The following is a 72,089-nucleotide window of genomic DNA, read 5'->3' on the forward strand; positions in this document are numbered from 1 at the left end:
GGTCTTATCACCTTTAAGATACAACAACACCCAGTGGTTAAACTCCCAGACACTCATTCAGGAAACTGAGTGACTCCAGGTTTGCGCGAACAGCTGCTTAAGATAGAAGACATTTTATGGCAACAATCCAGGAGCCCAAACCAAACCACTGAGAGCCTTGAGTTATTGCAGTTTGTTTGGACCTTGGCTTTCATGTGATCTTAACTGGCTTCCTTTCCAGAACTTCACTGTGTGCAAAAAGCCTTTGCTTTCAGTTGTTTATTGAACTATTTCAGGTGTCAGAATTAGCGGGATACAGCCCTGGAAATGATAAAGATAAGGGGAAAAAAAGTCTTTGAACATGTTAGCCATTGGCCTCCAGACCTCATGAAGATGGATGTATGAGACTCCAAATTCCCACAGTCAGGCCCTGGATTGTATGTAGAGGACAGGGTTGAAGAGTACAAGAGGCAGGTCTAACGGAAAGCTGTTTCCACCTGGGAGAATGGCTTGGTTCCAGCCCGCTCCTTGGGGATTTGTTAATTGGATTTGCTCTTGCATTTAAAACAAATCAGCATATATGCTAGCTAGTGGTTTCAGGTATTGCAAAATTGGAATTTTGCTCCAGGAAAGGTTGGCCAAGAAACAAAAAGCACCTTCTCAAGAGGTTTAGTCCTACTGGACTGAAAGAACATTTACAGGTTCAGCAAAGCCAGAAAAAGAGAGTGTCTAAATTTCACTGCTCAGGGTGGGAGACTCAGGTTGAGGGATGTAGTTACATTTCCACACACTGAAAAGACACTGGGTTCTGGAGTTCTTTGGGGAAAGGGCCTGCATACAAAGTTGTGTGGCCACCAATCCACCAGCTTCTGGTCCCACCTGAACCCAGCAGACACATGATCATCTGCCCAGGTATATCACACGCCGCCCGACCTGCTAGAGGCTGGTGCTCCTGGCCGTGCCGTTTGTGAGCGCAGGCGTGCCTGCAGGACTGCCGGCACGAGTTTTTCCCCACACTGAATGTGAGGAGATTTTCTTCCGTTTTACAGCCGTGGCTGTTATGCACAGCCAGGGCAGCTGGTGGCAATGAAGTGTGTCTGGGGCTACTAAACATTTGGGACAAGTCACCCAGCCCTGGTGGGCCTGAGGGGACCTGGGAAAGGTCCAGAAGAGAGGAGGCATGCAGCGGACAGCTAAGGACCACTGCACTCGACCCGGGAGGGTCAACTCAGAAGGCTGTATGTGGCTCAGTGCAATGAGGAGCCCCCGACTGGGTCCTGGGACAGAAGGGCAGGAGTGGAAGGAATGGTGAACTCTGAATCAAGCCTGCAGTCTAGTTAATAATCTTACACCAATGGTAAGGTCTTAGTTTTGACAAATGTGCCATGGTTATGGAAGATGTTAACACTGAGGGAGCTGAGCAAAGTGGGTATGAGAAATCTCTGACCACAAATAGCATTGCACTTTTTCTATAAATATAAAACTACTAGAAAACTAAATATGAAAATCTTTGGGGCTAGCATGTAACTAGGAGGAATGAAATGGGCCACGTTGGGGACAGTCACAAACTAGCCAGCTCTTGCCTCTAGGAATGCCCACTGGTCACCTCTAGCTAGTTGTTCCCAGGTGGCAAAGCAGGCCCCAGTTTTTAGATTCTCTGAGTTTTCAAAAGAATTTAAAAAGTTGTGTGTGCATGTATGTGTTTGTGATTTTAATTTATGGTGGAAATTAAAAAACCCTTTTTAGGGACAAAGCAAATAGAGCTGCTCTGTGAAGAAAATGGCCCATGGATGTGACCTCTTCTGGGCATCAGAGGATTAAGTGCACAAGAGAAAGAGGCCAGGGGCTTTACAAATGCAGATTCCTGGGTGCCTCCTTAGAGGTTTTGATTAGGTAGTTTCAGGGTCACACCCAGGACTCTGCATTAGTATTAAAAACAAAATGTATCCCAGGTGATTTTTGACACAGGAGGTGTATTGGCTGCACTCTGAGAAATGTTTCTTAAAGGAACAAAATTCCTTTTTCTTAGCTTCTTCACTGTTTTAATTTTCTTATTTCTTCTCTCATCATCAGTGGTACAGTTTCAAGAACAGTATTAAAATGTAGTCCCAGAAATGTGCTCTCTAAGATGGTAACAACCACTAGCTACAAGAGACCAATGAGCACTTGAAATGTAGGCTCTAAGTGGAAAATTTATACATTGGACTTCAAAGACTTAATACAAATTTTAAATGTAAAGCATTTTATGCATAAATGTTTAACATTGATTAAATGTTTAGATGGTAATATTTTAGATATATTGGATTAAGCAGAATATATTAAAATTAATTAGTTGCTATTAGGAAATTGAAGTCACACATGGGACTCACATGTATGACTCACGTTGTATTTCTATTGGATGGTGCAGGTTTAGGCAACTGGGGTGAAGAGGGCTAGCATTCCAGCCCAAGTGCACGGAGGCAGAAGAAAGCTTAGTGTTCATACATGCCTGGGTGCGTGTTTGCTCAGTCATGTCCAACTCTTTGTGAGCCCTTGGACTGTAGCCTGCCAGGCTCCTCAGTCCGTGGAATTCTCCAGGCAAGAATACTGGAGTGGGTTGCCATTTCCGTCTCCAGGGGATCTTCCCAACCCTGGGACTGAACTCACATCTCAGGTATCTCCTATATTGGTGGGTGGATTCTTTACCACTAGCTCCACCTCAGGCTCCCTCATATGACCATAATTCTGCCCAGATTACCAGGACCAGGGATTTCACAGTGGAGACACAGCCAACACCGTTCTTGCCTTAGCATCCCTCCCTAGAAAGACAGCAGGAGGTGGCAGGCTGAGGTCTGGGGTCCTCAGGTCCTAGTCATGTCTGCCTCTGCCACCAGAGGCATGACCAAAGCCACTCATATAATCAGTATATCAAGAAGAATGGAACTGCAGTTCATTGTAGGTTCCATTTCCGAGAGATGCAAGGAAAGCTACAAATTCTGCTAGGTATTAAAGTAGGCTCAGATCTAGTCCCTGATCTAGTCTCAGATTTAGAAATATTAATAGCATTTTCAGAAGTATCAAAAACTTTCAGAAGTTTTAAAAACTTTTCAGGCTGATGTTAGAGTGAGTCATTCACTGAAGTTAACAAAATACAGTCACTGAGAGAGAACAGGAATCTTACTCCCCAAATGACAAAGGAGGATTATGAGATCCTGTTAGCGGTTTGGGTTGAGCAGAATGTCTCAAACCCTATTTTCCATTTCTTCTATTCATCAGATCACCAAATGCATTGTGTCAGCACTTTCCAGTCTTAATTCTTTAAAAACATCTATATGCTTCAAGACAAATTTTATCATGTGTTTCTGATTCATTTATACATAACAAATCAAAATGTTCTTTTGTAAGAACCATTTGATGTCCAAAACTACTCTTGATCTCCGTTAATAATCCTGTTTTCTTTCAAACTTAAGGTCCGTTGTATCTATACAGAAACCTAAATTCAGGTCTAAAGTTAGAGCTCACACAATTCAAATAGTCTTACAACTTGGCAAGATGAATTTTACTGATTCAGTTTTAAAACGATACTACAGAACCTATACATACCTGCTCATTCTTTGAGGATCATTTTCTTGATCTTACCTGCCTGAGCCATGCATATTGACCTTTGTTGATTTTTTTTTTTTTTTACTGTCTCTATTTATCATCTTTTTTCTTTGGCAGGGAAGTTTCAAACTTCCCTGTTTGAAACTGTTGTCTGCAAGCCCTCAACCCCTAACTTCTGCTCTCAGTTTCCAAAGCTCTAACCATTCTCTACCTCTCTGCTCTACCTGCTTCTCATCACATTCAGCCTTCACTTCAAGTTCAATTCTCATTGGTAAATTTCTGCCTCTTCCCCAGGGTAACTTTCCTTTCGCCTTGTTTTGTTGCCCAAGGTTTTGCACATGTCCTTCAGGTTGTTCTTCCTTTTCCTCCCCCTCCATTCGATCCACAAGGGGTGGGAAATCTACAGAGGACCTGTATTTCTGACCCAGACATTCCACACCTGCAGCCATCAGCCCCCTTGCATAAAGGGCTACATGTAACTAGGAATAGACATGAGCCTGAACCCTGGACCCATTGACCTAGTAGTACATGATAATCTGATCTCTTACTCTTGATTTATTCATGAGAAGGAAATAAAATGAATGTACCTATAATAAGTACTGCTTTGATGACCTTGAACTATAAGGACAATGCAGCATATGTCATTTTTAACAGACAAAAGTACACATAGTCGATATAGTCTTAGAGCTGATGGTTTTGACTCCAGACCACAAGTTTGTCTTCAGGAGTCCCATCGCTTAGCACATCGCTTAGCACATTTAGCACTCTCAGTCTCCCTAATTCAGAGAACAATTTCCCCACGGTGCTTAGAACTCCCCACTGCAGCCTCCTGTGGGCAGTCCCAAACCCCATCAATATACACACTATTCTCATCATGCTCCCTCGGGACCTGCCTCTGGGGAGACAAGAGCTACCTGAGTCTACGAGTCAGGAAGGTCAAGCAGTGAGGCCTGGATGCTTCAGCCCACTTCTGCAGTTACCCACTTACAAAAGAAGACACACGTAACAGAACCACGAAAATAAGGATCAAAACCAGTCGAAGGCTAGAAATTAGAAGGGAGATGAGAAAAGCACATCAGAGACCCAAGCTTTACCATGAGCAAGCCCTGAGGGGAGCCTTAAGACTCACAGCAATCAGAGGAAAGCAGAGAGATGCTGAGTTTTACACTTTTGTGCCTGACCTGGGAAGTGTGTGAGTTCTTTGGTAGAATTTGTTTTCTCCTGGCAATAAATTCTTAGAGGTTTTTGTTGAATTGATTTTTATATAAATGACAAGATAGAATGAAAGGGGCTTACAGAAGATGTAGAAATGATTTTCTTCCGGCCGTTTCTTCCACCAAACTTCAATGAATACCGAGGGCAAGCTGTTTATTAAATCATAACTCAGTGAAGATATTTCTTTGGGGAGTTTAGCTAATGTGGTCCAGATCCATAACTTTCAGGTGATTTATCTTGACATACAGATAGAGCTCAGACAGCCTAGAGGAATGGGTGTTTAGCATGACTCAGAAACACTCACTCTCGAGAACTCATTTTTTCTGCTAATCCTTGGGTAGAATCTGGAGACTGGTCCATGTGTTAGAAAGCAAAGTGAGCTATATGCTCTGATGTGCAGATATCAAGTCTGAAATGTTATCGTGAGATAAACATCTCTTCACCATGAAGGTAGGACTCTCCTACCTTTCCCTAGCTTTAGGCTAAAAATCCCAACTACTTATATAGTTAGGGCTAGAATTTATCATGGGTAAATGATTATCTGAACAGTTATCCCACTGAAGTTTGAAATTTCCCACATAAAATAAGGTTGAGGCAACTTTGGTCTGGAAACCATTTTTTTTTTTTTTAATGTGGACCATTTTTAAAGTCTTCATTGACTTTTGTTACAATATTGCTTCTGTTTTATGCTTTAGTTTTTCATCCACAAGACATGTGGGATCTTAGTTCCCTTACCAGGGGTCAAACCCACAGCGCCTGCATTGGAAGGCAAAGTCCTACCTATTGGACTACCAGAGAAGTCCCTGGCCTGAAAACTTTTAAAGGCATGTATCTATTGCAATTATAAAATAATCAACCTGTGGCACACTCAAAGGGAGCATTTTGATCTGTTCTTTCTCTGATATGCTACAAAACGTACTCTTATTTATTTATGTTTTTTGGATGGAGACCTCTTCAGCGACAGAAATGATAACAAAAAGCCAGTCTGCATGACCCAAAGAAAAGGATCAGTGAAAAAAAATTATATCAAATAATGTCTTTCCTTTGAAATCATGGTCCAGAAAAAAGTGTTAGCATCAAAGAGGACATTTCTAGCTATTATCTTAGCTCATGATGATTCCAAACCCTGGGTAGCCCTGCTTGGCATCAGCCTTTATCAGGCTATGTATCATGTTGGTTGATCGCAGCCTCCATTTCTTGAGCACGGATGGTTTGGGGGAGCTTGTTACAGCCCATCAGCAGGCTGCATCCTGTGAGCCAGTCTTTGACAACAGAAATGATCACTAAGATTCAGGACAGAGGTAGCACCATAACCTCAGGGATCCAGCGTGGAACCTCAAATCTGGTTACTTCTCTACCTGCATAGGCCAGGTACCAGATAATTTGCTAATGAAGATGAAGATTTGTGGAGCTGATAAATAAACAAATGAATGCTAGTGAGGATAAAACCAGCAGAAACTCTGGGGCTGGAGCCAGTGATCCCAGCTTGACAATCACACTGAGAGGGGGTAGGATGTGACCCATGGCTCCAGAAGACAGGGCAAGATGGAAGAAAATTGGGTTCTGGATCGTGAGAACCTTGAGATCCTCATGACAAGAAGAGATAACCAAACTAATGGGTGGGACCTGTGTACAGACCAGTTAGGTGGAGGTGCTCCTGGTCATAGGCCAATGGCCCTTCACCCATTCCACTGTCTCCTCTCATCAAGGCTCACCAGGGTGACCTACTTGTCCCATTTTGGAGCATTTTCTCCCTTCTACTTTCATCCGTAAGTCAGGTGAACAAAGGGAGGGCCTGAGAGGCGCCCCCAGCCCAGTGGTTCTCATAGCTTTAAGAAAATACCACTGGAACTTCCCTGGTGGTCCAGTGGTTAAGACTTTGCCTTCTAATCCAGGGGGTGAGGGTTCAGTCCCTGGTCGTGAAGCTAACCTCCCACATGTCTCATGGCGAAAAACCAAAGCAAAAGCAATATTCTAACAAATTCAATAAAGACTATTTTTTTTAAAAAAGTACCACTGCCCAGATCCCACCCCAGAGGTTCATATTTAATTTAATTGGTCCGGGGGACCCCAGTCATTGGCATTTCTTTTTAAAAGCTCCCCAGGTTATGTTATGGTGCACCTTAGGTTGAGAACCATCCTGGTCAAATATTAAACCCTCATTTGCCTCCAGCACATCCTGACTTCTTCACATGAGGAGGTTAGGTGCACGCGTGCCATCTCCTCTCCCTCCCCTGAGACGGTGGAAAGGTTCAGTTGTCACTTACCCTCTTCACTCAGAAGGATTGTGAAAGATTGCAATACTATATACAGGATGTCTGCTGGCTGATTTAGCTGCTACAAAGGACGTTTCCAGTGTTAAGATAGCATAACTTCAAAGAACACTGTGAGTTTTCAAGTTGTATTCATGTAACATTGTTACACAATTATAAACAAATGCCTTAAGCTAGTTAATACTCTTACCCCAAACACAAACAATAAATAATACTTAAAAGTAAAACCAAAACCAAAAACAACAAAAACTCACAAGTTATCAGTGAGACTGCTGTAGTTTCACATGGATTCAGCTCCCACCCACCACTCCAGCCCACAGATCGTACCTCCATCTTGCACCATACCTAGCATCAAATCAGTTCAGTCATTCAGTCGTGTCCGACTCTTTGTGACCCCATGGACTGCAGCACGCCAGGCCTCCCTGTCCGTCACCAACTCATGGAGTTTACTCAAATTCATGTCCATTGAGTCAGTGATGCCATCCAACCATCTCATCCTCTGTCGTCCCCTTCTCCTCCTGCCTTCAATCGTTCCCAGCATCAGGGTCTTTTCAAATGAGTTAGTTCTTCACATCAGGTGGTCAAAGTATTGGAGTTTCAGCTTCAGCATCAGTCCTTCCAATGAATATTCAGGACTGATTTCCTTTAGGATGGACTGGTTGGATCTCCATGCAGTCCAAGGGACTCTCAAGAGTCTTCTCCAACACCACAGGTCAAAAGCATCAATTCTTCGGCGCTCAGCTTTCTTTATAGTCCAACTCTCACATCCATACGTGACTAATGGAAAAACCATAGCTTTGACTAGATGGACCTTGGTTGACAAAGTAATGTCTTTGCTTTTTAATATGCTGTCTGGGTTGGTCAAATCAAATCATCCCTCCATTATTTCAATGGGGTGATTTTTTTTAAATGGCTGAACATTTAAAATTTCTTATAGAATAATTCTGGGGTTTACATGCTTTGGGGGTATGGCAAATTAAAGTAGGGGTGGGCTCTGACGAGAAGAGGAATTGGGACACTTCCTAGTCTTTTCCCCAGATTTTTTGTTCCCACTCTTTCTTCACTTTCCCAAAATGAACAGCTCTCCATTTTTTAGGCCATTAAAAACCTCTCATCTGCAGTTATGTCATCCTTGACCATTTTCCCTAAATGTGTTAAAGAGGGGAAGGTCAGTGGTAGCTTACTCAATTAATGTATCCAAATGATGTTCAGTTGCCAAGTTGCGTCTGACTCTTTATGACCCCAGGAGCACATCAGGCTCCTCTGTCCTCCACCATCTCCCAAACTTTGCTCAAGTTCAGGTCCATTCAGTTGGTGATGCTATCTAACTATCTCATTCTCTGCTGCCCTGTTCTCCTCCTGCCTATTTCCAAATAGTACAACCAAATTCTAAGAATATATCTAAAGAAATGTGTGGGCTTCCCTGCTGGCTCAGACGGTAAAGAATCTGCCTTCAGTGCAAGAGACCCAGGTTTGATTCCTAGGTAGGGAAAATCCTCTGGAGAAGGGAATGGCAACCCACTCCAGTGTTCTTGCCTGGAGAATTCCATGGACAGAGGGTCCTGGAGTGCTACAGTCCATGGGGTTGCAGAGAGTCGGACACAACTGAGCGACTGACACTTCCACTTTAAAGAAATGTGTACTCACATTAGGAACACAAACTGTTCTTTGGGAAATTTTGGATGGGCTTTTTCAAAAGACATAAGGTGGATACAACATTCATCTCCTTCAGTAGCTGCAGAACATGACTATGTTCCTTGATACAATGACAGAGGTTTGAGTTCAAAGACCACAACCTCCTTCAAGTATATTCAATAAAAGCTGGTTCTCTGTGACTAGTCTCTAAGCCCTGCCTGGCTGGCAGCCTTGGCGCCCCTCTATGTCCCCCACTTGCAGGACCTGTTCAGAGATGAGACAGACTGAATGAGCTAAAGCCCCAGTTAGAACATTCAGTGGCGTTACATTGGTTGGCAGGAGAACATTCTCTTCAGCACTGAACTATATTAACTGAAATTCTGCCTTGCTCCCCTGTACCTGAATGTGGCAGATACTGGCCACCTGGCCCCTAAATCTGTTTATCCTTCCTCCTGGGCACATAGCTAGCTGGATCCACAGCTAGATTTGCTGAGTTAATGAGGCCATGCAATCAAGTCCTGATCAGTGGATTGTAAGCAGAAGTAACAAATCCTTTCCAGGTCTTGCCCATGGGTGACTCCCTACGCTTCTCCCTGTCATCAGTGACCTGAAAGTCATGTTTGGTGGCACCAAAGCCACCAGTTGGATGGCACCTGAATCACTGAGTCACTACTCGGAGGAGACCTACCTAACAACCAAGAATGTTAATATTTGGTTTGAGAGGTACGAGAGCAATAGATAAACACTTACAAGTTGCATCACTATGACTTGGAGGTTTATTACAGCAGTAAGAGTTATGCTGAACATTATGTCGAGTTCTTTTCTGGGAATCTGTTGTGTTTTTCCAAGTCCCTGGTATTGGGCCCCTGCACTGCTGTTTCTGCTGTTCCCTTGGACTTGGACTGTTGTTCCCTTCCCTTGGACTGTTGAGCCCTTTCCTGACCTCAAGCTAGGTGACCTCAGTCAGTCAGTCAGTTCAGTCACTCAGTCACGTCTGACTCTTTGCAACCCCATGAATCATAGCACACCAGGCTTCCCTGTCCATCACAAACTCCCGGAGTTTACTCAGACTCATGTCCATCGAGTCGGTGATGCCATCCAGCCATCTCATCCTCTGTCTGCCCCTTCTCCTCCTGCCCCCAATCCCTCCCAGCATCAGGGACTTTTCCTAGCCTATCTCTATTTCTATATCTATTTCTATATCTCCTGTCTCTCTGCTAAACCCCCATTGGTGTGCCAAAAGCCTCTTCCTTCGGATTTTCTCATCACTGGACTCAGCTGTTTTGGCACATAACGATATCTCAATGCTTCTTCATCCTCTTTTCAGATTCCCCACTCCATCTTGTTACCTGTAAACCTGACCTCAGCCATCAAGCTGTGTCTTTTTGCTCCCTTGGTGCATCTAATTCCAGGCTTTGATATCACCCAGTCCACTTCCTTTGACCGCTGGTGGGCGGCACCTGCCCTGAGCTCTCGGTCAGAGGTTCTCAAAGTGTGGTCAGCGTCAGCCTCACCTTGGGTCTTGGGAGAAATTCAGATTCTCAGGCCCCGCCCCAAACCTACTCCAAGAAACTCCAAGGGGGAGCCTATAGTCTGTATTTTAATAAGGCTTCCAGGTGGTTCAGATCCGTGTTCAAGTGTGAGTCACCAAGCTAGAATCTGAGACTGAAGCATGGACCTTAGTCTTGTCCCCCAGGAACGGCTTTATCAAGAGGCTGCACAGTCAGACTTCCCTGGTGGCCCAGCAGAGAATCTGGCTGCCAACGCAGGGGACACAGGTTCGATCCCTGCTCCAGGGAGATTCCACATGCTGTGGGACAACTAAGCCTGAGAGCTTCAACCACTGAGCCCACATGCTGCAACCGCTGAAGCCTGCACACCCTAGACCTTGGGCTTTGCAACAAGAGGAGCCACCACAGTGAAAAGCACGCCGGCCATCAGAGCGTAGCCCTGCTCGCCACAGTTACAGAAAGCTTGTGCCCAGCAGCGAAGACTCAGTGCAGCCGAAAGTGAATACATAAAGTTTAAAGAAAAAGCGGGATGTGGACGGTCATATATTTTTTTTCCAGCAGCAACACATGTCTGGAAGTTTTCCAGATAATCCTGTCCTTTTCATTCAGTGGGGCTCTTCAGATAGCGCTTTGAAATTAAACCTATAATCTCTTGTACCAAGACAGAGCATTTTGATTAAGTACATAGCCCTAAATTGAAGTGCTTTCCCAACATGAAACAAGGTTCTTCAAATCCTTGTGTGTGTGTGTGTGTGTGTGTGTGTGTGTGTGTGTGTGCGCGCGTGCGCACGTATGTATGTTTTAATACAGCCATCAGAAATAGATCAGTGCTAGAAAGCCAAGAGCAAGATTCATATTTTCTGGAAGAATATGCTGAATTCAAATCTCAGTGGGTTGCTGATGAGGTCACCTTCCATCTCTAAAGGGGATTTGATACTGCCCCAAAAAATGATGTTTAAAGTTGGAGAACTGACCCTGAAAATACCAATTTTCCTTTTTACAAAGTTTTTGTCAAACAGTAGTCCCAAGAAAAAATAATTTAATGATGAATATCTTGGTTCCTTCAAAAAGGTCAATGTAGTATAGAGTGGGCTGCCTTTGAGACTGATTTTCTTACTAGAGAAGCTGACAACTTGGTGAAGATGGGCTGCTAACATCTCTCGAAGCCTTACTTGCTACAGAATGCATTTATTCTGAGAGTTTGCAAGATTAGAAGCCACCTGGAGAAAACGATATCTCAAAGCTAGCTAATCTCTGGAAGCAAGCTGTGAAGAAACTAAAAATAAATGTATTTTTAAACACATGAAAAAGTTGACAGAATCGAAACGGAGAAAATTAGTCCACATTCTCACACACATGGCAAGAGTTTAGTTTTCAGTGGTGTCTTTTTTAAAAGGAAATTTTTGGAACGATGATGTTGACTTTTGAAAGAACATTTATTTATTGTATCTATTTTTGGCTGCACTGGGTCTTCATTGCTGGTGCAGGCTTTCTCTAGTTGTGTTGTGCAGACTTCTCATCACAAGCGCTTCTCTTGTTGTGGAGAAGGGGCTCTAGAGCACAAGGGCTTCAGTCGTTGTGGTGCACGGGCTTAGTAGCCCCTCAGCGTATGGACTCTTTCCAGACCAGGGATGGAACCCATGTACCCTGCAGGCAGATTCTCAACCACTGGACCATCAGGGATTTTCTTCAATTGTGTCTTAATGTTTGACTATAACTTCGAACCTACAACAAGGCACAAAGCCAATGTTACCCCACAAATCACTGTGTGGGTTGCAGTCAAGGTTCAGAGTGTAGCCAGGGCCTCTCTATGAAGGTTACATCCTCAGACAAGCCCAGCATCCTGAGTCCCAGATGTTGCTATGCCTCTGTTGACGGCACAACAGTTAGGGAATTACAACATGTTGGGCGTTCCTTTCCCAGCTCTAACTGCATGGCAAGAGTTGAGAAGTAAATATGTTTAGACTCAAGGGCTGGTTTTTTTGTATATGTTGGAATGATGATACAGATTCCTATGAAAAGAAATCAAATAAACAATATAGGTAAGCAAAAGGAAAGACAGATGATGTTCAACTTCTTTGAGACCTGCCCAGCAAATCTCAACCAGCCCCTTTAGATTTCTTGTTGGACAGAAGTATGGGGCTAGTTCTTATTTACATGATTCACTTGCAGCCTATCCAGATGTGTTTATTTCGAAGAAATGTTCAGGTTCCTCCAAGGAAAAGATTGAGATCACTGTCTTCAGCAGCAGCATCACCAAGCAGTGTGAGATGTTTATGCTCTCTTCTGGTTCAGTTGATCCTTTGGAAAGTGTGACAAAGTGGTTCTGTTTTTTGTTTTTTAAACACTGTGCCTTTGTCTGTTTCCAAAATGCCTACACCTCCTGAAGGAAGAAACTCCAGTCATGAAGCCATACTGAAACTTCTACTCTGTATAAAAGCCATCTCTGTGTCTGTCACTGAAGCTGCTGACAAGTTATCATCATCATTGAAATTCACTTCTACACACCATGATTATAGGAAACTCTGCTATATAACAGACAATTAAATTAGCAGACACAGTTATATTTCTAACAGCTTAAAACTTGAGATAGCACTCATAAGGATGGGGATTAGAGAAATATATACTATCAGCCAAACCCTGTTTGGACACAAACATAAACATGTTTCTGTAAGAAACATAATGAAGAAGCAAAATTCATCCGTGACGTGGTATAAGGAGCAGTGGTAGGTATTACAAGCTTCCAAAAGTACAACCTCTTTAGAACTAACACACACACACAGAGATTCCTGGTCTTAACACTTCATGGAGACCCTCTTTATGGGGAGGAAGGTGGTCCAAATGTTCTACTTTCTTCCCCTACAACGCAGCCCTCAGGGATATATTGCTCTCTTCTGTTCAAAATTCCATTAGGGAGAAACTCTTTCCAACCAATGAGAATTTAAAGACCCCTCTCATGGGCAGGGCTTCAAAATGTTACCAGGGCAGACGCTGCTGATTTTTGTAAAATAACCTTGAGCCCTTGAGTTAGAGGAAGAGAGCCGCCGCATCCCTGAGTGTCAGTCAGTATTTTGTAGAACATATTGGAAAGAAGTGGCGTCTTCTGTACACATCAATTCAAAATGACATAGTCTTTAAAATCTGCATTTGGGCAAATTGGGGGCCAAAAGTAAAATTTAATCATGAGGATACTCAAACAAGAAGCAGACGTTCTACACAGGCAAGGCTGCTCAAGGAGAGGTCAATATGGAAGATCTCAGAGGCTCCAGACTAGACCACACAAAAACAGCTCCCTTAGGCACTTGGAAAGGTTGTCTCTGGCCTCAGTAAAAAGAGATTTGGGAGATTTGATATAGGACTCAAGCTCTACCTCTTCATTAATTGAATACAATTAATATCTAAATTACATTGGCTTGTACTTCGGAATGTGAGTCCAGTCACCCTCAAGTCCTTTTATCATTCCTCATAAAGTCCCAAGCTAAAAAATAAAATAAAACAAGGGTGAGGGATTATCACTTTTACCACTTGAATTGTTACAGAAGGTCTCTATCTTCATAATTCAAAAACCTGAAATAAAATATCTTAGTCATAAACAAAAGAAGTGAAAACCCTATAGGAAGAAATATAAAGAGATATCAAGGTTAAGCAGTCACAACTACTACAGCGAAGTTAGACTGGAGAAGCCAGATGAACAGCCCAATCACAGAGGCCTACCTGGCTGGGCCATAGAGTTAATCACTACCTAAGTGGTTTTCTTGCTTCTTGGCTCATACATTCATAGAGAGGCTGCTATTTGATTTCTTGCTTTCTGGGAACTGCCTCCCCTGTCTCCTCCAAGGTTGAGAGGTTGAGGCTGAGATCCCTCTTCCTCAGTTGCTTTGGTAACCATCTCTTCTAGTCACCTCCACCTCAGCCTCCGCCTGCCCCGATTCCAGGTGTGTGCCCACCTCTGTGTTCCCGGGGAGAACGATGGGGTAGCAGTGAATGGCCGCACCTCTTCCAGTGAGACTCTGCCCCTTCTCTTATAGAGCCTGCATGAAACAATGCCTTAGACAACCACATCACTCATTTGGCAAGCATCATTCATATGTTTTAACAGGAATTTGGCCACCAAGATTATCTGGCTCTCTTCTGGGAAGGGTGAACTCAAACTGTATAGCCGAGAGATGGAACTGCCAACAGTAAAGGAAAGGGGCATTTCACACTCAGCACAGAGCCTCAGAGAGAGTTTGGTGTTTCATTCATTCGTTCAACAAATATTAAACATATACTTTTGATCAGACACTGTGCTAATCAATGGGGATAGACATGGGAAAACACAGATAAAACAAAACAGTGTCTCTTCAACAAATAATGCTGTAGCAACTGGACAGTCACATACAAAAATGAGAATCTAGACCCAGACCTCACTGCCTTCTCTAAAATTAGCTCAAAATGAATCATAGAACCTAAGTATGCAATGCAAAACTATAAAACTCCTAAAAGGTAACACAGGAGAAAATCTAGATGATCTTGGATATGGTGATGACTTTTTAGATACATCACCAAAGCATGATACATGAAAGAAATAATTGATAAGCTGGATATCACTAGATTAAGGACTTCTGCCCTGTGAAAGACAATATTAAGAGATAGAAAAGACAAGCTACAGACTAGGAGAAATATTTGCAAAAGATGTAACTGATAAAGGACTGTTACCAAAAAATTGGCCTTCCAGGTGGCTCAGTGATAAAGAATCCACTTCAATGCAGGAGACACAGGAGACATGGGTTCAATTCCTTGGAGGAGGAAATGGCAACACAATCCAGTATTCTTGCCTGGAAAATCCCACGGATAGAGGAGTCTGGCAGACTACAGTCCATGGGGTCACAAAGAGTTGGACATGACTGAACGAATAAGCATACATATCCAAAATACACAAAGAACTTTTAAAACTAACAATAAGAAAACAACACCCAATTAAAAAATGGATCAAAGACCTTAATAGACATCTCACCAAAGAAGATATGCAGATGACAAATAAGCATAGGAAAAGATGCTCCACATATGTCAGCATGGAAATGCAACAATGGGATACGACTATATACCTATCAGAATGCCCAGAACCTTGACCCCCAACCACATTAAATGCTGGAGAGGACACAGAGCAACAGAAACACTCATTCATTACTGTTGGGATTGCAAAATGGTACAGCACTTTGGAAGACAGTTCGGCACATCCTTACAAAATTAAATATACAGTTACCATATGATCCAGCAATTGAGTTATTTAGTATTTGCCCAAAGGAGTTGAAAACTTTTGCCCACACAAAACCTCTGCATATTGATGTTTAAAGCAGCTTCATTCTTAATTACTAAAGCTTAAAAGAAACCAAGATGTCCTTCAGTAGGTAAATGGATAAATAAGTTGTGGTATATAACCTTACTGCATGGACAATGGAATACTATTTAGTGCTAAAAGGAAATAAGCTATCAATCTGTGAAAAGACATACATACTAAGTGTTAATTAAATGCATCATAAATATGTTACCAAGTGAAATACTCCAATCTGAAAAGACTTCATACTGTATGATTCCAACTTTATGAGTGGAAAAGACAACCTATGGAGAGAGAAAAAAGATCAATGGTTTCCAGGGACCATTAAAATCCAAAGAGGCAACACTTCCTCAGTCCACTAAGGATTCATTAGAGAAGAGAGCTAACAAACACAGAGAAAGACTGGGAAATGGTCCAGGTGAGAATTCCCTGTGGTCTTAACAAGCGGTTCTTAATCATTTTTCTGGTGCAATTACATATAACATGATGGGCTATGACCAGGTACATAATATGAATTATAACAGGAAATGCCAAATAACAATGGCTTAAAGAAGAACCTCTCTATCTCCTTCGTGATATAGATCTCTGTCTATTAATAGAGTTCAGGGCTGGAATACAGCTCCATGGTAATCACTAACCTAGAATTCATCTGTCTTTACACTTTACCACCCTGAAGTGTGGCTTCTAGTCTACTCATGATCCTAAATAGCTGCTGGAGGTCCAATCATTGCATCCACAATGCAAGCCAACAGGAAGAAGGAATCCAAAGTAGGACCCAAGGGTTCCTTCTCAGCTAAGTCAGCTCCCTTTAAGCAAGCTTTCTGGAAGCTTTCCAGGCACGATTTGCCCTTCTATTTCATTAGCCAGAACTTAGCCCTATTGCCATATTTTGCTGGAAGAGAGGCTGGGCTTATTTACAGCATAAATAAAACAGAAGTTTTACCTGAAGAAGACAGACTTGGGGGAAGCAGCTAGGTCTGTTTCTGCCATGGTTATACATAATTCCCAAAGCACTAACCCCAACTTCACTTCTTTCTCTCTCCTTCAGGTATGTGCTTGACTCTGAGAGGAACATTATTATAGGGCCAACCTTGAACCTGCTTCAGTTGACTATTTCAAAATTACCATTTACAAACTTTGGGATTTTATGTTCTATTGTCTAGATCCACATCAACGTCCACTGTAATTGACCAAGGTGTGTTGCCGTGAAGTCTGAGAGAGCACTGCCTATATAAAGTAGGTAGCTTTGTCTATGGAGGAGAAACGGAGCCAAGAAGATGTGAAGGAGAAAGTGATAGGATGAAATTTTGCAGCCAAATATCTATCTTTTAGACATGAAGAGATATGATAAGTGAAAAAAAAAGTAGTTTAGTAGCTCCTTCTAGGAATGTCAGCAATGTGGTTGGTGTGGTTGTAATGGAGACGCCCTAGCTAAATGCTCTTGGTTTTGGAGATTCTCACATGGCACCCACTGTGGCCATCTGCTTCTTTCACAACCCACAGCAGACCATGCCTCCCGGATCTCATGCCTCTGTGTAGTTCCCCCCTGGGATCAGGGCTGCCCTGTGACCACTTTAACCAGAGCAAAGCTGTGCCAGTGGCCAGACTAGTTTTAAGAAGGCCTGGAAGTTTCTATTTTTGCTTCTTGAATATTTCAAGCTGCCACGAAAAAAGTCTGGCTACTCTGCTGGAGAAACCATGTGCAGAGATTCAGCGGAGAGGCCACGTCGAGAAGGAAAAGCCCTGAGACTCCTAGAAGACTGGCAGTCTAGAAATCTCAGCATCCAGCAAAGACCAGATCCCAGCGTCCCTGCCAGCTGAGTGCATCCACACGAGGACCACAGGCAAGCCCAGATTGAATCATGAGTGGCTGTTGTTTTATGTCACTATGTTTTGAGGTGGTTTATACTTAGCAATAAATAACCAAGACACCACTACCTCCCCAAACATATCTACAGGCTTGAGTTGGGACCCTGGCCAACGTGGCTACTATATCTTGTGCTGTTACTGTGGTGGCTGTTGAGACAGCCCCGGCTGGACTCTGCTACTGTAGCTGGGAGATTCGGTGCCCTCTGGGTCACTCCTTAACCTCACAGCCCTGAATCCCACCTTCTTCCAGATATTCCTCCTGACTCAGACAAGCCAACCGGAAGCATTTCTCACATGAGCACCCCTGCCCTTTCCAGTTTCCCAACAGGAATTTGTGCCACCCTTTCCCTATCTTTGGACCCCACCATGAAAGCCAGCCCACTGTGTATGGACACACACACACACAACACAGGGAGTCTTAACTGCAAATAGGTCAAGTCTTGTTCAGGAACTGTAGCCAGAAAAATGAGTTCTGGCATCTCCCACTGGAATCTGGAACACATTTTTCCATAAAAGCAGTATTATAGATGATTTTAGGTTCTGCCGTACTATTGGAACTAGAGTTCAGCTACATTGCTAGTTAAATAAACATTTAGGGGCTGCTCTGGGAACATAATTACCTTTTATAACATTGTCCTAATGCGAAACAAGATCCAAATATCTGACTTAAGAATGAACTTTTGGAAGCAAACGGGTTATAAATTAGAAACTCTTATCCTATGTTGAATACCAATTATATAGCAGATGCTGTGGGGTAAGTAGGAGAAGAAAAATATGAGTGTGGCCTCTTCCAAAGAAGTTATACCTTGTTTGGGAGAGAGACAAAAACACATACGAGACAATAGACAGGCAAGGCCATCTATAAGCGAATCTAAACTTGTGTGAGATTGATCAGCAAGTGCCTCAGTTATAAAAGCAAGCCTGGAAGTTCTTCTTCATTGTTTATTTACAACAGCTTCCAGACACCTGTTTGCAGAAGTCTCGTGGACACATGTTGTTCACAATTACCCAGGAGCTGTTTTCTGTTAACAGGAAAGGAATGGGCAGTATAGGGAGCATCTGTATTCACCTAGATGTTTAGTAACGGGAATAGATGGGTCCTGGGGCTTAGGAACTCACTGTAGGAGAGCAACAGTCAAGTGGCTTGATGCCAATAGATGGCCAGTAATTTCTACAGCAGAGATGGTTTTATTCAGGATCAGCAAAGCGTGGCAATCTGGGTCCATAACCATGGCAAGCTCCACAAGTCCCCTCCCCGACAAGCAGAGGGCTCATGTATAATGGGTAACTGAAGCTGGGAGGGCTCCAGTAAGCAGATCCCTTGGAGGAACAGAGAGTTCAGAGAATAGTGGCTTTTCATTGGCCGGGTTGTGACAGTCTCTTGCTGGCTGAACTCATACCAGGCACGAAGGGGAAGTCTTTCTTCTTCCTGTGAGGTTCTGCTATAGTTACAGGGCATGACAGCTCCCCCTTCTGAGTGCCCAACTCTTTTTTTTAATACATTATTGACTGGGGGATTTTTGCAGAAACTAATGCCTCTGGTGGCTCAGTCAGTAAAGAATCTGCCTGCAGTGCAGGAGACTTCCTGCAATATAGGAGACCAGAGTTTGATCCCTGGGTTGGGAAAATCCCCTGGAGAAAGAAATGGCAACCCACTCCAGTATTCTTGCCTGGAGAAGCCCCATGGACAGAGGAGCCTGGCAGGCTACAGCCCATAGTGTCGCAAAGAGTTGGACAGGACTGAGCGACTAAACCACCAAATCAGTGCCTGTGGTGTTCATATATCTCTGGCCAATAACGTGTTAATTGGGGGTTTCTGCTTATTAATTTTTATTCAACCCAGGAATCCTTACCACTGTCCTCATGAAGGGCTACCCAGAGACCCCACCTCGGTGTTTCTCAGGGTGCGATCTAGGAGCATCTGTGTCAGAATCCCGTGGAGGGCTTACTTTGTATATGCGTGCTCAGTCGTTCAGTCGTGTCCTGCACTTTGTGACCCCATGGACTGTAGCCCGCCAGTTCCCTCTGTCCGTGGGATTTTACAGGCACGAATACTGGAGTGGACTGTCATAGCCTCCTCCAGAAGATCTTCCTGACCCAGGGATTGAAACCATGACTCTTGCATCTCCTGCATTGGCAGGTGGATTCTTTACCACTAGTGCCACCTGGGAAGCCTGTGCGGGTTACTAAAAATGCTGATTCTGGGGTTGCACCCCAGATCTCCTGGTGGCTTGGGAATCTGCATGAGTGATCAGCCCCCCAGCTTATTCTTATGCTGATGAAAGTTCAAGTCGCTATCACCATTAAAGCCACCCCAGAGATGGAATAATTCTGCTCAGAGACTTGGGAGTGCTTCCCCTGGAAAGCTAAGGGAAATCTAGAAAAGTCTTCTAGGCCCCACCTGGGTAACCTCACTGCTACCAGCCAAGTTCCTGGGATAAAACAAACATGTTCAAAGAGCCAGGCATGGAGTGGGGCCTTTCGCACACTCTCTCCGCACTCTGTGGCTCTGTTTCCATCCCAGCCAGAGCACCACACAGACACTGCAGACATGTCTAATGTATCTGGACTGAAACTCAGCATCTGTTGGAAGAAAAATGAGGTTTTCCAAGCAGGCCTTCTTTGAAGTGGGACAGTGCCAAGTGGAATGGGGCCTCCCAGGTAGCCCCCTTCACAAGGAAACATACAAGTCAGTTTCCCCAGGAATAGAAAATGTGCTCTGAGCAAGACTCCAGGAGTCATACAAGAGCCCGCTGCATGCTGTGCTTGGGTCTTCTGCCTCTGGCTCTGCTGTCAGGACCATCCTGCTGCCTCTAGGGCCTGAGGGCTCCTTACTCGCCACGTGTGGTCACCCCAGGGCAAGCACCGCTGCACATGGGACTGTGTGCCGATTTTTATCACTCAGGGTGAAATAACCTTACAGACCATTTTTAGAGTGAGGCATCCATGCCCATGTGATGGGATACTTTCGAGGTAAGAGTTGTTGCTCCTGGCTTCCCCTCCCACATTCACCCATCTCTCTAGTGCTTGAGCACCTAAACATCCTCTCTCCCATGCCTCTAGGAAGGGATGCTGTTACCCAAGCAAGGATGACAAAGGCACCAAACTCCTGACTCCTCCCTCGTAGAAGCCCAGGCATAGGATACAAATAAAAGTTTGGATAGATACGTAATTAGCTAAAGCTATTTTCCATTCCTTCCAGTGCCAGCCCTTCTTCCCAGGACTAGGGAGAATAGTCCAGACCAAGGGAAGGAAGATGCCAATCCAGTGGGTCACTGCATGATTCCCTTCCCCAGCACTGGCCAAGTCCCAGCTGAGCTTGAGAATCTCAGTGGATGAGGAGCCTGTGCCCCAGTCCCTGGGAAAGCACAGGGAAAAGAAAGGAAATAGTGAAGGACCTTGAGCAGCCCCACCACCTCTGAGGCCCCCCAGTATTGTGGGAGTACAGTTAAATATGTTCAAGAGGAGGAAGAGGCTGGGAAGCGCACGGTCTAGATGGATGTCAGATGTTTGGATGGCACAACATGCATCTCAGGAAATGTCAGCCTGAAAAGAGGACTCAGATTCACTTCTCCATTTCCCCAAGGCCTTAGAACTGTGATCACCGGGGACGGAGACACAAGCCTGGACAGGGGACAGGAAACCTGAATTGCCTAAGATTTGTATGTTGCCACCCCCTGGAATGAGGGCTTGAAATGGATGTGAAACACAGAGAGGTCCAGGAAGGTTGAGGAAAGTTACCCTTCTCACATCTTTATGTTTCTACTATATTGTTACGAGCTTTAGAGCGTTTCTAGTGTCATACAGTTCATGTTAAATGAAACTTCTTCACTGTCCTAGAATTTGAACTTGGGTCTAGTAGCTAAAAGTGTGTGCTCTAGAGACAGACTGGAGGGTTTGAATCTTTGCGCTGCCATTACCTTGAGCAACTTGCTCTCAGATAGTTTCTTCATCTGATTTTAAGGTTAATTCATACACAGGGCTTAGAGCAGCACCTGGCACGTAACTGGCCCTGCTCAATTAGAGTTAGGACGGCTAACTCTTGCTCAGTTCAGAATATTACAGAATAAATTGTGCATATTGTTCCACTCGCTGTTTCCCTTGGTCATCAGGGGGATTTGTCATTGAACTTAACCATGAAAATGTCAACTGCCTCAGGTGGTGCTAGGGAGAACCTGCCTGTCGATGCAGGAGACATAAGAGTTGTGGGTTCAATCCCTGGGTTGGGAAGAAGATCCCCTGGAGAAGGAAATGGCAACTCACTCCAATATTCCTGCCTGGAGAATCCCATGGACAGAGGAGCCTGGTGGGCTACAGTCCATAGGGTCGCAAAGAGTCAGACATGACTGAAGCAACTTAGCATGCACAAGGACAGAAAATTATTTTTAAATGAATTATTAGGTGGGAAACAACAGGCCTTCCCTCCCATTTGGTACTCTTTCTCATGTATTTTTGAAGGGAAATTCTTGGTGTTTCACATATTTTCTTCTTTGACAGCTCCTTTTATGCCTGCCTGATTTCTGGATATGGAAGACCACCCTTCTGTCTGAATGACAGTAGTCATTTTATATCCAGGCCAAACATTCAAGAAGCCTGTGCAAACAAACATACCCAGTATAGTCACAACAGTGTGCGGGTATCTGTATGCACAGCAAGGAGGGCCCAGGTCTACAAGAGAGCACTGCTGCTTGGATAACGCACATTGTTCAAGCTCATCTAAGAAGATGTCCTTGGAAAGCATGTAAACTCACTTGTGCCAGCTTATGGAAAGCCTAACTTCTGTAAGGCAGGCCCTCAAAGTGTGAAGGTTTTGAGGGTGCATGACTGGCACTCACCTGGACTCAATTTGCTTTCAGCAAAAGTTTGATTGACACTTACTGCCAAGATGCATACGTTTGTTTTCTAGATTAGCAGTCCAGAGTCACCTCACCTGGCAATGCCAAATGAAGCTGCAGATATGAACAAGTGGACACAGAAAAGGCTTTGCTCAATCCCATGGTGACTAGACCTTCATCCTATCGCTAGTTTTCAAGAGAGAGCTGAGGCTGAACTGCCTTGAGCAGTCCACTTTGGAAAACTCATTTTTATCTACCCTAAATGTCTATTGTATGTAGACAGCTTCCCCAACATTTCCAAATCACACTAAAATCATCGCAGGCACCTCACTGACCGGCTGCTGGGTCACTGTGAGGCCGTACACACAGTGCTGGGATTGGTCACAACTTTCTGAGAGGCCAAGAATCACAGCCCTCCCAGGACTGAGCAGTCTTTTTAGTGTTGCTCTCCTAGACTCCAACATATCCACATCTATAAACATGCTTGAAATATGTATTATATATTCTATTCCATATGGACCACCGAGTTAGTCATGATAATACTAATAGCTCATATTTCTTGGCTCCTGACTCTGCCTCAGGCGTTACCTCAAGGGCTGGTTCATGCGTATGTCATTAGTAGAGCTGTAAATGGTCCCATGTTCAGAAGAGCCCTGTACTTGGGGTTTAATGGTCTGTGTTCTGACAAGATTCTTTATAATTTTATCTTTGAATTTGCATTTTGTAAGTGAAGTCCAATGAGACAAAACAGTTTGCACCAGGGTCTTAGAGAATCTTTCTGCCTCCCACATTCTCGCTTCCTACCCATTAGCCGGTTCTCACCCACCTACTCTCTTGCTCCCTGGTGCCAGAATACTGTCCCACCACCCCACCCCTACACAGTAACCACTGAGGCCCTCCACCACCCCCCCCCCCCCACCCCATCACAAGGAGAGATAGGATCAAGTGCATGTACTTTGTGTCTTCAGCCAGGGCAGCAACCATCCCCACTGCCTCATGAAGCCCCATGGGCACTCATCAGGTGACTCTGCTGGGGCAAGTTTCTTGCCCACCCCTGACCCAAGTACTAGTTGAGCTCTTTGAAGAGGTTTCAATCCCTTGGAGAATCACCTGTTTGCTGTGGGTTGACCAGAAGACCCATGAGGAGGGACGGTTCCTGGTCCAATTTCCTCCCTTCCAGCTGACAGCTGGCAGTTGCTGGGCTGTGTATGGGTGCCAAGTTACAGAAAGGGGTCCTCAGGCATCTGTGAGAGCCTGTGGCCACCCAGCATGCATCTTTAACCACACAACTATCACTGAGTGAGGCCAGTCATGTACATGCGCTGCTCTAAGTCCTTCATGTGAATTTAACTCACCACCTTACAACCAGTGAGGAAAGTGAAAGTTGCTCAGTCATGTCCAACTCTTTGCAACCCCATGGACTATACTGTCCATGGAATTCTCCAGGCCAGAATACTGGAGTGGTTAGCTGTACCCTTCTCCAGGGGATCTTCTCAAACCAGGGATCTAAGCCAGGTCTCCCGCATTGCAGGTGGATTCTATACCAGCTGAGCTACTAAGGAAGTTCACATAGAGTAATTTGCCCAAGCTAATGCTCAAAACCACAGGAGAAAGAAAAAAATGTTTATATTTTAGTGTCTTTAGTGACACTTTTTTTTCCTGCTTTTTGAACAAGGGGTCCTGCATTTTCATTTTGCATTGAGCCCTGTAAATTTTGTAGCCAGTCCTGTTCCTTTTAATGTGACTTGTGGTCACAAAGCCACCAGCAATGGAGGTGATATTGAAACCCATGTAGATCTCCTTGGAACCTACTGTTAACAACTCTTGCTATATCACTGTCAAGTCATGGGCCAGTGGGTTGTACAATGGTCCCCTCTGTTGTCTTAACCCTGACTCTTTGCACAGCTGAAAACGTTTTCTCCTCTGTATGAACCATAAAATCTGTTCACGTATCCCTGGAAAATAGAAGTGATAGAAGTGAGCATTGGCAAGGTGGGAAAAGAAATAAGACCGCATTGAAGCCGTAAGAATAGATGGGAGAATAATCAAAAAGGCACCATGATGCACAGAAAGCAAGAGCGAAAGCTTCTTCGAAGTTGTGGGTCTTTCCAATTGCACCCGAGTGCCTTGCCAACTGTCAGCAGCGCTGCCTGAGCAGATGGGCAGGTGCAGAACCGTGATGGTGAGGGACATCAGGACAGCTCTCTGCCAGCCGCATTTCTCTCTCAAGGTGTCCTAGTCATCTGTTAAATGGCTGAGCACTTTTATTAAGCATTTTAGAGATTTTCTAATCTATTCAAAGTGTTTAGATTTTACATTTCTGAACAGATGGTGAAAAGGGAGCGCATGTGTATGTTGTTGGAAATGTGTGAGGAGGCAGGAGGTGGATGATGAAGCAGAGGTAATTTTAAGATATTGAGAGCAAGATTGAGAGGTGCAGCAATGGATGACCAGCTTTTCTTGCCCACCTCTTGATTCATTTATGCTTTAGCTGTGTTCCATCTTTCAACTCTGTGGAAGCCATACACAACATGTAAAACATTAAGCTTTAAATGTGGATTCATGAAGATGTCAGTCCTCACTTTGGAGAACTGCTGTTGGAGGCAGGGATCCTCTTAATTCTGGGTACTTGGCTTTCTGCATCCTTCATTGTTGAAGCTTGGGATAGAAGGAAGGACATGGGACAGGAAGAAGAACTTTCTCATGGCAAGAGGAAGAGGTTGCTTTGGGGGAGATTTTGTGAGGTCAGACAAAACTAAGCAGATGGGTAGCACTGCTTAGTTGGAAAGAATCAATTAAGCATGCTGTGGGCTTCTGTTTAACAAGTGCTTAACAAAATTCACCTGTTTATAATCAAATCTCGGCAAACTGAAAATAGAAGAAAACTTACTCAATCTGATGAAAGGATCTACAAATTAATCTAGAAGTAACATAGTACTTGAGCATGATAAACTGAAAGCTTCCTTCTGAGATGCAGATCTAGGCAGGAATGCCTATCATTATTTCTGTTCAAAACTGGACTAGAGAGCTTAGTCAATTTCTAAAAAAATAATAGGCATGTGTATCAGAAAGGAAGATTTTTATTTTTTATTAAAAAAAAATCTTTATTTTTCAGATGACATCAATGTTTACACAGAAAATCCTACAGTATCTATGAAACACCTACTATAATCAATAGGTGAATTTAGCAGATTGTAGGATGTAAAACCAAAATGCAAATACACTACTATGTGTAACATGGACAGCTAGTGGGAACCTGCTCAGGGAGCCTGGCTCAGTGCTGTGATGACCGAGACGGACGGGAAGGCGGTAGGAGGGTGAGAGGGTGGCTCAAGAGCCACCTCTGGATATATGAATACTTATAGCTCATTCACTTTCTTGTACAGTAGGAACTAATGCAGCATTGTAAAGCAATTAGGACAGAATTTTAAAAAAATAAAAGAATCCTTTGTCTATATAATGTAGCAAATAAATGGAACGTGAAATAGAAAAAAATTCCCTTTACAATAATATCCAAAAAATTACTTATGTAAAACTTTAACAAAAGACATTTTATACACTTATGTCAATAAATATTTATAAAATATTGCTACAGAAATTAAAGAAGAGCTAAATAGATAAAGAGATATAGATTCACAAGTAGGCCTCCCTACACACATGGCAAGGAGAAAATGAAGGAAGGGGCACATCACTCCAGACTGGCAGGTGGCAAGTTTAATAAGCAAGGGAACTTCACTTACACAGCCATTAGATGAGTAGATCTCCCCACCACCCAGCAGAATCTTAAAAGTTCGTATGGAGGCCTTACCGGGCTTCAGTCATGTGTACCATTGTGCTTGCATGGTCAGTCACTCAGGCATGTCTGACTCTTTGTGATTGCATGGACTGTATAGTCTGCCAGGCTCCTCTCTCCATGGAGTTTCCCAGGCAGGACTACTGGAGTGGGGCTGCCATTGCCTTCCCCAGGGATCTTACTGACCCAGGGATCAAACCCTCATCTCCTACATCTGCTGTATTAGCAGGCAGATTCTTTACCACTGAGCCACCAAGGAAGTCCCACGTGTACCATCAGACAGTCTTAATAACATCTTACACTCTCAAGACTGCATCCTTGAAAATGGCTCCCAAGATAGAAATGGTGGGCAGAGTGGATATTCCAAGGACAGAGGAGGAGGCAAAGAGATTCTGATTGCCAAGGTTCATCACAAGGATCAACCCACAGTCACGTTTTCTTAATGACCTTCTCCAATGAGAGATTTAATGTTTTCATAGGCTGAAGGACCTAATAATTTAAGATCGATTTTTATCTTATTCTATAGATTAGATGCAATTCATATAAAAATTCTATAAGGCTTTTTGTAAAAATTTAAATGTTCTTTCTAAAATCTGAGCAAAAGACCTAGCATAGCCAAAACAATTGAAGTTAAAAAAAAAAAAAGAGCAAAACTGAAGAATTCTCATTGCCTGATTTCCAGACTTACTATAAGGTCTTCAAAATTCTGATACTGGTGTAAGAACTGTCCAACAGATTTATAAAACAAAATGAAGAGTTTAGAATTAGGCCTGCATGTATATGATCAACTGATTTTTATAAAACTGTCAAAGCAAGTCTATGAGAAAAGTTAAATTTTTAAAAATGAATAATGCTGGGAAGACTGGATAAATGTATGGGGAAAAATGAACTTTTACCCCTAAATCATACCATTTCCCAAAATTATTTTAAACTGAGTCATAGACTTTATAAAAAGGTGAAGCTATAAAGCTTTTATAAGAAAATGTTGGAGAATATCTTCATGATTTTAAGTGCTGAGAAAAGATTTACTAGAGGGACTGAAAAAATTACTAGATATAAAATAAAAAATTGATAAATTAACACTCCTACTCACTGAAAACACATTTTTAAAATGAAAAGATAAGCCAGAGACTGGGAGAAGGTGTTTGTAATATACATAGCTAACAAAGGCCTTGTATCCCAAACGTATCAAGAACTATGAATCAATAACAAAACAACAAAAATTCAGTATAAAATGGGTAAATGACTTTAACAAACACCTCACTAAAGAAGATAATCAGATGACCAATAAGCACATGGAACACTGTCGACATCACTAATCAGGGAAATATAAACAACAACTGCAGTATGGTATTGTGAATGTATTGTTAGCTGTTCTTGTGAGCATGATGAATGAATGCAAGCATGCTAAGTCACTTCAGTCATGTCCAACTCTTGGAGACCCCATGGACTTTAGCCCACCAGGCTCCTCTGTCCATGAGATTTCCCAGGCAATAATCCTGGGATGGGTTGCCATTTCCTTCTCCAGGGAATCTTCCCAACCCCGGGATCAAACCCTGGTCTCCTGCATCTCCTGCATTGCAGGCGGATTCTTTACCCACCTGGGAAACCCCTCCCCTCCCCTTGCCTTTCCATAATTAAAACCTCAAATTCCCATACTTTTCTGGAGGAAGGGAATTGATCATTTAAAATTACTTATAAATATGTAGTTTAGAGGAATAGAATGTCATGCCTGGTTTCAAAAATATTTTCAAGAGGCTTTTACTTCTTTGCCTTTGTAACAGAGAATGTGTGAGCTCCTTTACTTTTGACTCACTTTCTAGAAGTTCTGCTCTCTTCTTAGTCCTTGGATTGCATTTTAACTTCTGTCTGAAGTCAACAACGTCTCCTTAAAAACAAGTCAAGTGTCTTCCATGGTTGTTGAGTTGGCAGGGGGGACTGAAAGCCAGTGTAGTTCTCTAAAAAATGAAGCACGTCCAGAGTTTGCTGGTTGGAGTCCTTCTATGGAAATTCTGGCTCCACTCTCTCTACATGTGTTGGAGGACAATTTATAGCAGTCAGTAAGGCAGCCAGGAAAAAATTTAGGTTTTCTCTCTCCCATGCACATAGCATGATTACTGGGATTAACTGAAGACTAATTTTTTTTCCATTTGGCCAAACTTGAACATGTGAGAAAATCAAACAAATGAAAAAGAAAAAAAAAAAAAAATCAGTGACCAAGTTAGCAAAGAAAAACAACCTTCAGGTGACATGTTAGCAGGCTGCTCCGCTCCAGATGCCAGATGGAGGGACCAACCAGGTGGCCTCCACCAGGCTGTTCCTAAACATGGAATGATCTAAAGAGTGAGGTTTGGGTCTTGGGGTCTGACTTTCTTTAAGCTACAGTGGAGTCAGAGTTGGAGTAGGGCTGGAAGGTAGCTTTTTGTTCTTTACTATGTGCCTATTACGATCCCACTTTGGAATCAGTGTTCCATACTGAACCAATGTAGAATGTACCAGCAGAGTCGGCCCCAAGGTACACCTCTTTTCATACAACCAACAAGTCCTTTTGGATGTTGAGCAAAAGTTCATATGACTTATTATGTAACGTATCACTGTCCTTTTCCATTGGGCTAAAGAGAGAAATGGTTCTCTCTGAAAGTATATTCATCTGAATCAAATAAAATGGCCTCTATCCAGAGGCCATTGTCTCATAAGCTGAACCATCTGGCACAATGCTGAAACACCAGAAGTAGAGTTTTCAGTACCTAAAAATTCCTATCATGTAGTATTTGTACTGAACTTCACGAGATGAGTCACGGGCTACACCCTTGCCCCCTTGTGCAACATGAGCTGATTTACTTGTGTTGTAAACATAATTCTCTTTACTTTTATGTTTCATTCGTTTGGAAGACGAGACAAGGACGAGGAAAAGAGCAGATTGAAGAAGACAGGTAGGCATTATCTGCCAGGATATAAGCTTCATGAAGGCAAAGACTTGGCCTGTTTTGTTCACTGCTGAAATCCTAGGATCTAGAATAGTCCTAGGATTGGAGAAGGTGCCAAGTAAATACTTGCTAATTAATGCGAGCAATGGAAAGCATTGGCTTTTACAGACCATCTGCTAAGGAATAGTAGGAAAAAGAAGAAGAGAAGAGAGGGCAAAGACAGAAGAGATCTCCTAGAGCACATTTGTCTAAGAACAGTTTAAGTAGCATCAAAAAATTCGACATACTTTGAGAGCTCTTGAGAACATCATTGTTTTACCCGTTAAATAATGATGATGATAGGATGGCTGTTTATCACGATAAACTTAAATCATCAAGACATCAGAATAAATAGAAATTAAAACACATCCATATCCTCGTTTCAAGGCAGAGGAAAAACACAAAATACCTGAAAAATATTTTTCAAAAAAATGATTGCAATTGTTTTAAATAGTTAAAACTCAGGTTTTCTAAATTTTACATTTCCACGTACATAGAATACAACTTAGCCCAATGACAACAGATTCGCAAAGTTGATAGATAAGTTGCTATATTAGCAAAGGCACACAGCACACATGTGCCTCTGCTCCATCCCCTTCTTACAGCTAGAAGGATCACATCCTCTGACTCCCACATTCCCCTGGTATTTTGCAGATGCAGCTCAAGGTAATGTGGCCGTTCCTGAGAGAGGGGGGCGACCCCATGGGACTGAAGCTTTCTCTGAACTTCACTTGTATAGAGCAGCTTCCTGATTCTTTTTTAAGCAATGTGGGAAATCATGCCGCTTCGAAAGCCAAGCACCAAAAGTAGGGAAATCTACCCAGAATTAAGCCACAGGTTTGGCTGGTTTTATGTTTGCTCTCAGCTTGGCTTTCTCTAAGAAATGCTAAGATTTTTTAAAGGAATTTTGAAAGGAAAAGTTTAAGGTTTAAAAAAAAAAAAAAAAAAGCCAACCCATGAATGATTTTCCAACCTCTGGAAAAAGTAACCAGAAATCAGAACCTAAGAAAAATCCAAGATCCTTCACAGAACACAGAGAGGCGAGCACCCTATCTGTGTATCCTTGGCCTATAACAAGCCTCTCTGTTAACGCTCTTTGGGAAGGTCAACCAACAGCTTGGTGTTTCACAGACAATCATGGGGTAAAATGAAGGGAAAAAAACCTGTATTAAAAAGAAATTTCATGAATAGCAAGTTTATATGAATTGTCCCTATGTATATTTACTTACAACCTAAAAATATCCTTTGGGAAATCTTAGAAATCAAGTGTTTATTTAATTGTCTGAAACTGGAATAAAAGAATGGGTGAGCTGGAGGACTCCTGTGGATGTGTGGTCCAGCCACTCTCGGCATCAGCATTTCTATGATGGTGAGGGGCAGTGCAGGCGTGCATGCTAAGTCGTGTCTGACTCTTTGCCAGGCTATGGGCTGTAGCCCACCAGGCTCCTCTGCCCGCGGGATTCTCCAGGCAAGAACACTGGAGTAGGTTGCCATGCCCTCCTCCAGGGGATCTTCCTCACCCGGGAATCAAATCCACATTGGGGTGCTAGGTTGGAAGGTCAAAAAGGATGGGAGGGATCTTAGAGTGAGATCCTATCACCTAACTCTGAAAGTTGGGAGGGATCTTAGAGTGAGATCCTATCACCTAACTCTGAAAGTTGGGAGGGAAAGAGCAGACCCTTGGTGCCAAGAAAGTGATTAGAACAGTTGGAGATGCTGTAGGTCTCTGTTGCTTTGGTCTGCCAGCACCTTCTTTCCTTGGGGCTAGCGGGGGGAGGCATGCAGGGATGTCCCTCACACGCCACATGATAGTAGAGGGGTTAATTGTAGGTTCTCTCTGTCTTAGCTTGAGGTTCCCAGAAGCAGATCCTGATACAAGGTTTCAAGGGCAAGTAGTTAACAAACTACTTCCCAGGCTTCCCAGGTGGCGCTGGTGGTAAAGAACTCACCTGCCAATGCAGGAGATATAACAGACTTGGATCCCTGGGTTGGGAAGATCCTCTGGAGGAGTGCATGGCAACCAACTCCAGTATTCTTGCCTGGAGAATCCCGAGGACAGAGGAGCCTGGTGGGCTACAGTCCGGGGGTCACAAAGAGGCGGACAGGACTGAAGTGACTTAGCAACACAGTTTGTTCATGAGGCAAGGCCAGCTAACACTGGTAAGAGAGTGAGGATCTGAGACAAGAGAGGGAAGGAATTCAGCCAAGGCTGTGTCTTTAAGCTAGTGAGCTCTGTGGGCATGGAGCTGACACCACCTGGGGAATCCAGGCTTGGCCCACATGCAGGGCCAGAGGACGGCGGTCTTGATCCACCAACTCCCTGGTTGGGGGCAGATGGCAGGCACTTCTGGCCTACCTTGCCTGAATGCCAAAGCCCTCAGGCAAAGAGAAGCAGGGCCTGACACTTAGATGTGTAGCAGGTGAGCCCTGAAAGGGACAGGGCCAAGGGGGCAGGGTGGGGGTAACTGACAGCATCTGCTGTACCCTCCCTCTTCGCCTGCTAGAAGCCAGTTCCAGCAGAGCTCACATGGCCAGTCTGGCTTGGGTGCATGACCAGTGCAGGGCCAATGCAAGTCCTTCCCGTTTTTCTGTTCATGGAAAGATACATGCTCTCTTTCCACTGTGGTTGCTGAGTGAGGCCGGGGCAGCCTAGAGTAGCCATTGAGGCCCCTTTCCTGGCGCCTAGGAAACCTTATTTGTAGGAGGAAAGAATGAGGCCAATAGACAGGAGAAAGAGATGGAAAATAAGAGAGAGAAAAGTCACAATATTTTCATTTGAACCCTTGGACCCAGCTTGACCTGAAGCCAGCTTCATTTCTGGACATCTTAAATATGAACTAATACATTCCTTTTGTTCTCTTGCTTTAGCCAGTTTTTATTTGTAAGCAAAAGGGTTTAGCCTAATATAAGAATGGCTTTCTATGCCATTTCCTTCCTGTTTAATACATATACACACAAGGGGGTTGGATTTATCCCTGAAACATATACCTGCTAGAAAGCTGAGCTTGTTGCCTCTGATGCCATCTGAGAGTAATGAAGCAGTGTAGCCCAAATTGAAAGTGGTGGGAAGGGTTGCCACCGTGACAAAGAGTGTCCCAAGCAAGGAAAAGCATGCCCTGGAAGGGAACCCAGAAAATACAAGCTTTCATTCCATCCTTTTTTACAGAGTACACGCTTGAGAGCCGCCAAGCAGAAAAAAAAATAATTCCAATTCCCTAGCTGTGGAGAGAACAGAGCCTATGCAGCCAGTTGGAGGGAACTCAGGCAAAGTAGGTGGGGGTCTTGAGTCAGGCAGAGGGCAGAGCAGGGCTGGGACACGAATGTGCTTACGTGTAGTAAGCACATTTGCAGACAGTGGCGTTTCAGGGCAGAGGGAAACAGCCACAGGATACGACAGCTAAGAAGCCACCCAGGGCACAGCCCCAGGGTCTGGCCAGGCACTCAAGGGGCATAGCATGGAGCAGGTGCTGGTTCCCTGGGAGCTAGTACCGCGCTTCCTGGTGGAGGACAGCAGAGTGCAAACAGTGGCAGGGGATACCGAGGGTATGAGCAGCCTGGGCATGACCCTAGACAGAGGCTGCCAGGAGAGGTGAGCACGCTAGGGGTCAGGGAGCCAGTCTTTCCCAGCTCCCAAGAGTCAAGTGCAAAATTTTCAGGAATTCTGTGAGACAATCATTAAATATGGCAATTATTAAGATTCACTCATTAATTAAAGAGCTTACTAAAAGCAATAAATACTCAAAACTTGTCATTTCCTAATTATTTTACTGCATTTTATTATTAGCTATGCTCTTGAGGTTATTGAAATTTTTGTGCCTACACAGGGCGATACTGTCTAACAGTGTTCCTCTGCTCATCTCTTCTTAACCCTGTGTTTGGTGACATCACATTGGGAGCTGAAAATCTGCTGGGATAAGAATGGAAATTGCAAATGCTACAAATCAAGGCTTAACTTACTGTTTTATCCATGTTCAGACTTAAGAATGTGATGAAAAATGCTAATAAGGCAAACTAAGCTTAAATATATGTCATGTGCAGAGGCATCGCATTGTGAATAGCATCAAACATTGAGGGAATATTCTTCCAGCATTGGAAACCTACAACCTGATTCAGCAAAGAAATCACTCACATGCATCGACCAGACATGTTGGTTTGCTTTTATCATACTCGACAGAAACAAAGATATCAGTTAGCATTCGTGTTAAGGACTATTCTTGTTTGTTCATTACAAGCACTGAACAAATTAGTGATAACTGTAGATTGACTACAGATACAAAATTTCAGCAAAAAACAAAAAAGCCTTCTGTGAAAATAAATTGACTATGAATTTAGGAAGCTATAATGTTGCATTTTATTTTTCTTCTTCTTAAATTGTCTGCCATATATCCTTTATATCAGTAAAATTTAAAATAAACTTATGTGTGTATGCAGGCTTCCTGGGTAGCTCAGCTGGTAAAGAATCTGCCTGCAATGCAAGAGACCCGGGTTCAATTCCTGGGTCAAGAAGTTCCCCTGCAGAAAGGATCAGTTACCCACTCCAGTATTCTTGAGCTTCCCTGGTGGCTCAGACAGTAAGCAATCTGCCTGCAATATGGGAGACCTGGGTTCGATCCCTGGGTCAGGAAGATCCCCTGGAAGAGGGCATGGCAATATTCTTGCCTGGAGAATCCCAGGGACAGAGGAGCCTGATGGGGTCACAAAGAGTCAGACGTGACTGTGCGGCTACGCACTGCACAGCGCACGTGTATATGAACACACGCACATTCTTTCTGGAGAGCCATTGTTAACCCTTTACAACACCCCACTGGGTTTGGGACATCTTACCCTTCTCTATCTGGCTTGCTGGAAAGGCTAGGAGAGGAAAGGAGTTTGCTTGAAAAGGGAGCTCCACTTCTGCCCAGCGTGAAGTGAGCATCTTTGTAGAATAAGAACATTCAGAGTATTTACAACATAGACATGAAGACCACAATAGGTGAAGACCTCAGCAGATGCAGGACTAACTGCAGTGAAGGTGTGCCCACCTCCCCACCCCGCCACCCCCACACACACCTTGTGTTTGCACATCCCCCATCCCCTACGTTCTTCCTTTGTGCTTTTAATTCACGTCACATGTGTAACTCAAGAATTTATAAATTACAAAAGGTCTTTCAAACCAAGTTAATATGTAAATATAAAATATAATGTTAAATTCCCATCATTAATATTGAAGAGTAAGTCAATATTTGATCAAAATCACCTCTGGGGAATATGCCTTTCTGCCTGGTTTTATGCTTTTCTGCCTTGCAGACTCACTCAATTATTATTTAATTACCCAGCTAAATGTCATGGCTTACAAAGCAGGGATTATATTAATAATAACATGAGGTTTGTTTTAAACCAGCCCATACATTAGATAGAGCTGATTTTGTTTGACCGTCTCACAGAGCACAGGATTTATGTTATTCTTCTGCACCTGGTTTTGAATGAATTGATGCTATTTAAGCTTTCCCTCCCCCCCTTTCCCCTTTAAAAAAATCACCCTCTTGTATTTGTCATATTTTTCCAGTCTTTCAGCTATTCTCCACCCCACTTCTCCACCCTCCCCCCCTACCACCGCACCCTGGGAGTCTTATTTCCACTTAAATCAAATACCTTAACAAAGGATAGTGCCTGAAACACAGTAACAAAACCAAGACTCTGGGTCATGGAGGACTATCTCGTCTCAAAGGAAGGTGGGGCCCCACGCAGAGCAGTTTCTGAGCCAACACCTTCCGACTGAATGGTTTGCTGCTTAATTCATTGCTATAAAGTTGCTATAGCAACCGTTCTATCAGAAGGATTTGTTGGCACCTAGATGGACTTTATTTCTTTGACATTGGGAGAGGGGAGGGAAGACAAAGTCTAATGAGAGGACTGAGTGACAGAAAACCACTCCCCTTTCGACTTCACCACCCTGGACCCACATTTGGGGTATTTTGAGCATGGCCTTTTGTCAATATGATGTGGAGTAGAGATGGGGGGAGAGGGGACAGACCCAGGAGGGCTGAGGGGAAGGCTGGAGGAACAGCTGAATGAGGTGGGCCATGCACGCCTTTTGTCCTGCACCATCTGCATGCTGTGGTCTTGGGATGGAGCCAAAAGAATGTTACCTGTATTGTGCCTCTCAGAGCCCCCCGCCCCCCACACCCTGTCCTGCCCAGACAAAGGGGCCTCACGTGCAGTAACAGGGCCATCACAGTCTGGCAAATCAACTGCTTGAACATTTGGCTCTATGAATATTGAGCAAAATTCTTCAAATAAATTATGAAAATGACTAAGGGAACAGACATCTGAATCCCATTGCAAGCCTAGGGCCACTGATTTGTAATGCTAAACACGGTAATAGTGGGATAAATGAGGGATACGTCTCAAAATAACTGGTGACCTTGAAAAACTGGTTGCACTAAGAGGAGTCCTAATTACAATTGCTCATAAAGAACCCCACGGCCAAGGATGTCAGGCCACAGAGCTGAATGGAACATACGAGAAACATGTATCCAAGCAGTGCCTCTTCACATACTGAACATAAAAGAATGCAGCCTTGAAAAATTATAATTTCCAAAGTATCATAGAGCCTTTCAGGAAGTCACTTAGCAATAGATATCAAAATCCTTAAAATTTCCAATAAGTTTTGACTCAGCAGTTCCACCTCTACAACTTTGTCCTAGGGTCACAGACACATAATGTACAAAGTCTTAACAATGGAAAAGTCAGTTGCAGTGTATATAGCTACATGCCTTTCTGAATGTGCAACCACAGGGAACTGGTTAAATTATGGTATATCCATGTAGCAGAGAACCTTTTTGCCATTAAAAATGATTCTGAAGCAGCACTTTTTAAAAAGATTTATTTATTTACTTTATTCTTTGAATGTGGCGCATCTTCGTTGCTGCGACCAAGCTTTCTTTACTTTTGGCGACACTCTTTCTTGTGTGAACGGTCTTCTCGTTGCAGCAGCTTCCCCTGTTGTGGAGCCGAGGCTCTAGGCGGGTGGGCCTCAGTGACTGCGGCTTGAAGGCTCGAGAGCTCAGGATCAGTAGTTATGGCACAGGGCCTTAGTTGCCCCAAGGCACGTGGGATCTTCCCGGACCAAGGATGTCTCTTGTATTGCAAGGTGGATCCTCAACTACCGGGCCATCAGGGAAGCCCTGACGCAGAATTTTTGACAATAAGCTACTGAAGAAAGAAAAAATGGAACAGCACTGATAATATGCTACTGAAGAAAAATGGGTTACAATGGAATACGTGTGGCAAATTCCACTTTTAAGATCATATAATGCATAAAAAAACAGTTGCGATATAATAAAATGTTGATGGCTATTAATTCCATGGGGTAGAATTATAGGTGATTTAATTGTTTTCGTTTTTAGGCTTACTAATATTTTCTGGCTTTTCAGCAATGAATATGTTTTCTTGCTGTTCTAAAACAAAGAAAATGTATCTTGTTACATTTCTGTCTATTAATTACTTCTGTAATTTTTATCCGTGTGATTTTAGGAGAGGGAAATTCTGGCCAGACACTCCAGCTTCATGTGCCCTGATAAGCTCACATCCACTTTGTGAATTAATGGGACACAGGTGTCCAACTTCTCTTTAAAGCCAGGAGATGTGGTAGCAGACCTCTCCACCACTAAGACTTGGTTCTGAGATCTTAGTTCAGGAACTCCCATGCTTTCTGCGAGAAACAAATTGCTAGATACAGGCCCGAAAATCAGGGGCAGGAAGAAATGGAAGTGTTTCTACAAACAGGGCAGAAATCATTATAAATGTTGTGTGATTATAACATAGGAAGGTCAATTTTGTAGCTGAATCATAGAAAAGAGCCTCTTAATTTAATAGACAAACCTAATACAATAGGGGGTTCCCTGGTGGCCCAGGTGGTAAAGAACCTGCCTGCGATGCAGGAGACCCAGGTTTGATCCCCGGGTCAGGAAGGTCCTCTGGAAAGAGAATGGCAACCTACTCCAGTATTCTTGCCTGGAAAATCCCATGGATCAAGGGGCCTGGTGGGCTACAGTCAATGTGGTTGCAAAGAGTCAGACAGGAAGGAGCGGCTAACATTTTCACTTTGGTTCATAACACAATACAGAAAGAGTCTGCTGATACCCAGTAGGGCCTGACCTGGGCAGGAGGACCACCTGAGGACGTCTCCCTTCCCCTCTTTCTGGGTGTCACCAGGAGTCAGGAAAGTTACAAAGGATCCCTGTCCTCTTCCTGCATCTCTCTCCCATCCCATCATTGGCAATCAATCAATCAATCAAACAACTGGAGTTTGCACTAGAGCTAGAACCCTTCGGCCATTCCTGGCCACACTGCATCTTCTTGAGTCTGGTTACAAACAACCATATTTTTAACTTGCCAGCCTTGCTGTCCATTGAGACAAATACATTGCATGCAATCTAGGACACTTTTACAAATCAGATATTCCAGCACTTGCAAAAGGCAGTGCATTCATTGTATTTATTATTCTTGGAATAAAAAAAATCATATAATAGGTTTATCCTAACTTCCTATGACCCCTGAATAAGGAATATAGTATATATCCAGCATCTTCAGTGGTTACTATCATTCATCACATGTGCTTATATTAACCTTGGCAGCACGTGCATAAGCTTATTACATTAATAGAGTCAAAGATGAACTTGATTTCAGAAAAAATAATCTATCCTTGGAAGGATAGCATCATCACCTTCATGTAAACAATGTTCCTCTGCAAACAATGCCCTTTATTTTGGCAACGTGTCTTTCCTGCCATCTGCCTTGCAAAGCACTTGCCAGAGTTACAATAATAATTGAGTTACAGAGGGAATTAAGTGTAATGGAGGGGAAGGAAACTGATTGCTTAATTTTTATTAACAGAAAGGGAGAAAACTGGCGCCCTGCTGTGAACCGAAATGAAACAAAGAGAAAGATACAGAGAGAGGACTCCAGTTGGCAGGAACGTTCCTGAACAAATATTAGCGATCCTGATCCTATCGGGAGACTGAGAAGAGGCTAGCACACTGGTGGAGCAGAGAAAGGGGTAGGAAGCAGAGGGGGGCAGCCCGGGGCTGAAGTGATATGATTCAACACATCACAAAAAGGACACAGACGCTGAGAGACCACGGTGTCTTCTGAAAAGAATTATTTAACTCTCACTGAATTCTGCTTGTCCACATGTCAAGGTTACATGTCTTCACCAGCATGAAGTTAGAGCCTAGGATGTGTGCAGGTGTGTGCGTAGAATAAGTGACTTCAAATTCCTGCCCTGCCACCATCAAATAGTCTACAAATGATGTTAGAGAGGGTGTGGAGAAAAGGGAGCCCTCCTACACTGTTGGTGGGAATGTAAATTGCTGCAACCACTCTGGAGAACAGTCTGGAGGTTCCTTAAAAAACTGAAAATAGAGTCACTACATGACCCAGCAATCCCACTCCTGAGCAGGTATCTGGAGAAGACAAAAACCCTAATTTGAAGATATATGTATCCCAATGTTCATAGCAGCACAATTTACAATAAGCAAGATATGGAAGCAATCTTACTGTCCATCAACAGATGAATGGATAAAGAAGATATGGCACATACATATATACAATGGAATAATACTCAATCTTAAAACAGAATGAAATACTGCCATTTGCAGCAACATGGACGGACCTAGAGATTATCATACTAAGTGAAGTAAACTGAGAAAGACAAATATTACATGAAATCACTTATATGTGGAATCTAAAAAATAGTACAAATGGATTTAGTTACAAAATATTTTCACAGACATGGAAAAGAAACTTAAGGTTACCAATGGCGAAAGGGGAGAGAGGGAGGGACAAATTAGTAGCATGAGGTTAACAGATACATACCACTATATACAAACCATATAAACAACAAGGATTTACTATACAGCACAGGGAACTATATTCAGTGTCTTAAAATAACCTATAATGGAAAAGAATCTGAAGCTGTATACTTGAAACTAATACAGTACTGTATGTCAAAAAAATTTTTTTAAGGAAAACACACACAGAGAAACATTTTTTGCTCATGTAACAATCTGGACAATTCATGGGGGTCATTCAGACCTCACTAGGACTCTCCTGCATCCTCTGAGCAATCGGGTTGTAGACAGTGGATTAGCCCGAGGCTGCCTGAGCTAAGTTGCGTCCCCTGCTCATCCAACAAGGAGACCCCCTCCACCTTCCTGCGAAGCCAGTCCTCCTCCTCTTTCAGGGGCAGCTGCTAGGCCTCTAACCTGCCGTGACTCCCTGGAACTAACCCTCCTCTGGGTATCGGTTTCACTTGTTTGGGCTGAGGGCTGGCTGTTGGAGAAGACGAGCTCAGTGATAATACAGTATGATAGCATCTTGGCAGGTAATGCATTCATGCACTTTGTGTGGTACATGCTGTCAACGGCACACAGGATTTGGTTTCTCCTGCGAGAGACTCTCAGGTGGGGGGTGGGGAGGAGACCCAGGACACTGCATCCAGCCCCACAGGGTACTCACCCCCTGAGCTCCCTCCTGGCTGGCATGGGATTCTGGGTAGCAAATTCATGGGCTTTTCTAAACTGAGAACTCTAGTAAATGGATTCTCACCACCATTGTGTTTGCTAAAGGAAAAGCCACAAATCACAGTTTTTCCTCCCTTAGAGAAAACAGGAAAGAAGACAGACAGCCACACTATACTGACAGGAGTAATTTTCATATGTATAAATTATAATTTGGGGAGAATCTATTATAACTGATAAAGTGAAACCCAGGATGCAGCAAGGTGGGTAATATTATCAGCCGTAATATGGGAGCTGTTGTTTAGCCGCTGAGTCCAACTCTTTTGTGACTCCAGGGACTGAGGCCTGCCAGACCCGCCAAGCTCCTCTATCCATGTGATTTCCCAGTCAAGAATCCTGGAGTTGGTTGCCATTTGCTTCTCCAAAGGTTCTTCTCCACCCAGGGATTGAACAGGCAGATTCTTTACAACTGAGCCACCTGGGAAGCCCACTGCAACTCTTATCCACAGAGAATACCGTAACATTTTCCTTATAGCAAGTTCAGTTCAGTTCAGTCACTCAGTCCTGTCCAACTGTTAGCAACCCCATGAACTGCAGCACACCAGGCTACCCTGTCTATCACCAACTCCTGGAGCTTGTTCAAACTCAAGTCCATTGAGTTAGTGATGCCATTCAACCATCTCATCCTCTGTCATCCCCTTCTCTTCCTGCCTTCAATCTTTCCCAGCACCAGGGTCTTTTTCAATGAGTCAGTTCTTCGCATCAGGTGGTCAAAGTACTGGAGCTTCAGCTTTAACATCAGTCCTTCCAATGAATATTCAGGACTGATTTCCTTTAGGATGGATTGGTTGGATCTCCTTGCAGTCCAAAGGACTCTCAAGAATCTTCTCCAACACCACAGTTCAAAAGCATCAGTTCTTTGGCACTCAGCTTTCTTTATGGTCCAACTCTCACATCCATACATGACTACTGGAAAAACCATAGCTTTGACTAGATGGACCTTTGTCAGCAAAGTAATGCCTCTGCTTTTTAATATGCTAAATAGGTTGGTTCCTTATAGAAAAAAACCTCAGTAATTCAGAAGAACCTAGGGGTAGGCTATTTTCAGAGTGAAAAAGGAAACTACAGAATGTTTTAAAACAAACATAATTTTTGTATTATTATCTATATTTGGAAATAACTAAAACAAAGTTTCACAATATTCACTACATAAAATGTGTATACAGAAAACAAAATTGAAATGAACAATGAAAAAAATCAACCATTATTACTTGCTCTTTTCAAATACCCCCCAAACTTACACTTTTTCTATATAAAGTCTTAGTGTGAAGCCTGTTCATTTGAAAGATCAGCAGAGAAGTATAAACACACAAAGGTCTACTTACCTGAATACAGCGCTTTCAGGTCCTCTTCTCTGCCTGTCGTCACTAACACATGCAACATCCCACAATACCCGATTTCTTTATAGTTTGCATCATTCTTCTGGCCTTGAATCCGGAGCCATGTCTTGGTTAAATCAATTGGAAGTGTACTGTACTCCACTGTGACGGAAGAAGAAGTTAAAGAAATTGGACACATCCATATGATAGACAAAAATGCTGCTTTTCAAGTCTCTTTATAATATTTGAAGATATTCACAATATGACAGTAAGTTATAAAGAGGATTTAAATTGCTATTATACAGTATGACCCTGTATAATAGACTACATGAGAGAGAGAAGTGAAAACCATGATGGCTTTAAGAGTCTATCAAAATGTGAACAGAGGCCAACTGGATGGGGGATGGGTGTTTTTTGTTTTCCCCTTTATATATTTCTCAATGTTCAATTTTGCCAAAATGATCATGTGTTAACAAGCATCAGAAAACAAAATTTTAATACTATTAGGTCAAAGAAATTTTATACCTATTACTAGTTTTGTGAAATTGTGTGGAAACCAGGGAAGAAAGGAAGAGCTTATTTATAAAACTACAATAATTTAAAATCTGTATTTTTGCAGTGACGGCACCAATTTACGTTCCCACCAACAGTATACCAGGGTTCCCTTTGCTCCACACTCATAGCGACTGCGGGAAACAGTATGGAGGTTTCTCAAAAAACTAAAAAAACTAGTGATTGCTAGTCTTTTACTCCTCACTGAGGAGGGGGTGGGGAGGGGCGTGATACAGGCTACAAGTGTGAGACGGTCTACAAGGATGTATTGTACAACACATGGACTACAGCCAATATTTTGTAATAACTATAAATGGAGTGTAACCTTCACACATTTTATAAAAATTTTTTAAATAAGAAAATTTTAAAAATCTTATAAAATAAAAGATGCATTTCTGTTTCCAGTAGATGTGTACATGATTCAGAGAGCTATCCGGCATCTCTGACCCTTGGTTTACAGTACCTGTCCCCACACTCTGCTGTCATCAGATTCTCTGACTCCTGGTGATTCTCTGACTGAAGATTCTCTGACTTCATTCGGCTTTTCCAAACATGGTCGGGTATGCAATTGGATATCTTCCGAAGACTAACGACCTTTAGAACATCCTTTGTTTATGTCGTTCTTACTTAGGAGCTATGCCCATAACTTAAACTATGTAGTTTCAAATGCTGGCCATTCCAGGTAACCTACAGCCAAGCTTTCCCCGAAATATTTACTGAGGAGAACAGCACTGAATTTGTGATCACAGAGTTCTACCTCAAAATGTAATCTACTGGTCTCAAGATCCCCATCCTCCAACAGTGTCATGACACTTGAGTTATCTGGACCATTAATTATAAGGTTCCTCATTGTCTCAAAGAGTTTTGGTTGTAACATGGTCTTCCCTGCGGGACTGAGACCAGCAGGATTCTTGACCACCAGAAGGAGTCGGGCTCCTTTCTGGTAACATCTCAGGGTGTGAGTTGACCCCGTATTCCTTCCCACCTAGGCTTGTTAATGTAGTTCTTCTCTGAAATAAACTTGGCACTGTAGGCATCCCAGTCTTCCCTGACTTCACCTGCCAACCCCATGCATCTGGGGGAGCCAAACTGATGATGGGGTGATAATTCTGGAATCCTAATTACTCAGCACCTATTGTGATGCTTTACCAAATACTTTTTCAAAATTGAGGCTTATAACCAATCATAATAGCCCCCAAATGGCAACTCATTGTGCATCAACTGAAGAACGGAGGGATTAACTGCTGTATTCACACAATGGAATACTTGATAGCCATGAGGATGAACGACCTACAACTTCATTTAGTGCTGTGGGCAAATCTCACAAACATAACGCCGAGCAGAAGAAACCAAACACAGAGAAGCATATGTGTGTTAGTCTGCTATGTAGAGACTTGCAGTGTCCTTCCCAAGCGCAGAAACAACCAAAACTGATCCATGGTGGATGACGTCAAGATAGGTGTCATCTTTGTGGATGGGGAGCAGACAGGGCTTTCTGGGATGTTAGTAATGTTCTGTTTTGTGGGCTGGGTGCTGTTTAATACAAGAGTGTTCAATGTGCTAACACACAAAGTCCTCAGGTCGCACACTTAGGATGCGGGCACTTCTGCTGTGCTGGGCATGCTTCGTGGCTCAGTCGTGTCCGACTCTGTGCGACCCCACGGACTGTAGCCCTCCAGGCGCCTCTGTCCGTGGGATTCTCCAGGCAAGAATCCTGGAGTGGGCTGCCATTTCCTTCTCCAGGGGATCATCCCAATCCAAGGATTGAACCCAGGCTGCATTGCAGGCAGATTCTTTACTGTCTGAGCCACTGGGGAAGCCCAGGGCACTTTTGCATATGTATATATATATATTTTAGGGCTTCCCAGGTGACCCCTGCCAATGCAGGAGACTCCGGAGACATGAGTTCAATCTCTGGGTCAGGAACATCCCCTACAAGAGGAAGTGGTAACCCACTCCAGTATTCTTGCCTGGGAAATTCCCATGGGCAGAGGAGTCTGGCAGGCTATAGTCCCTGGGGTCACACAGTCAGACACGACTGGGCATGAGTTGAGTGCGTGGCCATCACAGCATAATACTTTAATGCAAAGCTACTTGGGGGAATTCCTGGTGGTCCAGTGGTTAGGATTCCACTCTGTCACTGCTGAGGACCCTGGTTGGGGAACTAAGATCTCACAAGCTGTATGGTGTGCCCTCCCCCTTTGCCAAAAGATTGGTCAAAATGACAAACCACGAGGGTAAAAGAACTAATTTTTTTAAAATGATTTGCATTATAAAAAAAAAAACACTTGGAAAACATATCAAGACCTATGGAAAAATCTGAAATTGAGAAAACAGGGACTGGACTGGGGGAGGTACGACAGATGCCAATGAATTTTTTCAGAGAAGTTGGTGCACTTGGCCCCAACTCTGCGGGGTTTTCTGAAGTTTGTTTGGGGGCGCTTAGTGAGTGAGTCCCCTTTGTTCAAGAAGAGCAGCAGCTTCACCTGCAGGCTCCTTTTCTTCTCCAGCACTGAGGCAGGGTTTACAACCCCTCAAGGGACTCAAAGAGGAGCTTGAGGATGCTTCCAGAGCTGAGCACCCACACAAATGAACGGACACCCACAGGCCTTGCATGAGGGTAGTCACCGTCCACAGAGTAAGACTGTGGTCTCTCCGGGGCTGCAGGCGGGCGACCCTTGCAGAACCTTCCCTCCTGGTTTCGAGCCAGCTTTGCCACCTACAGGCTTTGTGGTCTCAAGAAAGGCGTTTCTCCCGTTTTCTAGTTTTCTCTTCTCTAAGATGGTGATAAGAGTAGGGGTGCTGGACACACAAGGTACTCAACACACAAGAAGCTCAAGAGGTAGGTTCCTCCTCCTGTTACCATCCTCATTCACTTTTTCCTTCAGAAACAGATTTTTCCAGTCTGAATAGCCAAGTAACTTGGCCTCACAGGAGAGTGGGCTGTCGGGAGGCCAGAGAAATTGGAGTCCACCCCACTTCATGGGGGGCCATGAGGGATAAAGACTCAGCCTTAAATCTCTGCAGAATTACTCAGAGACTGCTCCTTCAGAAACTCAGAGTGCAGTGAAAGCAGCGTTTGAGACAATGACCCCAGACTCACAAATCACGTTCCAGAGCTTCTGCCTTCTGGAGATGTTCGTGAGAAACAGCAACAGGTTTCCACGAGTGGCTCCCAGAGATAACCCTGGGCATTGCGGGGTGCTGTGCCAGGGTGGGTAGAACCGAGCCACCAACACTCCAGAGAACAGTTGGGTGATTCAGCTAGATGCCCCCTAAACCATCTGTACATTTGCCTGAGAGAGGCGCCTTTGCTGAGAAGAGCCCTTGGAGACGAATGCTGGACCAGGCAGCCGTGCCATGAGCTCACTGTCTTTGGCATCCATCAGACACACAGCTCCAAGGGCAGCAGCTGCCTGGAAGCTTTGCGGGAAGCAGCCCCACCCACTGCATCTGGATAGAGCCAAAAGGGTCAGGGTGAGCCCAGGGTGGGATGCTCAGCCTCAGTGCAGCAGAGACACCCTCTTTGATGGCTTGCTTTGCTCTTCGTTTGGGTCTAAAGATGCCCAGGGCAGTTTTCCACTGTTACTTGCTGACATATAGTGACGAATTTGACCCATTGTCAAATCTTGCATAATACTACTTAATTACAAAGAAAATTCTAAAGTTAAATTTTCCTCTAATTTAACAAGATTTTAGGGTCATCGCAAGAGGCCATCTCCTGTCTCCAAAAGCTTGAACCCTGGAGTGTTCCCATTGAAAGGAAACATGGAGATCTTTCTGATCCGATCCTGTATGCTCTAGTATAGAGGTGGAAATGAGGGCTAGAAATTTATGATTTTTGTACCCAGGTTCCATCCCTGGGTCAGGAAGATCCCCTGGAGAAGGGAATGGCAACCCACTCCAGTATTTTTGCCCAGAGAATCCCATGAACAGAGGAGGCTGGCAGGCTAAGTAGTCCATGGGTCGCAAAGAGTTGGACACCGCTGAGCGACTAAGCACGCACAGGGCCGGGACAGCAGGAGGAACTAAACGCCAAGCCGATGACCAGTCCAGTTTCTGCTCTCTGATTCCCACGGCTTCCTTCTCGCTTAACAAATAAAATGCCTCCAAGGGAAACCTCAGCTCTCGGGAGAAAAAGTCTTCAGTGTAAATGAAACCTCCCAGTGCCTTGGGCGCAGGAGGGACAGAGCTGGCTCGGCCACTCAGTCTCGGCCTGGCTGGAGCCCATTATTTCTGTGGAAATGGAGAGGCTGGAGCCCCTCTCCTGCCTCTGCTGGAAAGCCAATATGCCCTTGAACCGTAGAGGAATAACTCGAGGATTAATAAGCTAATGCGGAGGGCGATGAGCGCGGCAGCGTGGTGTGTGGCTTGCTAAGTGAACTAAATCAACATCAGCAGGCGCTGCAACCGTGGAACACGAACCCGGATGAGATAATTTCCTTCTTCACCAGGAAGGCCCTCCGACCTAATGAAAAGCTGTATATCCCTCCTGGAGACAGCACAGTCCACAAAAATGCTACAGTACTTAGAGAATTTGTAGTGATTCTGTCCGCATTCACTGAGAACGTTCCTTCTCCATTCCCACCCCACCCTACCCCCTTATTCAGAAGAGCATGTCATATTTATTAAGCACTATTATATTTCAGGCAGTTCCCTCAGGGATTTACAGGCATTATCTCATCTAATCCATCAGCCCTGTTAGGGATATTGTATTTTTATTGCCATCGTACAAGTCACACAATGGAGGGGCAGAAAGGAGGAAGCAACTTCCCAAAGTGGTGGTACCTGAATATGAACTCGGGTTAAGGCATGACTTTCCTTTTTTTTTTTTTTAAACAAAATGAAACCAACCACGAAGGGACTCGAACCCTCAATCTTCTGATCCGAAGTCAGACGCCTTATCCATTAGGCCACGTGGTCATAGCATACTTGGCAGCTAGGTGCAGCCAGCCTCCTCGGAGATGGTGGCACTGTTGACTTCAGCTGCAGAGGACAGGGTCATACATCCCAAGTCCAACCAGGATTTTCCACTGCCTGCTGCCTGTTCAGGACTTCCTTGGTGGCTCAGACAGTAGAGAATCTGCCTGCAATGTAGGAGATCCAGGTTCCATCCTTGGGTTGAGAAGGTCCCCCGGAGAAGGGAATGGCTACTCACTCCAGTGTTCTTGTCCTGTTCCCTCCTAAGATCTGAACAGAAGCACCACTGCATTAAACTCCTCAGGGAAGTGGTCACCAGGGGGAAAGGCTGAGACCAGGGGTTTGTAAACGGCCTTCAGGCTTTTATATTTTTTAAAAGCTCAATGGAGATCAAGAGGGGAGATCAACTAAATAAAATAATGACAGAACATGAGGAAGTGGGAAGCTCAGGAGTTTTAAAATTCATATCCTGTTTAAAATCAATGTACTTTAAGCATATTTCATGGTATTAAAGTTATAGGACATAAAACTCAATCACTCTTGTGGACAATTGAATGAAATGAATACAAACACAGCATAGTTCCTGAACAAACATTCCCCACATGGTGTGGTTCCTGTGGAAACAATAAAAATAATCCAATTTAGTTATGCAGGGTTCACCTTCCCCCGCCTGTAATTAGTGCTGCTACAATGGAGGAAGCAGAGAAAGAAAACGAGATAAACTGGCAACAGAGAATTACATCAAGTCCCCAGCAGGACCAGTTCTCTCTCTTATCTGCAGTTTCCAAATCCCATCTCTTATTATAGATATTTATCCTCCCTACTAAGGCCTCTCACACCTAATCATGTGATTCTTTTTCCATTTTCATTCCATAGCACCAGTCCCTCTATAGCCCATAGAAAGAGATTGGGAAGAGAGTTGTTGGAAATCTAAATTTAGGGGCAGAGGGGAATGACAGGGAGGGTATTTAAGGAAGGGTATATTTCCTTTCCTTAATCCAAATGGGGAGTAGGGAAACTCCCAAAGGAATTATTTTTAAACATTGCCGATGCAAAGAGCCAACTCATTGGCAAAGACCCTGATGCTGGAAAAGATTGAGGGTAAGGGGCAAGAGGAGAAGGGGGCGACAGATGATGAGATGGTTGGATGGTCTCACTGACTCAATGGACATGAGTTTGAGCAAACTCCAGGAGACAATGAAGACAGGGAAGCCTGGCGTGCTGCAGTTCATGGGGTCACAAGAGTCGAACACAACTTAGTGACTGAACAACAACAGCAACATAAAGATTGTGGAGTACCTATGAGAAGGAGTGACTGACGTATCGTGTTCCAGACTGGAGCTGGGCTTAAGCGGTGGGCTGAAGGCCCTGCCCCTGTGCCATTGTGAGAGGGATGGCAAAGCGGGAGGAAGGGCGTTGGTGGAGCTCTCTGCACTCCCACAAGCATGGTTCCCAAGGATCTCACAGGCATGGAGGGAGGGACCTGGACTGGACCTGCATTGCCAGCTTCTCCCCTAAAATGGCTGCTTGCTGCCCAGGGTGTTCCAATGGCAACAGGCTTATGGACCGGCCACTGTGTTGAGAGCAGGAGGAGCTGGAAATGGTCAAGCTGGAGCTAGAGGTGTTGAGTTATAAGAGGCCTCATGGGCTTCTGCTGAACTCCACGTGCAGCTCCACCATTGAACCAGTCCTGGGCAACAGCCATGGAGAGGGAGCATGGGGGATACTCAGGTGTTTCATTCCCACTTCAGCAGGGATGTGTTACAATCCAGTGATGACAGTACCTGCCAGATACTGTATCAGACACCTCAGGTCTAGGGGCCTGGCACCTGGTGGCTCAGCTGGTAAAGAAACCACCTGCAGTGCAGGAGACCTGGGTTCGATCCCTGGGTTGGGAAGATCCCCTGGAGAAGGGAACGGCTACCCACTCCAGTATTCTGGCCAGGAGAATTCCATGGACTGTATAGTCCATGGGGTCACAAAGTGTGGGACATGACTGAGAGACTTTCACTTTCACAGACACCAGCTGCACATGGGGTCCTCAGGCCACCTATTATTTTAACTGACTGGCTGCCAATTTGGGGGTTCCCACAACCCCCTCAGTTCAAAAATTCACTAGAACGACTCACGGAACTCAGGAAAGAACTATACTTACCACTCTAGTTTGATTATAAAGGGTACACATAGCGTGAGGTCTGGGAGGGAATGAAGAATTTGTAGGCCCTATCCTCACAGGATCAGGACACACCAGCCTCCATCAGCCTACATCAGTGTGTACACCAAGCAGGAAGCTCTGCTGAGCACTGGTATCCAGAATTTCTGTTGGGGCTTCATTGCATAGACAGGATTGATTAAATCCCGCCCCATGAGATTTAACTGAATCTCCAGCTCCTCTCCAGATCTTCTCCCCTCCTAAGCCAGCTGAGAGTTCCAACTCTAATCACAGGCTTCCTGGTCTTTCTGGGGACCAGCCTCCACCCTGAAGCAATCTAGGAACCCACCAGAGTCATCTCATTAGCATAACAAAGACAGTCCTTACACTAGGGGAAATTCCAAGGGATTTTAAAGCCCTGTGCCTGGAACTAGGGACACTGGATATATTCCCGAATATTGGTGTTGGAGAAGACTCTTGAGAGTTCCTTGGACTGACAGGAGATCAAATCAGTCCATCCTAAAGGAAATCAGTCCTGAATATTCATTGGAAGGACTGATGCTGAAGCTGAAATTCCAATACTTTGGCCACCTGATGCAAAGAACTGACTCATTGGAAAAGACCCTGAAGCTGGGAAAGACTGATGGCAGGAGGAGAAGGGGATGACAGAGGACAAGATGGTTGGATTACATCACCAACTCAATGGACATGAATTTGAGTGAACTCCAGGAGATGGTGATGGACAGGGAAGCCTGGTGTGCTACAGTCCATGGGGTCACAAAGCGTTGGACATGACTGAGTGACTGAACTGAACTGAACTGAACCAGTGATAGCCAGAGAAGGAGCCACAACCAAAAGAAGACTACTTGTGAGCTCATATAAGCTAATTAGCAAGACATTAAAAAAAACTCCACCATCTTCCTTGCCTCCAAACCAGAAACGGAACCTATTAAAGGAAGGAGAATTTGCTTTGTTAAAAAGAGAAGACCACACACCTCTCTACTCCACACACCTCTTAAGCTGCAAAACCTGTCTGTCTGGACTGGAGAAAGGAAAGAGCTCTGAATCAGAGACTGAAGCTTCACACTGAATCAAACTAAATTTTAGTTAATGAAAAGGACCTAAAAGTTGTGAGATTTTCTTAAGATACCATTAAGTGATGAGAAAGTAGGGTTTGACAGTAGAGTTGAAAGTGTGGACTAGAAAAATAAAACTGTGTCATGTTCAAAGCACACGGAGCTTAACGCACACGGACAGTCACTTATAGCCACTAGGGTATCGAATAGAAAAAAGATGGAAAATATCAAGTGTTGGCAAGGATGTGGAGCCACCAGAACCCTCATACGCTATTGAGGAGTGTAAACTGCTGTAACTACTTTGGCAGAATGTTTAGCAACACCTATTAAAGTTAAATACATGCATACCATATGACCAACCCAATTCTACCCATAGCGATGTACCCAACCGAAATTCATTTGTTTATCAGAAGACATGAACTAGCATGTTCAAAGCAACACTATTCATAATAACCCCAGACTGAAGATCATCCAAATGGCCATCAACAGTAGAATGCATAAAAATAAGTTGTGAAATGTTTACAAATGGAATAGCATACAGCAATGAGACTAAATAATCCCAAACTACACACAGCAATGTGGATGAATCTCACAAACACAATATTGGTATAGAGATCATTCTTGGAGGATAGAAATAATGTCTCCCTTTGAAGCAAGAGGAAGCTTTGCAGCCCACTACAATGATCCAGGTTTCCTAAGTTCAAGATCTCTTTCCTACAGGACAGTTCAGTGCATGTGCAGGTGTAGCCTGGCCCTCCTCTTGTCACCCCCATAGGACTTGGGGCTCAGGGAACTGGCCCAAGATGTAAGTAATAAGATGTCCTTCGTCTCTGATCCAAGAGTCTCTGTGTCCTCGGCAGCAGCCATGAAACCTGCAGGCTAACTTCATAATTTGTAGATACGGCACAGTCTCAGACTCCTCACAGTTATTGACATCCTCATGCTTCCATGTGCATACATTTGAAAAATAATATGCCTGAGGGTGCATCTATTAATCTATAGACAGTATCTGTGGAGTTGCAGAAACACCACTTAACAGCCTTCTCCCCTGTGGCCTAAGTATACCCATGCATCTAAAATTTTCTCTTTGCATCAATTCCTTAAAAGGTTTGTGGCATCATTTGCTTTCATCACATTACCCCCAGGTGATGCCTGCAGAGCCAAGCTACCATTCTCCACCTTCCCTTTCCCCCTTTCACCTGGCTGACATTTACTGATTTCAGTCTCCTCCTCTGATTTATCAAGCTATATTTAACTTTTCCTTTCCTGTGCAAGCTCCCCCTTTTCAGCTCTCTGCAGAAAGGCTCATGGGGTCCTTTTCCCACTGAGACTTCTTGTCATTTGGAATGACATTTGCTTCCCTGGTGGCTCAGATGGTAAAGAATCTGCCTGTAACGCAGAAGACCTGGGTCCGATCCTTGGGTCGAGAAGATCCCCTGGAGACGGGAAAGGCAACTCACTCCAGTATTCTTGCCTGGAGAATCCCATGGACAGAGGAGCCTGGCAAGCTACAGTCCACAGGGTGGCAAAGAGTCAGACATGACTGAGAGACTTTCACTTTTATTGGGCTTTTGTAGGCTTCCACTCAGTTCCCCCCTTCAGTTGACCTCATTTCACTGGTGTCTTCCTGATCAATTTTAACATTCAGTCATATGTTGGTACCTGCATTGTCTGGTAAGTTCTTTACCACTAGTGTCACTGTGGAAGCCCTTTCATGAATGTACCTTTTGCAAAAAAAAAAAGGGGGCTGTCATAAGAATAAAAAGCCATCATCACATTTCACCTGACAGCTAGTGTGAAATTGTCCCAATATAAAGTAGTTGATATTTTGCCCAAATCAATCCCTGACTCTTATTTTGTTGATGACCCTTTTCTTCCTACACTATTTCTGAACAGCAATGTTTCAGATTGTTTTTAAGGTGTCTTCCTGGCTTTTTTAATTTCTTTTCTGTATATTTTTTTCTGTTCTTAATATAACTCTACTCTTGAATTTTCCACCATGCAAGAAAGATAACTATCAGGATAGCAACTTAGTTTCCCCTCAATAAAACTGAGTCATTAATAATATTTCACATGAACTGACCTAATGCTTCTGAAACAGTTTGGGGTTGAACATTTCCTTTAGCCAAGTCAGATAAACACAGTTCTTTCCTTTAACTTTCCTTGGGCTTCCCCTGTGGCTCAGCTGGTAAAGAATTCGCCCGCAATGTGGGAGAGATCTGGGTTTGATTCCCGGGTTGGAAAGATCCCCTGGAGAAGGGAAAGGCTACCCACTCCAGTATTCTGGCCTAGAGAATTCCATGGACTGTATAGGTCATGGGGTCTCAAACAGTCAGAGACAACTGAGCAATTTTCACTCACTCACTTCCTTTAACAGTCTTTTCCAATAAAAGATAAAGACTTAATGTAATTGCTGTGTTTTAGACATGAATTACACCCTGTATGTGTTCAAGAAATATGTATTTACAAAATTATAAGTCATATCAGACTTCTAGTGAAGGTATGACCTTTCCTCTTACCGACCATCTCAGTAGCATCTCACTTATATCTATTTCATGACCCCCACTCGTTTGGAATTCTCCCTTCAGGAAGTGAGCTTAATTAGCTGATGGGCTTAAGAGACCTGGCTGCAGCGCATGGTGGGGCTCAAGCACGCTCCGTCTGAGCTGAGCTCTGGGGTCTTGCAGTCAGCGTGCTGGACTAATTTATACTCATGGGTTAAAAATTAAGTCTAGTTCTTGGTGGCTAGCCAGACTATTGCACAGAGTGAAAGCTTATTTCACTATAAGATGCAGACTGCAGAGTTGAAATAAGCTGAATGCATTCTTCCTCTTCACACCGTGCTGTGGAGCCTCTTACCTGCCTACTGGTCTCCATTGCAGTTATCACGTGACTTTTTTTTTGCAAAAGGTACATTCATGAAAGGGCTTCCACGGTGACACTAGTGGTAAAGAACATACCAGACAATGCAGGAGATGTGGATTCAATCCCCGGATTGGGATGATCCCCTGGAGGAGGACATGGCAACCCACTCCAGTATTTTTGACTAGAGATTCCCATGGACAGAGGAGCCTGGCAGGCTACAGTCCATGGGGTCACAAGGAGCCAGACATGACAAGCAGCCTAGCATGGCACAGCACACATTCATAAAAATAAGGATAAGTGATTGTTGAGTTTATGGTCCAAATTGATAGATTTTTTTTTCTCCATTGGATCACATGTATCAATATCAATATTCTGTGCATCTCATTTATCTATAAGTTCTATATTTAACCAAAATTGATAGTTATTAGCTTTCACTGTACCCTCACATCAGTTTCCATGTCAACACACTGCATCTCAAAATAACCAAGCATCCATCGTGAGAGAAGAGTGGAAGACTTCTCTTCTCTCATGCTTCTCTTAGTATTTTTTGTGTCCAGGTTTCTGGTATCCAACATCTCCTGCAATTTTCTTTTTCTCTTCATGCGCACTTGAGTTCTGAGAGAGCCCTGCAAGGTGTCTTTGTTGGGAAGTCCTATGGACATCCAAAGAGCATCATTAAGGTCAGGTTCTGTCAATCAGAGTTACAAGGAGGCAGAGTATGCACGTGCACCAGCATGATGCTAGATGTCCCTGTCATGCAGGGACACCATTACAGTGGCACTGTGCTTTGTTATCTGACTCCTCAGCTGGTAGTTTTAACTGGTTGGAACCTCTTGTCTTATTATATAGATTCTTCTTCAACTCTGGACAAGTATAGTAAGTACTGAGAGAGACTCAGTAGTTACTGAGAGCTGACAGTGAAAATACCATCCCTGAGATATACCCAGTTCACACATCACAAACTGGTAGCAACAAAGGAACAAATTCGCATACCTGAGTGGAACAAATTGTTTAAAATAACAAAGGAATTGCCTTATTTCTCCAGTAGGAGAAAAGATACCTACCAAAAACATTCCTACTAAATGGGTTTAACTCATTTGAAAGAAAAAGGATATTCAAATGATGACTAAGATTGCTACGCATGATATGTTCTTGAAAAGTATTTTCATGAACAACAACAATAAAAAAGGTCAATGAGTATTGTTAAGTCAACAGATATGCTGTGAATAAGTCAGAAAATCTTTGACTAGTCCTGAGAAAGTGTGTCACTAAGTGGAAGATCATATACTAACAAGCGTTGCAGAGTGAGGGTTTCATTTTCCATCCCTGGAGATATTGAGAAATAGCCAGTGAACTAATTTAAATGCCATAACTCAGGGATTATATCTGGCCTGGAATACACAGTCAATAAATATTTGTTGAATAAATCTAAAATGGGAAAGTAAACAGATGTCATCAATTATGAAAGCAAATCACAATTACTGATCTCCACAGGGACTCACTTGCACACCAAAATCTTTGCCCTGCCCTGGGGTTTTCATCTAGAAAGGACAGCAAGGTCTGGGCCTCAGTTGAGTTTTGTGCAATAGAGAGAAGAGGCAATTTCAAAGAATTTTTTGAGGGGCAATAGTGGTAATCAGTTCAGTCACTCAGTCGTGTCCGACTCCTTGCAACCCCATAGACTGCAGCACGCCAGGCTTCCCTGGCCATCGCCAGCTCACAGAGTTTACTCAAATTCCTGTCCATTGTGTCGGTGATGCCATCCAACCATCTCATCCTCTGTCGTCCCCTTCTCCACCTGCCCCCAATCCCTCCCAGCATCAGGGTCTTTTCCAATGAGTCAGTTCTTCACATCAGGTGGCCAAAGAATTGGAGTTTCAACATCAGCCCTTCCAATGAACACTGAGGACTGATCTCCTTCAGGATGGACTGGTTGGATCTCCTTGCAGTCCAAGGGACTCTCAAGAGTCTTCTCCAACACCATAGTTCAAAAGCATCAATTCTTCAGCGCTCAGCTTTCTTTATAGTCCAACTCTCACATTTATACATGACCACTGGAAAAACCATAGCTTTGACTAGACAGACCTTTGTTGGCAAAGTAATGTCTCTGTTTTTTAATATGCTGTCTAGGTTGGTCATAACTTTTCTTCCAAGGAGCAGCAAGCATCTTTTAATTTCATGGCTGCAGTCACCATCTGCAGTGATTTTGGAGCCCAAAAAAATAAAGTCTCTCACTGTTTCCATTGTTTCCCCATCTATTTGCCATGAAGTGATGCGACCAGATGCCATGACCTCAGTTTTCTGAATGTTGAGTTTTAAGCCAACTTTTTCACTCTCCTCTTTCACTTTCATTAAGAGGCTCTTTAGTTCTTCGCTCTCTGCCATAAGGGTGGTGTCATCTGCATATCTGAGGTTATTGATATTTCTCCCGGCAATCTTGATTCCAGCTTGTGCTTCATCCACCCCAGCGATTCTCATGATGTACTTGCATTTAAGTTAAATAAGCAGAGTGACAATATACAGCCTTGACATACTCCTTTTCCTATTTGGAACCAGTCTGTTGTTCCATGTCCAATTCTAACTGTTGCTTCCTGACCTGCACACAGATTTCTCAAGAGGCAGGTCAGGTGGTCTGGTATTCCCATCTCTTTAAGAATTTTCCAGAGTTTGTTGTGGTCCACACAAAGGCTTTGGCATAGTCAATAAAGCAGAAATAGATGTTTTTCTGGAACTCTCTTGCTTTTTTGATGATCCAGCAGATATTGGCAATTTGATCTCTGGTTCCTCTGCCTTTTCTAAAACCACCTGGACATCTGGAAGTTCACAGTTCATGTATTGTTGAAGCCTGGCTTGGAGAATTTTGAGCATTACTTTACTAGTGTGTGAGATGAGTGCAACTGTGCGGTAGTTTGAGCATTCTTTGGGATTGCCTTTCTTTGGGATTGGAATGAAAACTGACCTTTTCCAGTCCTGTGGCCACTGCTGAGTTTTCCAAGCTTGTTGGCATATTGAGTTCAGCACTTGCACAGCATCATCTTTTAGTGGTAATATTCAAACACAAAAAAAGATTGAGAAGAAGCACAAGCAGAGACGATAACTCACGGAAGGGTTGTGGTAAGTCTTGTCTGCACTGGTTTCAGTTGGAGAGAAGAGGGTCCAGGACTGAATGCTAACTCTTGTCATTCCATGAAGGTGAATCTTCTGGGCATTGTTTTTAGCTCCGAATTCTGCTGAAATCATGAGTCACCTTGACCTCAGTGCTGTACGTCACAACCCAGGGGTTGTGTCATTCTTTTATAAAGTGGACTTATTCCAGGGTGTAATTAGTCGCTGCCTTATAACTGGACACATTGCCTAGTTTTAGCCATTTTACTCAAATCAAGATTATGAAGCAAATATAAACGGTACCTCTCTGCTTACAAGTGTGTTTTCAGTTACTTATCCATGATGATGATAGGTTTGCAGTGATTCAGGTACACTTTAACCTCTTTTTCCTTATAATAAGCAGTTTACTTGGGTGAGGTGGTTGGCTTGATTTAAGGGTGTTTTCTGTGATCATAGTTTGTAACTGGCCCATGCCACACTTGATCCCATTCTCTTTCCCTCCTAAGGATAATGTCTAAATTAGTTAAAAGCTTGGGCCAGCAGAACCATTATCTTGTGCTTACCAAAGATTCCTGGTAATAATTAAATAGCCAGTGGAATGTGTAGCCCCCAAATCTCAGTGGCTGAAGATAGAACTTTGAGAAATAATTGTCATAGTTAATTCCATAATTTGATTTTAGTTTCAAGGACCATCTATGTCATTGACTGAATGAAGAGTTAAAGTATTGAGCAGAGACACTGCTCCCTGTGTTTCTCCTTGCCTCTTCAATGAAGGGGCTCTGAGCAGTAAACTGAGAGATATGGGATTGAGTGTTGGTAAAGGAAAGAAACTGTACTTGAAGACACAAAGTTGATATTCCGTTTGAAGGACACAGAGCAGAAATGCTCTGTGGCTTTTTAAGATGGATGCAGTTTTCAGCAGGTGTTGCATTCCTCCTCTGTTCTTTGATTTGGCTCACATTTAAAGCCTAGAGGGACAAGGTGATGTAGCTGCTTGAAGTAGCTCAGGAGGGGGGCTGTAGCAAACTGGAGAACTTGCTTTCTGAAGAGTCAGTCTGGCTTCAGCTCCTGCCAACGTGGCCATCAGGCAATCAAGGTCACTGGGGCCAGGTTCTCTCTTTGTCCAGAGAAACCAGAAATCTTAATGTTTTGATCCCATCAACAGATTGTTTAAATGCTGGCAAATAATTCAAAAACAGTTTGAATGCTCTCTGGACCAGATAAAACATGAGTGCCAAACAGATCCAGTCATGGGCCACAAGCTTGTAATCTCCACCTTGACACATCCTTGAAATTTCTGCTGATACCATGTTCCAGGCTTCGTTTTTCAGAGCTGTGATAATGTCGCTATTTAGACTGAAAAAAAAAATGAAATCTATTGTTTCCATGGTAGCCTCAGCATTTTCAATGATGGGTAGAGATGATTTGTATTTAAACACTGTTAGCTAACACAGAACCTTATGAGTTAAAAATAGGACAGATTAACATTTTTTTAGGAAAATCAAGCGATCCTTTCTTAATCCTATGCAGCACAGAATTGGTCTTAGAAACATTTGTGATTTATTAAAGTCAGAAACCCTCTCTGTAAGCATTTTCCCTTTAATTTTAATCCCCATGTACCTCTAAACGAAATGCAATATAACCATTTCTGGTTCATTTACATCAAACCATTAAAATGTTGCTTCATGTAACCCTTTTGATGTCTTAGATGCTTTTGGAAGTCGTTAAAAAATGTTCTAATCCTTTTCCCCTGTAGTCATATTTTTGACCACAGTAAACAAGTTCAAGCACCAGAGGGTTCTACTTCTAGGCTAGAACCCAAACCCTGTGGATCTGGTAAATTCTACACAGAGAAAAATGAATGCTTCTCTCCCTAATGATCACTATTGTCACTTATTCCATCCCATAGCAATGATGAAATAAACTCATCAAACAAAGAATTCCCATTTTACAGTTGCAACTCATAAAACCTATCCATTTTAAGTATGGCTCTGAACTGAGGTCAAACTCTTAGATTCTTAAAATAACATGAATTTGGTCATGCAGCTCAAAGCTACTGCTTGCTGTTCCTCTGACTACACACATAACAAGGGCTGAAAACGTGCCATATGGGAAAGGAATATGTATTTATGAGATGATTCTTTATGCAGAGAGGACATACATTGCTTTTCATGCACATTCAAACAGACAGAATTGATCTTCTGTGAGAGATGGAGCTATCCCCACATTACCAAGAGCTGTCACTTAAAATAAAATTTTGATTAATATCATTTGCAAATCGAGTACTGACTTGGTTTCTTTCCTTCCAACAGGAAGTATGGATCTGTAGGGATACAGGCAGAGAACATATGTAATCTCTTGGGAATGGACAATGATGAAATGACCCAAAACATGATTATTCCTTGCTACTTCCTGAAATCTGTTCCTCAAATCCCCAAACTCACAGTTCTCTGAATTTATGATTCACAAAAGTGTTCAAGGGTTTTCAGACCACTCGCCCAGCTCCACAGAAAGTGCGGAAGGGAGGGATTTCAAAGATGTGCACGTGTGGGTCAGCCAAGGTTCATTCCTTGAGATCTTCCAGATATTTATTAGGAGTTCATGGGCGGGGATGTTCATTTCTGTAGACAAAGGATGGATTACCCAAAATGTGAAGTGCAGGTACTTTTAAGTCTGTGGCCAGACTGAGATAAGCTTGTCTGCGGATGCTGGGGTTGTTCAAATGTAGCATGTCTAATTTACCCAGAGGCCACCAAGCAGAGCAGGAGGGGGAGTGGGAGGCCTGCCAGGAAGTTTTAAAGAAAAGGGACTTTCCCAGGCCTCAGAGGCAAGAATCAGGTGAGCCCAGAATCTTCATCAGGAGAGCTATCCTGACCCACTTGAAGCTGAGTGCTCCCCTAAGAGAGAGGGGCCACTCTGAGCACAGCACCCAGCTCTGCATTGAAAGCGGGGAGCCCACTCAAGGGCGTCTTGTGAAATTAGCCTGCACCTTCATGCAATCAGACTTGTCTCTTTGGTCTTTAGTGGGGTCCAGTCTGCCTAGAAAGACTCAGTCAGAAAAGTGGCAAATGTTTATCTACCATTGTGTGTCTGCAGCATGACGCTATGTACCAGCGCTCTAGAGGGCAGCCTGATTGGGGGTGCTCTTCTTCTTTCTTCTTTCCATCCCCGATCCTGAAGCATATATGTCTCTCCATGGCTAGCGAAAGGCGAAAGAGATACGAAACAGCAACGAAACAAACATGTGCTCTTTTCTTTTCCAGACTCTCTTGCTTGGAGTCCTTCCCCAGGTCAGTCAGAGGTATATACATTTCTTGGGGAAGAATTTAAATTGCTCTAAGAAGAGAAAGAGACAGGAATATTTAATATTTATCTTTTTAATTTCTCAAATGAGTTCTTTTTCCCTTTCTGATTAAGTTGAAGCATGAGATGCCTACAGTAAGTGCACTGGTATCAAGAACACAATTCACTAGATTTTTACAAATGTATACATGCATGTAAACACCACCCAGACCAAGGCGTAAACATTCCCACACACCCTAGAAGGATCCCTTGGCTCCTTCTCGGTCAGCACCCATTCATTCTCAAGAGGTAGCCATTCTAACTTCTATCATCATAGACCCGTTTGACTGTCCTTGAATTTTATATAAATGTAATCTGAGAGTATTGATTACAATACAATATTGATTAAAATCTGAGAGTATCTTTTTTTGTTGGCTTCTTTCACTCAACGTAATGTTTCTGAGATTTATCTATGCTGTTTGAGCATTAGCTCATTCTTTTTTATTGTTGAGTTATATATATATGTATATACATATATATATATAATCCATTTCTAGTTTACTTACAGTAAATCATTAAAATACTGTTTTATATACCTATTTGATGTCTTGTGATATATATATCTTATATATATTTATCCATTCTATTGTTGATGATATTTGAGTTATTTCCAGTTTCTGACTATTATGAATAAGGCTTCTAAGGATTTTGTTTTAGTTGGATGCAAATACTTATTTCCCTTGGGCCTATATCTAGAAAAACAATTAATCGTTAGCTTAATTAGATGTTGACAGGGAGTTTCCAAAGTGATTGCATCACTTCATACTCCCAGCATCAATGTATTGATATCAGAGTTCCAGTTGCTTACAACCTTGCCAACACTTGGTTTTGTCCATCTTTTTAAAATTCTAATATTCTTGTAAGTGTGTAATGGCATTTCATTGTGGTTTTAACTTGTACTATCCTAATAACTAATAATATTGAGGGCTTTTCCACATGGTTATTGGTCCTTTATACATTCTCTTTTACCTAGTGTAGCAGCAGCAGCTCAACTCTCCCTCTCATTGTATATTTACAGTTATTTATCTTTCTTCTCATTATTGATTCATAGGATACTGTGGGTGTCAATCTCATATTAGACATATATATTGCATGTATCTTCTTCCAATCTGTGCCTTATCTCTCACTGGTGCCATTTTTGAACTTTTGAAGAACAAAAGTCCCTAATTTTAATGAAGTCCAATTTTTTAGTTTTTTCTTTTGTGCTTAGTCCATTTTGTGTCTTGACTTTTAAAAATTATGGCCTGTGCCAAAGTCATGAGAATACTCTGTTTTTTAAGATATTTATTAGTTTATTAATAAATAAAAGCTATTGGGATTAACATTTCCATACAGATATCTAACTGTTCCAACATGACTTACGAGAAAGATCTCCCTCTCATTTAAATGTGGTTCTGTCACAAACCAAGCAACTGTATATGTATGTATCTGTTTTGGGAAATATTTTTAGAGAGCAGTATTTGATGTGCAGATTTCACTTCCAGAGTAAGCTCTTGTATCTTAAACCAGAAATGATTGTTTTGAAGGCCAACATTTTTCATTTGTTGGAATAGATTTGGCCCAGAGAGGAGAAGCCCTTGGGAACTGAAAGGAAATCAGCATTGTGACAACTTGGACTTGGAGAGAAGAGAGATGCTGGCTAAAGACTCCCATCCCTGAGGATCACTTTGGACCAGGGCTGGGAGGAGCTGGAGAGAGTGGGATGGGGCATGCGCACCTGAAGCCTGGAGAGTGGACCAAGCACTTTGTCGGGAGGAAAGAATCAGCATGAAAAGAGATCAACACAATGGTGTGGTGATCGGGTGCTTGTTTCTAGATCACCGATTCAGGAACAGGACCTACCACCAAGGCCGCGAAGCCCCATAAGCGATGCACAGTGTGAGGGTATTTCCCTGACTGCTGAGTGCAAATCACCCATGTATTTATCATCTAACACAAGGGACAGTATCCCAAACCCCAAGATCTTCTGAGACTCAGAAGGACATCTTCCTTTATATGGACCCACTTGTCTCAAAGCAATATCCTCAAACAGCATCTCTGGGGACTTTAATTCCAATAAGATAGTACAAGGAAAAACTTTCAGCTTTTTAATGTGGGTGGTGATGGTTTAGTCGCTAAGTCATGTCAAACTCTTGTGATCCCCTGAACTGTAACCCATCAGGCTCCTCTGTCCATAGGATTTTCTCAGCAAGAATACTGGAGTGGGTTGCCATTTCCTTCTCCAGGGGATCTTCCTGACCCAGGGGTGGAACTTGGGTCCTCTGCATTGCAGGAGGATTCTTTATTGACTGAGCCACAAGGGAAGCCCTTTATGCTCATGGAAGTAGACAATGTGACACCTATCTCCATGAAACTTTGGTTTCCGGACCTGAAGAAGAGAATCATCCCCATCTGCAGGTACTTTTCAAGTCAATGGGAGAGTACTATATATCATATTTATAGATACCCAACAATATCACTCACCTAGAGTCAGACATCCTGGAGTGCAAAATCAAGTGGGTCTTAGGAAGCATCACTATGAACAAAGCTGGTGGAGGTGATGGAATTCCAGCTGAGCTATTTCAAGTCCTAAAAGATGATGCTGTGAAAGTGCTGCACTCAATATGCCATCAAATTTGGAAAACTCAGTAGTGGCCACAGGACTGGAAAAGGTCAGTTTTCATTCCAATCCCAAAGAAGGGCAATGCCAAAGAATGTTCAAACTACCACACAATTGCACTCATTTCACAGGCTAAGCAAGGTAATGCTCAAAATGCTTCAAGTTAGTCATCAACATATGTGAACAAAAAATTTCCAGATATAAAAACTGGATTTAGAAAAAGCAGAGAATCCAGAGATCAAATTGCCAACATTCATTGGATCATAAAAAAGGCAAGAGAATTCCAGAAAAACAACTACTTCTGCTTTATTGACTACACTAAAGCCTTGACTGTGTGGATCACAACAAACTATTGAAAATACTTAAAGAGATGGAAATACCAGACCACCTTGCCTCCCTCCTGAGAAATCTGTATGCAGGTCAAGAAACAACAGTTAGAACTGGACGTGGAACAACAGACTGGTTCCAAATTGGGAAAGGAGTACATCAAGGCTGTATATTGTCATCAAGGCCCTACTTACTTAACTTCTATGTAGAGTACATCATGTGATATGCTGGGCTGGATGAAGCACAAGCTGGAATCAAGATTGCCAGGAGAAATATCAATAATCTCAGATATGCAGATGATACCACCCTTAAGGTAGAAAGTGAAGAGGTACTAAATAGCCTCTTGATGAAAGTGAAAGAGGAGAGTTAAAAAGCTGGCTTAAAGCTCAATATTTGAAAAACTAGTGTTATGGCATCTGGTCCCATCACTTCATGGCAAATAGATGGGGAAACAATGGAAACAGTGACAGACTTAGTTTCCTTGGGATTCAAAATTACTGTGGATGGTGACTGCAGTCATGAAATTAAAAGATGCTTGTTCCTTGGAAGAAAAGCTATGACCAACCTAGACAGCATATTAAAAAGCAGAGACATTACTTTGTCAACAAAGGTTCATATAGTCAAAGCTATGGTTTTTCCAGTAGTCATGTATGGATGTGAGAGTTGGACCATAAAGAAAGCTGAGCACCTAAACTGATACTTTTGAACTGTGGTGTTTGAGAAGATTCTTGAGAGTCCCTTGGACTGCAAGGAGATCAAACCAATCAATCCTAAAGGAAATCAGTCCCAAATATTCATTTGAAGGACTGATGCTGAAGCTGAAACTCCAGTACTTTGGCCACCTAATGCAAAGAATCAACTCATTGTAAAAGACCTTGAAGCTGGGAAAGATTGAGGGCAGGAGGAGAAGAGGGCAACAAAGTATAAGATGGTTAGATGGCATCACCGACTCAATGGACATGAGTTTGAGCAAGCTAGGGGAGATGGTAAAGGACAGGGAAGTCTGGTGTGCTGCAGTCCATGGGGTTGAAAAGGGTTGGGCATAACTGAGCAACTGAACAACAGTGTCCTTGCCCTTCTAAGTGTGTTCAATTATCACAGAGCTGGAAGCCTAGAAACTACATTTCTCAGACTCCTTTGCCAGGAGAGTTCTTCAGATGCAGCCAATGAAAGGCACTGATAGGAGATTTCCATGGCAGAAGAGAATCAGCCATTACTTCTTGCTAGAAGCTGGAGGCAGACTATGGAAAGTAGTAAGTGAGGTTTGCAATGGCTTCCCACTGAGATCTTGTGATTTGTCTATTTTCTTAAGGGCCTGATAGAGGCTCTCTGTGATGTCCTAAAAAAATCAGAGCATCTCTGTGACTTTTATGCCTTCAACTCTTCTGAGTTTCAGAGGCACATAGTTCCTACTATTGAATCCCTTCTTACTAAAATATTTAGATGATTTTCTGATTAAAATTTGATTTAGGAGGTCATCTGTTTAGAAAAGTTTCTTTAAATAGTTAACTGGATCCAATCCATCATTCAATTATAGCAATTAAATTTTATACATTTGAGGGGTACTGCCTTTGGGTGAAAGGCTGTACCTCCGTTTGTCTACTTGTCTTTTTGTTGGTGTCTGTTTCTTCATCATACCTGATTTCATTTCGCCCTAGTACCATGTTCTTCCTCAGCAAAAATTGATTGAACAAGTCAATAAAAATTGAGGCAGCTTAATAGAGTTAGAAAGAGTATGAAATGTGGAGTCGTCGTTGTTCAGTCACTCAGTTGTGTCTGACTCTCTGTGACCCCATCGACTGCAGCACCCTGTCCATCACCAGGCTTCCCTGTCCATCACCAACTCCCAGAGCTTGCTCAAACTCATGCCCATTGAGTTGGTGATGCCATCCAACCATCATATCCTCTGTCATCCCCTTCTCCTTCTGCCTTCAATCTTTCCCAGCATCAAGGTCTTTTCCAATGAGTCACTCCTTCTCATCAGGTGGCCAAAGGATTGGAACTTCAGCTTTAGCATCAGTCCTTCCAATGAATATTCAGGATTGATTTCCATTAGGATTGACTGGTTTGATCTCCTTGCAGTCCAAGGGACTCTCAAGAGTCTTCTTCAATGTCACATGGCTGTAAGTTTGTTTCTACTCTGTACTTACAAACTCAATGATCTTAGAAAGCTATTAAAATTCTCTGAGCTTCCTCTCTGGGTATAATAAAAACCTCTCCTTGTCTGTATTATAGGATTTAGTGAAATAGTGAATATCCTGTCTTAAAATTGTAAAATGTTTAACAAAAGTTTGCTACTGGTAATAAACACCTCTCTTAAAAATGACAATTTCAATCATGATATGACCTGCTGCTGTAGAGTGAACATCTTTTCAGTAATAAAAATTGTAATAGGTAGCATTTATTATGGGCTTCCCTAGTAACTCAGCTGGTAAAGAATCTGCCTGCAGTGCAGGAGACCTCGCTTTGATTCCTGGGTCAGGAAGGTCCCCTGGAGAAGGGATAGGCTGCCCACTCCAGTATTCATGGTCTTCCCTGGTGGCTCAGATGGTAATGAATCTGCCTGCAATGCGAGAGATCTGGGTTCGATCCCTGGATTGGGAAGATCCCCTGGAGGAGGGCGTGGCAATCCACTCCAGTGTTCTTACCCGGAGAATCCCCATGGACAGAGGAGCCTGGTGGGCTACAGTCCATGGGGTCACAAAGGGTTGGACATGATTGAGCGACTAAGCACAGCACAGTATTTATTATAGGTCAAGCACTATCCTAAGTTCTTTAAATTTTTTTTATTTAAAAATTTTTTTAATTAATTCCTTTAATTCCTTTAATCCCCTTATTCATTTTATAAGTCCTGTTATTATCTCCATTTACCAGATGGGGAACGGAGGCACAGAGAGGTTAAGTGACTTGCCCAATTTTCACACAGCTTGTAAAATGGTGGAGCCTGGGCTTGAACCCAGAAAGCCTGGCGACAGAGACTGAGCTTTCAGCCACTAAGAAAAATTTGGAAGTTGGAGGAGTAATATAAAAAGAAAAGATAGTTCAGCTGCCCCCTAATTTGTTCCATTTGACAAGAAGACAAAGAGCCAGCCAGTGTCAGCTGTGAGTCCACATTCCCACTCTTGACACTGGCCTGGAAAGAGACCATGGAAACAGGCTGTAAGCAGCGGCAGCTGCAGCCTCCCGCTTGGGAGTAGATGGGTGGGAGAAGCAAGGCATGGCCTGGAGAAGATCGGGAAGCAGAGAATGTGCTCAGTACCAGGCCGAAGCCAGGCTGTGAGCAAAACCCGAGGGTGGACACAGCGGCAGCTGTGCTTGTGACATCATTTGCATTTTTAGTTGATGCCCATCCGCATGTGGTCTTGCTGGCTGGAAACTCGGCATCACATCCAAGAGGGGTACCACACCCAGCTCCTGCTCCCCAGGGATGCTGGGAAGGTGGGAGCAATGGCTTTAGACCACTGATCTTATCCTGAAATAGCATCTGGGGCTGGGCTCCTTGTCCACTCATCAGCTCAGCCAACAGACATGGTAACTACTTTCCTTCAGGCTTTCTCCTGCAGCCACCATCCATGTCTGCTTGCTGTTCAGCTTTGTTCCTTCCCTTAGAAAAGAAATAAGAGAAATGGAAAAACTTCCAACTCAATGCTAGGGGAAAAAACCAACTTTTTTTTGGTTTTTTTAAAAAGCTTTCAGTTTTTGGAAAAATAAAGCCTCCCAATCCTTTGAAAAGTTTTCATATATTTAACTGTAACTGAACTTACAAAACAGTGATTAACTGAAATGAACAAGTCCAGATACAGACCTAGTTTGGGAAAAAAGAAATGAATAGATTTGCTTCTAGATCTTGTGTTTTAGATGAAGGGAGAAAGGACAAGGTGTGGCTCTGGAGGGTTTCATATCCAAGGTCCAGTAGAGATCAGAGCTGGAGATGGAAATCAAGGCATTTTCATTTGGGTGATAGTTGAAACCCCAAAGGCAAAGATAAAATCTGAAGGACAAGGCTGTAGCTGGCAAAACCAAAGAATCAAAGACAAAGTGTGGGCAGCTCTTTTCCTGGCTTCTTAAGCATTCTAGAAAAACTTTCCTTAGGGGAAGAGATGGGGTGGAGGTGGTGTTCAAAGACTTCAACCTAAGATGTTCTAGTCTCCCACTATTTATTTTTCCACAGTTCTCTTGGAGCTGCCTTCTAAATAAAGAGTTGGGAAATCAGAGTAAACTTAGAATTAAGAGCCCTTAGAAAAATACATAGAGAAGAATTATATTATTATGTTACATATTGTATCATTCACTGTCTGAGCCTTGGGATTTTTTTGTACTAAATAAATAACCTCACACACAAGTGCTTTTCATTTTTCATCATTTTCAACTTTAAAAATTATCTCAATGGAAACTATATACCTTAACTTTTCAAAATGCCATCCCCTTCCTTGGATCTTTCAATCAGTATTCTCTGGTCAGCAGCTTATAAGAAGATGAACTTCTGGTGCATGACCTCCCTGATGCAGACTAATTGGAGAAATGCAAAAATGAATTAATAAAAAACAAAGGGCCTGGCTAGTATTCATTTGTGGAATGTGGTAGATATTGCCCCACCTTTTATTGCCCCCAGCCTACCCAAATCTCCAAAACTCCACCCTCCAAATCTATTTGCACCAACTGATAAACTTGGGGGTGAGTTGCTGCCTGAGTCCCTGTGTCTCCCATGGGATTCAAATGTGTGTGGATGTATTTTGGGGTGGGAGGGTGGTGATTAGGAGGTGGGAGATGGGTGGGGAGCAGAGAGAAAAGCAGCCTCCTCAAGGAATAATTTATTATTTGGAATAAAAGGATAAATATGGTCCAGCAAGCCAGATCCAAGAGCAGGGTCCTATTGTTAGAGTCCTGTTGTTTCTCCCTCCAGAAACAGTAGATGTTTCTGGAACAGGCAGCATGGTGTCTGGCTGTGAAATCCTCCCATCCATGGTCCCCAGGTGACCTTTGTCCTTTCCTTGAAGAATAGGAGCTGGGTGTGTAAACTGACAGGTGTTGCAATAAACCTCAGAACAATCCAAGAGCCAAGGAACCATGCTGTGGGAACACCCTACCCCCCACCCCCGTCTGTCAGAAGGGGACATAGAGGGAATGAATGTTTTGCTTCCTAATTTACAGGAGACTGAAGCTGTCATAGTCCTGGGCTGACTGATAGCCCTGTGGTGGTCAGGCTCATTAGCTGAACCTTGGCCAGGCAGAGGTCTTTTGGAAAGGGCCCAGGTCAAAGGCAGGAATGTGGCTTTGGGAGGCAGGGGACTGCAGCTGCAAACAGTACAGGATGGCAGAGGGCAGAGCAGAGGGCAGCAGGGGCCCTTGGAGGCTGAACAAGGGGAGAAGAGGCAGTGAGATCAATGTTCCTAAGCTGATTCACAGATGGATGTAAGTCACTCTCCATGAATTCCATACATACGTGGGGAGACCGTGGGAGGTCCTGCATGAACAATGGGAGTTTGGTGATTCCAAAACCTGGGCAGTAGCAGTCACATCTTTTTGTTGAATCCTTTGCTACACAAAGGATGTTTGAGATGTAAGTGAAACGTGTAGATCACTGAACAGTGGGAAAGCAGCTTCTTCCTTATTCCAGCTACGTATACAAATACACACAGCTCAATCAAGCCTGGCCTGGTGTCATAGGTATGATGCGTGTACAAGTAATTTTAAATTACTTAAATATTAATAGAGGCTTTTAAGATGCTCAAACACAGTCTGTCCTCAGGCATTTTAATATTTAAACCCACTCCTTGCCTCCTTTTAATCTTATTTACGCTGTTAATTTGCTAAGCAAATATACTCCAGCTAATGTCATGTTTGGAAGTGCCCCTGGCTTATGTAACCATGGGGACTCCAGCTCGGCTACAGGATAAACACCAGGCACCTGGAGCCCTGAGGTACAAGGCCATCTGGCCCCATAGAGGTCAGTTTCTTAAACGGGAAAGGAGTCTATGCAACAGATACTAGCAAGAAACTCGGTTAAATGAGGACATGGCCTGTGTTGAGAAGGAATGGACCATCCTGAACATCCAAGAGCCTTTAATCTGTTGGTCTCAACCCAGACCGCACGTCAAAAGCACCATGGAGTGCTAATATACCTGGCCCCGAGACAATGCCATGACAATCCCACTAGGTCAGCTGCAAAGTTACAATACTTCCTTTCTCTGTGAACACACAGCCTTGGTAACCTGCCATCAGGAGCACATGGAACTTTGAGCTGGGACCATTCTATGCCCACTAGATCACTTACACAATGCAGAAGGGGAGGGAAAGAAAACATCACTCTTAATGTCTGACTGGACCTCATGATGTGGTTACTGGCATGCTGGTTACATCTTAATATTTCTGTTTATAAGGAGAGGAAGTGTCTCTTTGTGCCAAATGGGAAGAGAAAGGCTATAATTAGATGTCATCTCTGTCAGTCATCCTTATTATCAGTAATGGAGGCTGGTCACCTTGTAGAAAGTGAAGAAGTGAAGTGAAGTGAAAGTCTCTCAGTCGTGACTGACTCTTTGCGACCCCATGGACTATACAGTCCATGGAATTCTCCGGGCCAGAATACTGGAGTGGGTAGCCTTTCCCTTCTCCAGGGGATCTTCTCAACCCAGGGACTGAACCCACGTTTCCTGCATTGCAGGCAGATTCTTTACCAGCTGAGCCACAAGGGAAGCCCAAGAATAGTGGAGTGGGTAGCCTATCCCTCCCTTCTCCAGAGGATGTTCCCGATCCAGGAGTCGAACCGGGGTCTCCTGCATTGCAGGTGGACTCTCTGCATTGCAGAAATTCTCTGCATTGCAGGCGGGGTCTCCTGCATTGCAGAAAGAGAGCATGACCTTAAATGACGTATTTCTCTGAGAACCTCCTCAGAAGGGAGCATTCTCTAGATATACTGGGAACTTTGAAATTATTCAAGACAATGTCTCAAGTAGAAATAGGATTTGAGTTTGTTGAAAAATCCCTTCAGCTTGCTCCCCGTTTCTTCGAATTCTGAATCTTTTCACTTGCTACCTAATAAGTAATTTGGGGTCTGGCAAAGAGAAGGGTATGTTCCTTATTTTTGGCCAGGGGTTCTTTTAAAACAAGGTCCCACTCTTATTCGTTAAGTCTAGAATACATGTTACCCTAAGATGCGCAAGAACTGTTAACCATCAACATGCTGTGCTTTAGATTTGAAAGTGTCTGAAGCACTTCATGTTAAAAGCTATGTTAGTCTGTCCCCTGATATCTGGTTTAATCCCCAAACAACTCCATCACCAGCTCAAAAATTGAGAAGTAGAGTAGTTTTCAACCTATTCAAGGTCACACAACCTGAAGGCATTTGGTGAGAAGTCAGATCTAGGGACGGTGCCCCTCCTGAGGCCAAGCTGTAACCACCTTAACCCCCTCCCTGCCCGGCATCCTCTCCCCAGCCTGCCCTCCTCCTCTTGCCCCTGCTATGTACTGAGTGATGATTGCTATGTTTCAAACTTAGTGCTGGGCATTCTAAAAATACTTGCCCTTTTCATTCTTAGAGGAATTCTCAGTGGGGGTGAGGAGTCTCCCCAGCCCTCTCTCCCTAGGAACAGCAAGTGATTGCCCAAGACTACACAGAACCATTGGTCTCCAGAAACCAATCAGAAAAAGGCATCCTTCTGGGTGCACCAATCAGAAAACAGCCACTCTTTGTGAGGCTAACACTGGGCTTGGTGAGATCAATAGGGGCTTGGTTTCCTTTGGACCAAGCACACGGTGTACCACTCTAGGCAGAGGCCCTGAGAAAGGTCACTGTCCTCTGAGCCTCTCATCACAATTCAGATAGTCCTAAATTTTTAAAAATTTGCTTTTTTTCCCCCTTCTCTGTGGGTCACTGTAGGAAAGCAATATTATACCATTGTGCCATAATATTATAACTTTGGAGGAAATCTTCAGAAGAATTTAGATCAACAGAAATAACCTTATCTGGACACACTCATGGGAGGGGAGCCCCAGAACACTGTCGTAAGTGCATACCGAGGGATCAGACCAATAGTATCTATGTTAGCAATATTATCCACCTGCAATGCAAGAGACCCTGGTTTGATTCCTGGGTCAGGAAGTTCCCCTGGAGAAGAGATAGGCTACCCACACCAGGGCTTGCTTCCCTGGTGGATCAGTCAGTAAAGAATTTACCTGCAATGCGGGAGACCTGAGTTTGATCCCTAGATCAAAGATTAGGGATTCCCCTAGAGGAGGGCATGGGAAGATCCCCTAGAGGAGGGCATAGCAACTCACTCCAGTATTCTTGCCTGGAGAATCCCCATGGATAGGGGGTCTTGGCGGACTACAGTCCATGGAGTCACAAAGAGTCCAGACATGACTGAGGGACTTTCACACACACACATGTATGTTTAATAGCTATATCTGTAATGCTTATTTTTCTGTGTCAGCTTGACCGGGCCACACGGTACCCAGATATTGGGCCGAACATTATTCTGGGTGTGTCTGTGAGGGTATTTCTAGATGAGATTTACATTTGAGATGGTAACCTGAACAAAGTAAGTAAGTAAGTATTAGTTGCTCAGTTGTGTCTGACTCTTTGCCACTATGTGGACTGTAGCCCACCAGGCTCCTCTCTCCATGGAATTTCCCAGGCAAGAAGACTGGAGTGGGTTGCCATTCCCTTCTCCAGGGAATCTTCCTGACCCAAGGAACAAACTCACATCTCCTGCATTGCAGGCAGATTCTTTACCATCTGAGCCACCAGGGAAGCCCCTACTGTGGGTGGGCCTCACCCAGTCAACTGAAGACTTGAGTAGAACAAACTCCTCTTATCTGACTGCTGAGATGGAATATTGGTCTTTTCCTACCTTCGGGCTGAAGTGAAAACTGACTCTTCTTAAGTCTGAGGCCTGTCAGCTTTAAGATGGGAACTTACCCCATCAGTTCTGGTTCTTGGGCCTTGAGACATAGGCCATTGGCTCTCCCGAATCTCCCATTTGCAGACTACAGATCTTGGGATTCCTTGGCCTCCATAATCATGTGAACAAGTTCCTTGTTTTATACATCTATTGGTTGTATTTCTCTGAAGAGTACTAATACTGTATCTGTAGCTATATCTTTGTCTATATCCTCTCCCCTGTCTTCTAAAGAAAATTCTGATTTTGCTCATAAAAATTCTTATCTATTGTGCCCATCAAGGAAAATTATCCTCATCAAAGCTAGTTCTTTTGGCCTTTTATGACACCAAACTAAGAGCAACTGGGGAGAAGTAGAAAAGACCTGAGTTAAATCTGGTTGAAAAGTTGAGGGGTATTTGCATTAAGAATAGGAGGAAACAAGTATATAAGTTTTGCTTGTTTTCTTTGTTTTTAAATATTGTTGTATTCTGTTATTTCTTTCATGGTGTTCAAAGAGTTCCTTTTTGGAACTTGAGTAATTTTTGGTGACTGAACTGTGTTTTACCGGCTGCAACTCTGTGTGAAGAGTAATACATTAGGATCATGGCTTTATAAAAAAACTCCTATGAATATTCCCCAACTGAATAATCAATGCAGTCTATATTTTTCTGATAAGTTATTTCTTCAACTCTCAAGAAAAGCTTAAGTGCAAGCAGTAATTTTCAATCCCTCTTTCCACAAAAAGAAAGAAGGAGGGAGGGAGAAAGGGAGAGAGAGAGAAATGAAACTGTGAGGTTTTTGTCTTCCCTTAATCCCTGAAACAGGATAACTGTATGGTCAGCTGTAAATCTAAGTTCTGGGAAAGAATTAAGCTGGAACTACCTAAAGCATCCATTATGTGTAATCAATCAACTTACCCTATATATATAGTTTAGTACTAGTTATGTACTATCCTTGGGAAAATTGAGAAAATGATCACACAAATTATTGTCTGTGTGCAGATGAAAAATACTGGTTGAGAAAGGCTAGATCAGAGTTTCTGGCAGTGCCACTGTTAAAAACTTGGGCTGAATAATTTTTTATGTGGGGGCTGTCCTGTGCATTGGAGGATGTATCCCAGCATCCCCGGACTCTGTCCACACACTAGGTGCCAGAGCATCCCCCACCCCCATCACACACACACCCATCACACCCAGTCATAACAACCAGAAAATGTCTATGCATGCGTGCATGCTAAGTCGCTTCAGTCATGTCCAACTCTTTGTGACCCTCTGGACTGTAGCCCTCCAGGCTCCTCTGTCCGTGGGATTATGCACGCAAGAATGCTGGAGTGGGTGGCCATGCCCTCCTCCAGGGGATCTTCCAGACCCAGGGATTGAACCCACATCTCTTATGTCTGTCTCCTGCATTGGCAGG

General features: G+C 43.4%; 1 non-coding gene across 1 annotated transcript; it reads right to left on the reverse strand.

Moving 5' to 3' along the window:
• Positions 1-46,258: 46,258 nt before the first annotated feature.
• TRNAR-UCG (transfer RNA arginine (anticodon UCG)) lies at positions 46,259-46,331 on the reverse strand. Its single transcript has one exon. It is a non-coding gene; the product is annotated as a tRNA-Arg (tRNA).
• Between the last annotated feature and the right edge of the window lie 25,758 nt (positions 46,332-72,089).

Source organism: Dama dama, chromosome 25 (assembly GCF_033118175.1).
Source record: "Dama dama isolate Ldn47 chromosome 25, ASM3311817v1, whole genome shotgun sequence".
In the NCBI taxonomy this organism is placed as follows: domain Eukaryota; kingdom Metazoa; phylum Chordata; class Mammalia; order Artiodactyla; family Cervidae; genus Dama; species Dama dama.